Source organism: Cherax quadricarinatus, chromosome 41 (genome assembly GCF_038502225.1).
Source record: "Cherax quadricarinatus isolate ZL_2023a chromosome 41, ASM3850222v1, whole genome shotgun sequence".
Lineage (NCBI taxonomy): Eukaryota > Metazoa > Arthropoda > Malacostraca > Decapoda > Parastacidae > Cherax > Cherax quadricarinatus.
This window is the reverse complement of record NC_091332.1, coordinates 7,609,893-7,681,981: the sequence shown is the minus strand read 5'-3', so window position 1 is coordinate 7,681,981 and position 72,089 is coordinate 7,609,893. Positions and strand designations below refer to the sequence as shown.

Here is a 72,089-nt window from a genome sequence, read left to right as displayed (position 1 = left end):
TACGAGGATAGTGAGGCTCAAGTTAGAGTATGTAGGAAAGAGGGAAATTATTTCCCAGTAAAAGTAGGCCTTAGACAAGGATGTGTGATGTCACCGTGGTTGTTTAATATATTTATAGATGGGGTTGTAAGAGAAGTAAATGCGAGGGTCTTGGCAAGAGGCGTGGAGTTAAAAGATAAAGAATCACACATAAAGTGGGAGTTGTCACAGTTGCTCTTTGCTGATGACACTGTGCTCTTGGGAGATTCTGAAGAGAAGTTGCAGAGATTGGTGGATGAATTTGGTAGGGTGTGCAAAAGAAGAAAATTGAAAGTGAATACACGAAAGAGTAAGGTTATGAGGATAACAAAAAGATTAGGTGATGAAAGATTGGATATCTGATTGGAGGGAGAGAGTATGGAGGAGGTGAATGTATTCAGATATTTGGGAGTGGACGTGTCAGCGGATGGGTCTATGAAAGATGAGGTGAATCATAGAATTGATGAGGGGAAAAGGGTGAGTGGTGCACTTAGGAGTCTGTGGAGACAAAGAACTTTGTCCTTGGAGGCAAAGAGGGGAATGTATGAGAGTATAGTTTTACCAACGCTCTTATATGGGTGTGAAGCATGGGTGATGAATGTTGCAGCGAGGAGAAGGCTGGAGGCAGTGGAGATGTCATGTCTGAAAGCAATGTGTGGTGTGAATATAATGCAGAGAATTCGTAGTTTGGAAGTTAGGAGGAGGTGCGGGATTACCAAAACTGTTGTCCAGAGGGCTGAGGAAGGGTTGTTGAGGTGGTTCGGACATGTGGAGAGAATGGAGCGAAACAGAATAACCTCAAGAGTGTATCAGTCTGTAGTGGAAGGAAGGCGGGGTAGGGGTCGGCCTAGGAAAGGTTGGAGGGAAGGGGTAAAGGAGGTTTTGTGTGCGAGGGGCTTGGACTTCCAGCAGGCATGCGTGAGCGTGTTTTATAGGAGTGAATGGAGACAAATGGTTTTTAATACTTGACGTGCTGTTGGAGTGTGAGCAAAGTAACATTTATGAAGGGGCTCAGGGAAACCAGCAGGCTGGACTTGAGTCCTGGAGATGGGAAGTACAGTGCCTGCACTCTGAAGGAGGGGTGTTAATGTTGCAGTTTAAAAACTGTAGTGTAAAGCACCCTTCTGGCAAGACAGTGATGGAGTGAATGATGGTGAAAGTTTTTCTTTTTCGGGCCACCCTGCCTTGGTGGGAATCGACCAGTGTGATAATAATAAATAATAAAGTTTGTTGAGTATACCTGGTAAAGTGTATGGTAGAGTTATTATTTTTTTATTATTTTTATTATCACACTGGCCGATTCCCACCAAGGCAGGGTGGCCCGAAAAAGAAAAACTTTCACCATCATTCACTCCATCACTGTCTTGCCAGAAGGGTGCTTTACACTACAGTTTTTAAACTGCAACATTAACACCCCTCCTTCAGAGTGCAGGCACTGTAATTCCCATCTCCAGGACTCAAGTCCGGCCTGCCGGTTTCCCTGAACCCCTTCATAAATGTTACTTTGCTCACACTCCAACAGCACGTCAAGTATTAAAAACCATTTGTCTCCATTCACTCCTATTAACCCTTTCAGGGTCCAAGGCCCAAATCTGGAGTCACGCACCAGTGTCCAAGATATTTCAAAAAAAAAATTTGTTATTTTTTCTTATGAAATCGTAGAGAATCTTTTTGTGAAGGTAATAAAACAAAAAGTACGAAAATTGGTGGAAAATTGACGAAATTATGCTCTCGCGAATTTTGATGTGTCAGCGATATTTACGAATCGGCGATTTTGCCGACTTTGACTCCCATTTTAGGCCAATTACATTATTCCAATCAACCAAATTCTTAGCTATTTCACTAGTATTACTTCTATTCTATCGATTGAGCACAAGAAATCGCCAAGTCAACTGTTTCAACTACAAAATAAAGTGATCGGAAATTGTTAATTTGGCCAATTTAACACAAAGTTCAAAATATTCCAATTTCAAAATAGGGTCCAGAATGAACAATGTAGGCATTCCTGGCACTAAACTAACATTTCCTCTGTTCATTAGTTATGTTTTGAGGCTTTACAAATAAATTCCATTTTGATTTTTTATTCACATAATGAATTTTTATTCACACCAAAAAATAGAAGATTTACTGTTATGCAATACTGTAATAATTGTATAAATATCATCACCATATTTGTGAATGTATATTAGACCTACCAGCTGACGTGTATTAGATGTGTGAGGTCGTTTGTTTACTTTTGAATATCGGCAAAAATTTAACATTTCCGCTACTTTGAGCTCAGTTTCAAGCCATTTCCAATGCTAAAACCAATCAAAATCATCTCTATTTCTGTAATATGTCTTCCATTCTATCAAATGAGACCAAGAAATCGCAAATACAACTATAAAAAACATACGAAAAAACACTGCAAAGTTGCTGTTTTAATCGAAAAATCATGATTTCATTTTTTTTCTCTCATTATGCACAGTGTGCTGCAGGATCTGTTTTATGTGGTGCACACATACCACATAGATGTATTCTCTCATATCTAGGCCCAAATGTAAAACTCACAGTTTATCAGAGTGAGCTGAGCTCATGGCGTAGATCTACGGTTTGGACCCTGAACATAAAGCCGTAGATCTACGGGACGGACCCTGAAAGGGTTAAACACACTCACGCATGCCTGCTGGAAGTCCAAGCCCCTCGCACACAAAACCTCCTTTACCCCCTCCCTCCAACCTTTCCTAGGTCGACCCCTACCCCGCCTTCCTTCCACTACAGATTGATACACTCTTGAAGTTATTCTGTTTCGCTCCATTCTCTCCACATGTCCGAGCCACCTCAACAACCCTTCCTTAGCCCTCTGGACAACAGTTTTGGTAATCCCGCACCTCCTCCTAACTTCCAAACTACAAATTCTCTGCATTATATTCACACCACACATTGCTCTCAGACATGACATCTCCACTTCCTCCAGCCTTCTCCTCGCTGCAACATTCATCACCCATGCTTCACACCCATATAAGAGCATTGGTAAAACTATACTCTCATACATTCCCCTCTTTGCCTCCAAGGATAAAGTTGTTTGTCTCCACGGACTCCTAAGTGCACCACTCACCCTTTTCCCCTCATCAATTCTATGATTCACCTCATCTTTCATAGACCCATCCACTGACGCGTCCACTCCCTAATATCTGAATACATTCACCTCCTCCATACTCTCTCTCTCCAATCTGATATCCAATCTTTCATCACCTAATCTTTTTATCCTCATAACCTTACTCTTTCCTGTATTCACTTTTAATTTTCTTCTTTTGCATACCCTACCAAATTCATCCACCAATCTCTGCAACTTCTCTTCAGAATCTCCCAAGAGCAGTGTCATCAGCAAAGAGCAACTGTGACAACTCCCACTTTATGTGTGATTCTTTATCTTTTAACTCCACGCCTCTTGCCAAGACCCTCGCATTTACTTCTCTTACAACCCCATCTATAAATATATTAAACAACCATGGTGACATCACACATCCTTGTCTAAGGCCTACTTTTACTGGGAAATAATTTCCCTCTTTCCTACATACTCTAACTTGAGCCTCACTATCCTCGTAAAAACTCCTCACTGCTTTCAGTAACCTTTCACTGCTTTCAGTAACCTACCTCCTACACCATACACCTGCAACATCTGCCACATTGCCCCCCTATCCACCCTGTCATACGCCTTTTCCAAATCCATAAATGCCACAAAGACCTCTTTAGCCTTATGTAAATACTGTTCACTTATATGTTTCACTGTAAACACCTGGTCCACACACCCCCTACCTTTCCTAAAGCCTCCTTGTTCATCTGCTATCCTATTCTCCGTCTTACTCTTAATTCTTTCAATAATAACTCTACCATACACTTTGCCAGGTATACTCAACAGACTTATCCCCTATAATTTTTGCACTCTCTTTTATCCCCTTTGCCTTTATACAAAGAAACTATGCATGCTCTCTGCCAATCCCTAGGTACCTTACCCTCTTCCATACATTTATTAAATAATTGCACCAACCACTCCAAAACTATATCCCCACCTGCTTTTAACATTTCTATCTCAAAATATTCCCTCCATCTTCCCAATACCTCTAACTCTCCATTTAATAACTCTCCTCTCCTATTTTTAACTGACAAATCCATTTGTTCTCTAGGCTTTCTTAACTTGTTAATCTCACTCCAAATAGCAGATGAACAAGGAGGCTTTAGGAAAGGTAGGGGGTGTGTGGACCAGGTGTTTACAGTGAAACACATAAGTGAACAGTATTTAGATAAGGCTAAAGAGGTCTTTGTGGCATTTATGGATTTGGAAAAGGTGTATGACAGGGTGGATAGGGGGGCAATGTGGCAGATGTTGCAGGTGTATGGTGTAGGAGGTATGTTACTGAAAGCAGTGAAGAGTTTTTACGAGGATAGTGAGGCTCAAGTTAGAGTATGTAGGAAAGAGGGAAATTATTTCCCAGTAAAAGTAGGCCTTAGACAAGGATGTGTGATGTCACCATGGTTGTTTAATATATTTATAGATGGGGTTGTAAGAGAAGTAAATGCGAGGGTCTTGGCAAGAGGCGTGGGGTTAAAAGATAAAGAATCACACATAAAGTGGGAGTTGTCACAGTTGCTCTTTGCTGATGACACTGTGCTCTTGGGAGATTCTGAAGAGAAGTTGCAGAGATTGGTGGATGAATTTGGTAGGGTATGCAAAAGAAGAAAATTAAAAGTGAATACAGGAAAGAGTAAGGTTATGAGGATAAAAAGATTAGGTGATGAAAGATTGGATATCAGATTGGAGAGAGAGAGTATGGAGGAGGTGAATGTATTCAGATATTTGGGAGTGGACGCGTCAGCGGATGGGTCTATGAAAGATGAGGTGAATCATAGAATTGATGAGGGGAAAAGGGTGAGTGGTGCACTTAGGAGTCCGTGGAGACAAACAACTTTATCCTTGGAGGCAAAGAGGGGAATGTATGAGAGTATAGTTTTACCAACGCTCTTATATGGGTGTGAAGCATGGGTGATGAATGTTGCAGCGAGGAGAAGGCTGGAGGCAGTGGAGATGTCATGTCTGAGGGCAATGTGTGGTGTGAATATAATGCAGAGAATTCGTAGTTTGGAAGTTAGGAGGAGGTGCGGGATTACCAAAACTGTTGTCCAGAGGGCTGAGGAAGGGTTGTTGAGGTGGTTCAGACATGTAGAGAGAATGGAGCAAAACAGAATGACTTCAAGAGTGTATCAGTCTGTAGTGGAAGGAAGGCGGGGTAGGGGTTGGCCTAGGAAAGGTTGGAGGGAGGGGGTAAAGGAGGTTTTGTGTGCGAGGGGCTTGGACTTCCAGCAGGCATGAGTGAGCGTGTTTGATAGGAGTGAATGGAGACAAATGGTTTTTAATACTTGACGTGCTGTTGGAGTGTGAGCAAAGTAACATTTATGAAGGGGTTCAGGGAAACCGGCAGGCCGGACTTGAGTCCTGGAGATGGGAAGTACAGTGCCTGCACTCTGAAGGAGGGGTGTTAATGTTGCAGTTTAAAAACTGTAGTGTAAAGCACCCTTCTGGCAAGACAGTGATGGAGTGAATGATGGTGAAAGTTTTTCTTTTTCGGGCCACCCTGCCTTGGTGGGAATCGGCCAGTGTGATAATAAAATAATAATGTTGACACTCGAGAGATTTTTTTTATTCACTAATCCTACTTTTCTATCTCTTATTGTAAAAAATTATGGTAAAACAAAGAATAGTAAAATTATTTTCCTCATGGGGAAATGTTAAATACATAAAGATCATGCAGCACTTGGAGAATGGGAGACAGTCATCTTTGATTCACAGGAAGAATTGCTCAGTTTTCTTGTATCGAGAGCCTTTCATGAGAGACAGGACACCCCTGCCCCCTAAGTGTACTAGTGAGATTCATTTTCTCGCCAATTATTATTAGTCATAACTAAATAGTAAACCCACAAGGGTAGTAATACTCTTGCCAGTGACTGGAGTCAATGTTTGTTCCTGGCATTTATTATTATTATTATAATAAAAAAAGAAGTGCTAAACCACAAGGGCTATACAGTGCTGCATTTTTGAGTGAAATAAATTTAAATACATTATCCCTTAAATCCACATATAATAGTACAGCATTTCAGTATATCCTGATTAGTCAATAATGCATTATACTGTACTGCATTTGCCTTTTACCATGTCAGTATATTAAACCATTTCTCTCCACCCAGTAGTGTTCAGTAGCATCTATAACAATGGGAAACAGACTGGATCCATGAAGGGATCATGTCTCCATGATCATGCCGCAAACTGCCCTTCTCACACTATACCATTCACTTATATATCCATACCTCACCTATGCTTTCTGTGCTTGGGGTTCAACTGCAGCAACACACCTAAAGCCAATAATAACCCAACAAAAAGCCACAGTAAGAATAATCACTAAATCCCATCCCTGGCAACACACCCCCCCCACTCTTCATAGATCTAAACTTACTCCCTGTTCAGTACATCCACACTTACTACTGTGCAATCTACATCTACAGGACCTTAAATTCCAATATTAACCTTGACCTAAAACGCTTTCTTGATAGTTGTGACAGAACCCACAGGCACAACACCAGACACAAACATCTCTATGACATTCCCCGTGTCTGACTAAACCTTTACAAAAATTCAATGTATGTCAAAGGCCCTAAAATCTGGAACACCCTACCTGAAAATTCCAAAACTGCAGACACATTCATCACCTTCAAAACTACCATCAGAAAACATCTTATCTCCCTGATACACCCTGTCAACTAATAATACGAATACCACCTGGTGGTTCACACTTACACTCGCTCACCCATTTGACCATAAACAGAAATATCAATCTCAATCTCAAAATAATGAATCTTAACTAGTCATAAGTTGGCCTGTGATACTCCAATACTGAAACAATGTATAGTGCCAAAACAAAAGCATTCACATTGCTAAACTCACAACTAGTATTTAGTCACTTAGCCATAATACCAACTTACCTCATAATTTTGTAATATTTTAAACTTAAGATTTAATATAAGTCTGCCCGAAATGCCTAGCCATGCTAGGTGTTCTAGTGGTACACTCTGTAATTATTATTTTACTACATGTAAACCACACAATAACCAAATTCTGTAAACTCAGCATTGTAATCCTTATAGAGAATAAACTTTGAATTGAATTGAATGATCACTTCACTAGTGTCCAGGCACACCTTCCTTGAAGGGAACCTCTTGTAAAGTAATTGGTATTTTCCATCCAATATTGTAACACTGTACAAAGCATTACATGGGGCAGTCTTGGAATATGCTCTACCTGCAATATAGGCCAGAACATTTTCCTTTTATAAATTTTCTGTAGTTTAAAAAAAAAATCAGTATTTCATTAGTACAAGTTAATTGCTTATATTTATGTTAAACTTCTTTCATCCAGAATGGTTAGAACTAGTAAATTACTAATACTGCACATCCAGTGGGGAGTGCAAACCCATAACTTACACTTGAGGAAAGGGGAGATGGCATTGGTCCAATTCTTTGGATCAAGAGATCCATCACTGACATCAAGGCAGGGCCAGTAAGAAAAGGTAGATTTGGTGGATAGAGCACTAAGAGAGTATTATTATTATTATTATAATCAAGGGGGAAGCGCTAAACCCGGAGGATTATACAGCGCCTGGGGGGGGGGGGATATGTGGAAGGCATTCAGGCTTAATTCGGGGAACTGGAGCACAGATCCAATTCCCTAAATCAAGAGCCCCTCACCAACATCAAGGAACCTTCCTTGAGGGGACTAAGAGAGTAAAATCCAAATGAATCTTAATGCTAGAAATCCACAGTAAAGAAAAAAGTAATTGTGTATACTCCCCAGTACTTAAAATGAAATGCAACACCGACTTTTAATTTCCTCATTATTATTAGTATTATAATAAAGCAGCACTAAACCACAAGGGCTATACAGCAATTTCCTCTTCAGCACTTGAACCCTCTTCTTTGCAGGAAGGAATTACAATGGAACCCCGGAGTTTGAACGTAATTGGTTCCCAGGTGGTCAAACTGAAAAGTTCAGTGTCCAAATCAGTATTTCCCATTGAAATACATGTAAATGTAATTGGTTCTGGGCCACAAAAAGTTACCCTCCCCCCAAAAAAAAACAATATACAGTAAGGCCCCGCTTTACGGCGTTCCGCTAATACGGCGATGTCAAATTATGACCAAAATTTGCTATACGGCAAGCGGTCTTTTAAATACGGCGCCCCCCACCTGGTTTGTTTACATTTTCCGTGACCACATCCATTATGTCAGGAAACTCCAAAATTTCAAGTGTTTTAAAGTTACTGCATATTTTATATGTACTCTGATAATTATGCTTATGTGTACCTGTACTTAAATATACTTACACACTGTGCTGGTGTGCAGGTACACATTAAAATCGCTAAGTCTCTCTACTCATGATGCCAATACTACTACGTAATAATAATCACTCTTGGGCATACTAAATGTCTTATTTTACATCAATATAGGCATTTTCATTAATCCATATATGATATTTTCCTCAAAATTATATATGAAACCCATTACATAGCATATAAACATGATACATACACTCAGAATAAAAATGATGTAAATATGAGATTTGTAGGTGGTGTCGGAAGAATTACGTTTTCTCTAGTCAAACACTGGGGGGTAACTAGAAAAATATTCTTTTCGTATTCCTTTACTCAATGTATAGCAATTCACGACCCTTGTGGGTTTAGTGCTTTTTATAATAAATAATAATTAATAATAATATTAATAATAATAATAATATTATTAATAATAATAATATTATTATTCACTCTAAAAATGGTGCGTTGCTGTTTGTTTATTCTGAACTAACTTGTACACAATGTAAGTATTTGTATTGTGAGGTAATTATTAAAATAAAATATTGAGGTAAATGTTTTACAAACTTACAAATGGACGTGAATGAACTAAAAGTAGACACACATTAATACGCATTTCGCCTGACCAAGTGATCATCCACTACTTGTTTAGTTTGTGTTCTTACAGTGTCTCAACTCTGTATCTCGTTCTCTCTCTCGTTTACTCTTTCGTTAACTAGTTGGCTCTCATTGACGATGGCGTCTAAGGTTAGCTGTAATAAAAAGAGAAGTCGTAAGCCTCTTACTTTAAGTGCCAAGTTAGAGGATGATGGTGTGCAATTTTGATTTTATTCAATAAGCACCCTGCCACTCACCTCTCACACATTAATATTAATATTATTAATAATCATATTTTAGTGCTATAAAAACATTTTTGTAAATAATGTAATGACTTAGTTGACTGGCACAGGTGAGCTACTGTTGATTATTATTATTATAATAATCAAAAAGAAGCGCTAAGCCACAAGGGCTATACAGTTCTACTGTTTAGAGGGGAGTCACCTTCCACAAAAATATCCAGCAACTCCACCTCTGAAGTGATGCGGTCTCCTTCCTGTCTGCACTAGCACCGGAACATTCTGGGGACTTACAAAATCAAAATTAAGCGCTAAATCCACTGGAGCCCTTACGGTTTAGCGCTTCTTTTTTATTATAATAAACAACCCACTGGGATCATACATCACTGCTCTGGGGACTCAGAACATGTAGTTGCATTCGATTTTTTTTTTCAGTTTTAAAAGGAAACTTCCAATGTGGACTGTCTGCCTAGCCCTCATAACCTTCCTAGTGTTTAACCACTATCACTGAAGGAACTGATGATGTGGCTCACCAGAGCAATGTCAGGGTGCCGTTTCTCCACTATGCTCTGCATTTTTGACTAAAAAAAATTCATCTGTGGAAATTTTGGCATTGCAAACCACCACCTAAACATTTGAAGAAAATTCCTCTTCCTGTTGAGTTCCCTGCTGTGGACATTTTTCAACTCCACATCCTCCTTGTTCACCTCTAACCCCATAGGCCCACCTAGGGAGACGATTTCCTGAACCACTGGCTCTGCTTGCCAAGAGTCAGGCCACAACTTCCACTAAACAGAGGTAAGAGTTAAATGTCCTTTGGGAAACTTCTCAACGCTTTAATCACCAAACTCTCACTGGAGGATGTTAAACAGACTCTTCCAAATGTCTGAGCTAGGTCAGTTTCAGAGGTTACTTCGAAGCACTATAATGGTTTCCAACAACTGAATTGTAAACAAGGAGTGTTTGATCTCCAGAAAAACTTTCAAAGACCATGTCAATTTTTTTCTCAACAAAATGGTTTAGACTCCTGTATGTTTGAACAGCAAGGTTTCACTATCATTATTACAATCAAAACTTAAGTGCTAAACCTTCAAATCTTTACAGGAAGGAAAAGTGCTTTTAATTCAAGGCTATTTAATTCACGGCTATTTAGGAAGCACTAAACCGATAAATGACATGCAGCACCTGCTGTAATAAGCTTTATTCAGGCTCATTATTATTATCAAAAAGCGCTAAGCCACAAGGGAATCAGACCAGGTCCAACTCCTCTGATCAAAACCTCTCACTTGTTGAATGAAAATTCCGATGTCAGCATCTTTGTATTCAGTGAATCATTTTGATCAAGAAGACCAAAGTTGCTGAATGGCTCTTCAACAAAGGGAAGGATAGTTTAATTTAATTATTTATTCTCAAGATTAATATTATTATAATCAAGGGGAAGCGCTAAACCCATAGGATTATACAGCGCCTGGGGGTGATGTGGAAGGCATTCAGGCTTAATTCCGGGAACGAGCACAGATCCAATTCCCTAAATCAAGAGCCCCTCACCAACATCAAGGAACTTTCCGAGGGGTTTATTCTCAAGAGATCAAGACTGAAGGAAGAGACAGGCATTCCCAAGACTGAAGTTTAAAGTGCATTTTTTTGTGTGGGGGTTGGGGGGGGGGGAGAAGGGGTGGTATTTGACAATCAAACCATACCACGGGGAGTTAGAACTTGTTTTCAGTCATTACGATTTTGCAAGTCATTTGATAACGGCTAAGAAATTTAACCATAGCACCGTATTATACATTCATAAAATGCTAAACCTGCAGGGGGTCATACAGCACCAGTGGGGATATTACAGTGCTAAACTCTCAAATATTTGTCATACAGCACTGCAGGGCAGGATGTGCTAAGATGCAATGTGCTATGATCACGACACCATGAATGGTGAGCAGTATGCAAATGGTACACATTAGGGAGGCATTCAGGTTTGACCCTGCCTTGGTGGGATATGGCTTTGTTGAAAGAATCATGGGGGGGAACGCTAAACCCATTGGATTATACAGCGCGAGGGGGGGGGGGGATGGAAGGTATTCAGGGAGCCGGAGCACGGATCCAATTCCCTAGATCATGAGCCCCTACCAGCATCAAGGAACCTCCCTTGAGGGGTCTGAGATGAAGGAACTTTCAGTACTTTTATTTCATGCAAGAAAGGCAGGGAAACTGATGGGTTCATACGTTTCTCTCTGGTCCAGCTTATAAAAATTCACATCCTTGGCCCCAAGAGAAGGGTACTTGGATGCAGGTGAAAGTCGATTCCATGAATTTATTGCCTACCTTGGATCAAATCAGATTACTCACCTATACATTGGTTAATTTTTTTGAATTTTCAAGTGCAGCATAGACTTTCCACTTGTGCTTGTTTTAGCACTCGCACATTATCGCATCTCTTCAAGTGTTTGAAGCATTCTAAACATTCATGAGGGAATATGCCCAAGGGAGGGACAGACTCAATTCCTTTGATAAGAAACCATCTTATTTGTGGAATAAATACTAGAGTGGAACAAAAAATATTCAATAGTGCTAAACCCAGAGGTTATACAACACCATAGGAAATGGAAGGCACTTACTGTCCAATGAATTGAAACTGTTCCAATTCCTTAAGACATTCCTTAATAGCATTATCATCAAAAGGAAGCGCTAAACTTACCAGGGTCATACAGCACTGCAGGGTAGGAATTGATGATCCAAGGATAAATAAGGGTGGAGATGACAAAGGTAACGTTAGGAGGGGCTGTAAGAAGTGCTAAAGGAAGGATTATCGGTGTGTAATAAATCAGTTGCTGTTAAAACGTTGAAGAACGAGTCAAAGGTGACAACGTATGAAAATTCCGAGTGTTCGTTGGCAGTCCAATAGAATATGGGAAATTGAAACAGGAACAAGACAATTCTCACAAAATGAAGAGGATACTTCTCTATGAGACACCCACAAGTTAGAAGTGTGTCCAACGTGAAGACGAGAGTATGGTCTCCAACCTCAGCATCGATGACAAGAAGGCTAGAAACCCAAACTTTGATAGAATGTAATTTGTTGAGTCATGTCAGGCCAATGTTGTTGAGACGGTGGGGAGAGATTACAGCAAAATAGTCAAGAAAATGAAATACCTCTAGCCCCTTACCAGCATCAAGGAACCTAACCCCCATCCCAGGGATATTCCTGGAAATGCAGTATGTTCACGCCACCTATAAATACTGATAAATTCCAGCTTCTACCTGCAGATTATTTTTATTCTGCAAGCACAGTATCAACATGAAAGTCCTTAGCCATTATTATTCCTATTGAATGTAGATGTCAAAGGGTTTTGCCTTTTAATCCTATTAAGTACTTTTGTATAAATCTTTGGGAAGCTTAAACCGGGACGATTCCTTTGCAAAGATTGCTCCATATGGAAAAAGCACTAAATGTTTAGTGCACAGCGACTTTCTAATTCAAATTTTACAATGGCTGTTTTTGAAGTGTAAGCACACAACTTTCACAATTTTTTTTGTAGTTTTATTTAATTAATTTGAGGGTTACAAAGTTTCTTGGTCCATACACAAATAATTCTCTTTAATGATACAATGAAAAATAATATCCTCTATACAAATATAAAGAAAAATAGGAAAAAAGTTCCTAAAATTACAATGGAATATTTGGTTAAAAAAGGAAACAAAATATTTTATAATCAACGACATGCTGACATGACTAACTTAACCGGCTTTTGGACAGTGAGGTTTACTAACAATGACGACGTTGGCTTAAGCAGACAGCAGTCCCGTAGACAAGGAGGAATGGCGCAGGTGTCCGCACACTGTAATGATGGGGTGATCCGAACTTTCCCTACCCTTGACAACCGAGCCTGTCAAGTACTTAGTGGTAACGTGCGCAACCTCTAATCTCCTAGAAAGGGGATGGTGCAGCGGTAAGCGGTCACCTCCGGCCCGGACTTCAGTAAGCTGTAATAGATACCAACAGCGTCAATGGTAAACTCAAAAACTAACTACTGATAACTACTGAATAGAACACCTCACTTGCCAAACATGCCATGCCATCTTAAAAATTCACTTTTCAAAGACTACATCAGCATGTTGGAATGGGGAAAATTCCAATTCTGTGCATACAATATACTAAGGTCAAGAAGAAATATTTTATGATACACGTAAGATGAGAAACCTTGCCAAGTGAGGCCCCATCATCAGTTCAGTTACAAGAAGACTCAGAGGATCGGTTGACACTTGTTTCGGTGATGATGAGTCGCCGAGGCAAGAGTTGAGGCGGCCACTTGGCAAGGCCCCAGTTGGAGAGCAGGAGGCAGGAGCTTGACTAGGGCAGCCGCGGGGTCACTGCCGTGGCCAGTTCAGTGCACTAGGCATGGCCCCCATTATGCCTAGGCCACCACCAACAGTACCAGCTACGGAGGAAGCTTGGTTGAACATGCCCGCAGCCATGCTGGCTCCCACATTCTGGACGGGTGGACGTTGGGGGCCATTAAACTGGTTCTGGGTAGCTGATTGGCTCATTGAAGCCTTCACAGAACCAGAACCCATGAGTGGAGGCGGCCCATTCAGCCGGGCCTGGCCTGCACCCACCCCATTGGGCACAGAATTGCTATTGCCTCCGCCTCTAAACTGGTTAAATCTTCCAAGCCCTTCAGACGTACCATATCCGTTTCCATTGCTGTAGCCGTTCCTTCCTCCACCACCACCACCACCACCCACACGTCCACGATCACGATCGCGCCCAAAACCTCTCCTGTCATCATCACGTCCCCTCCAACGATTACGTCCTGTTAAAAGAATAAATTTCTATTTATACAAATCTTTTCAGTCGAATGCTTGGAAAGTATACCTCAAAAACAAGAAAAAACTTCAAACAGCTTAAAAACTACAGGGTAACGCTACCTTTGCCACCACCACCTCGAGACATATCCATTATCTCGTAAAGACGTGGGTTAACTACTTGGTTTGCTTCTTTCAGCACATCTATTAAATCCTTAGCTTGCTTGCAGTTGTCTGCTGTGAAGAATGTGTATGCTGTACCAGTTTTGTCTGATCGGCCAGTTCGGCCAATACGATGTACGTAATCTTCAGAGCACGAAGGGTAGTCGTAGTTGATCACAAACTTTACGTCATCCACATCTACACATTAAAAACAAGTGTTAAAAAATCAACGTGGAACTAGCTAATAAAACTGCCAAGTTCAAAGCTTTAAGCACAGAAAGCAATTTATGAGGTTATTAGTGGTGTTCATTAAAGCTGATTAAAAAAACTTGGCAGTTGTCAGGGCCATTTCACAATGAAGTTAAGTACAAAGACGGGTAAGCCAAAAGTGCATGCATAAAGTAAATATGAAATGGCCCATATAATGCTGAATTCTAACAAAGCTAGACCGCATTTCCTTAATTTCATCATTAAACAAGCCTCTTCCACAACACCTGTGGCTGGATACACTCGAGCCCTCAATGGGTGCACACTCATGACTAAACAATCAAGTTTTAATTAAAACAAATATTAGATCAAGAGCATGTTACTAGAACTAAAAATTACTGCGAGCATGCACCCCACATGCCCCCAGCAACCACTGCTTCCCGCGGAGATACCTACGTTCCACATGTGGCAGAGCGGGAGAGGCAGCGGCAAGTGGGGGCCGGGGTGGACCCTAAAGGAACATCCATTCCCTGGGCTGAGGGCCCAGTGTTTGGGGTCAGGGCCACACAAGGGCCCGTTCAGGCCCCATGAACCACAGGTCAGGGGCTTGTGGCTTGTCACGATGCTACAGTAGTGAATCAATTGACAGTTCCAGGATGGACGCCAGGTGAGACCAGTGCGGACTGCTGCAGACCAGAGTGGGTCGGTGGGGACCAACACAGGCTGCAGGCGACCGTGAACTTTGGTCATCGTTGACCTCTGCCACCTCCTGATGGCCAAGGCAACATGACCATCTGTCTGGTGGCACCAGCGGACACCTGGCACCAATGCGTATTCGTGCTCAGTGATGCACGACGAGTCTCAGAGGCACCGGAGCCTAATGCAACGAAACATCCTCCGTGCATTATCTCTCTATGAGTGCCTCTGCAAAAGAGAAGACCAGACTGAATTAACAGTGGCTCCATGCAAGGGAACTGCTTCCTTAACCTCTGGAGGCACCCACAAGTATCTAAGGGAGGCTTTTTTTTAATTATATCAATATAATCAATGTCACATAACCAACAATAAGCTAGCATATGACAGCTTTAGTTACATGGAAACTTACATTAACCCTACTGTTCTAACAACTACCACATTTTGGAATCTTCTACTTGAAGTCGATTTGAACTGTGTATCCAATTTACAGTCCTCAAAACAGATAATACATCAACCTCCTTGTAAGGTCACAATGTAAAATCAAAAGTTTCGAGCAAGTCATGTTTATAAAGTAAAATTTGCATAGCCAGTCCATATCATCTTCAGTAGAGGAGACACTCAAATATGGTCAAATCATGTAAATTAAAAGCTTTGAAGTCAATGCTCTGATGTAATAACATAGGTGTCACAAGTCTGGACAATGATGCACGTTTACACCTGCATCATGACCAGACCATCACTCCAGAGCCTTAAGAAGCTGTAAACAACCACAGGTGTGGAGCCTGTCTACATCATACAGGTGGAAACCGTAGCCAAAGTCAGCACATGTGATCACTTGCATCATTGCATCTCAAGCCAAAGGCTTTTCCCACTATATGAAACCACTAAATGTACAGTCTGGACTTAATCTTGGTATCCACCCTTATTAAATGTCATGAAACCCTCCCACACATCCCAAATTAACAATTTATACTTACCTAGTCCTCGCGCAGCAACATCTGTGGCTACCAAAATTGGTGCCCTTCCAGATCGAAATTCTGAAATTTGCAAAAAGTATTACATCAAGAAGTAAATAAATATAACACACTATATCAACATTCCTAACATCCAAGTATTTTCTACCTTAACTCACCACTTAAAACCCAGTCTCTTTCTTGTTGAGATTTATCTCCATGGATACACATTGCTGGCCATCTGGATAAGAAAAAAATAAGTAAGAAATCAATACAGTCTACACTTCATTAATTCAATATCATTTAATAACAAATGTTAGTTCTTACAATTACAAGCTACAATTTACAGACCCAAGGGACACAACATGCTACAAGTGATTGGTAATAAACTTGTGCATTTGCTGTGGGGGGACAAATTTAAACAGCTACTACTTCATATATGCAAGAAAACCTCTCCAGGTCAGATGGGCACTTTAACTAGAGGCATCTAGAATGGTGCATACTACCAACATGCAGGATGCCTCTTTCTTATCTTACCCAGTACTCCTCAACCCACGAGTAACATCCTCCACCTTCCTCTTGGTTTCGATAAAGATTATAGTCTTGTATGCCCTCTCCTGCGCCATCTCATTGAGCAACTGGCGCAGCCTACAGAAAATAGGGAAAGGGGGATGTAAAGGAAATGCAACAAGCAGGCATCACAGACTTTGCGAACTTTTGGATACTTAAGCCATTTGGAAAAAGATTCCTCAAATGCAAGTGACATCAGCTACAGCAACCAAAACAGCAAAGTCTGCTCTGTGTCCCAAAGGCCTGAGGTAGCTTCAGGTAGAAGAATGTCACCGAGATCCTTAGGATCTATCATAAAAGTGCATTTTCTTTACCCTTCGCGTCTCATTCGCCTGGTCAAATCGTCGACTTTTCTTTTTGTTTCAGCAAACACGATGATCTTGCTTTCCTTTTCTGCCATGATTTCTTCAAGTAGCTGCCGGAGTCTATGGGGCAAGGCAAATCATAAAACAAACATCTATGTTCTGAGGGGCTACATGAGCTCCAATGTTTTAAGCCTTATAATTATATTAGTACAATATTACCAATATCCACTGAAGATTAAACTTGTGACACAAGTAGATGTGTGTGTTATCTATATATAATGTATTTGTATACAAACCTACATGAATACAAATACATAAACTGTATAACATTTCATTCTTATATACATAAACCTGAGCCACAAGCATTCATGGCATTTTAATACTGGTAAACAAGATAAGACATGCATTCAGTAAATTGAGGTGCAAAAATTATTTGTATATAAACAGTATTCAAGTATTTCAACTTAATTTGCTAGAAATTTCTCAAATATTCATGTATATTTCAGTATTAATTAATTCACTAACTTGGTATCTTTTTCAACCTCCTGGCAAACATCAACAATTTGGAGAATATTATGGTTGGCAGCTAGGGAAAGTGAACCAACATTGAGCTGTATGTAGTCCTTTAAGAAGTCCTCTGCTAGATTCCTCACCTCCTTTGGCCATGTTGCTGACCACATAAGAGTTTGTCTATCAGGCTGAAAAAGAAAAAAACATTAAAAGCCAAGTTCAGATTTTTTTTTTCAATAAGACTGCCATCTCCCACCTAGGCAGGGTGACCCAAAAAGAAAAAATTGCCAAAATGAATACTTTCATTATCCTAGTACACATCCCTCCAAACTGCCAATATCCTAAACCCCTCCTTTAAAGTGTAGGAATTTTACTTCCCATTTCCAGAACTCAACTCCGGCTATATAAAAACAACAGGTTTCCCTGAATCCCTTCATTAAATATTACCCTGCTCACATTCCAACAGCTTGTCAGGTCCCAAAAACCATTCATCTCTATTCAAGCCTACCACACTCGTGTACGCTTGCTGGAAGTCCAAGCCCCTTACCCACAAAACCTCCTCTACCCCCTCCCTCCAACCTTTTCAAGGACAACCCCCTACCACGCCTTCCTTCCCCTGCAAATTTATACGCTCTCCATGTCATTCTACTTAAATCCAATCTCTCTTAACCCTTTGACTGTTTTCGACGTATAAATACGTCTTACGAGCCAATGTTTCTGACGTATATATACTCAATAATTCTAGCGGCTTCAAATCAAGTGGGAGAAAGCTGGTAGGCCCACATGTGAGAGAATGGGTCTGTGTGGTCAGTGTGCACCACATAAAAAAAATCCTGCAGCACACATTGCGTAATGAGAAAAAAAAACTGATCGTTTTTTTGGAATAAAACGCCGACTTTGAGGTGTATTTTCGTATAGTATTTATCGTTGTATTCGCGTTTTCATGGTCTTAGGTGATAAAATGGAAAACATATTACAGAAATAGAGATGATTTTCATTACTTTTACGATGAAAACGACCTTGAAACTGAGCTCAAAGTAGCGGAAATGTTCGATTTTTACCAATGTTCAAGAGTAAATAAATCACACCACACGACCAATACACGTCAACTGGGGAGTCTAATATTCTTTCACTAGTGCACTGATATTATTTATACCATTTTTACAATAATGCAGTCGTCTGCATAACAGTAAATTTTGTATTTTTTTGTATGAATAAAAAATCAAAATAGAAAGCAATAATAATATAAGAGGGGCCTAGAGATGTGACTAATGAACAGAGCATATGTTATTTTAGTGCCACGAATGTCTACCTTGTTTATTCTGGACCCTATTTTGAAATTGGCATCTTTTTTATTTTGCGTGAAATTGGCCAAATTGCCAATTTCTGACCACCATATTGGGTAGTCCAAATTAGTAAATGGGAGGTTTCTTGTACTCAGCTGATAGATAAAATGGAGTTCTAAAGAAATAGCTATGAGTTTGGTCAACTGGAACAATGGAATTGGCTGAAAATAGGGCTCAAAGTCGGCAAAATCGCCGATACGCATATGTTGCCGAGACCGCTAACTTCGCGGGAGCATAATTCCACGAGTTTTCGACAAAATTTCGAACTTTTGGTGTCATTACCATCGGGAAAAGATTCTCTATCATTTCATAAGAAAAAATAATTTTTTTTTTTTTAAAAATTGAGCGACATAGAATGACAGTTTCAGAGAGGGGCCTGAAACAGTCAAAGGGTTAAATGACCAAACCACCTCCACCCCTCTTCAGCCCTCAGACTAATACTTTTATTAACTTCACACCTCCTAATTTCCACACTTTGTATTCTCTGCATATTTACACCACACATTGCCCTTAGACAGGACATCTCCAATGCCTCCAACAGCCTCCTCGCTGCAGCATTTACAACCCAAGCTTCACATCCATATAAGTGTTTGTACCACTATACTTGCATACATTCCCTTTGCTGCTTCCATTGGTATGTTTTTTGCCTCCAGCAGGCATGCGTGAGCGTGTTTGATAGGAGTGAATGGAGACAAATGGTTTTTAATACTTGACGTGCTGTTGGAGTGTGAGCAAAGTAACATTTATGAAGGGGTTCAGGGAAACCGGCAGGCCGGACTGGAGTTCTGGAGATGGGAAGTACAGTGCCTGCACTCTGAAGGAGGGGTGTTAATGTTGCAGTTTAAAAACTGTAGTGTAAAGCACCCTTCTGGCAAGACAGTGATGGAGTGAATGATGGTGGTGAAAGTTTTTCTTTTTCGGGCCACCCTGCCTTGGTGGGAATCGGCCAGTGTGATAAAAAAAAAAATATATACCTCAACACGCCACTCACCTTTTTTCCCCTCATCAATTCTATGGTTAACCTTGACCTTCATAAATGCATCCGCTGACACATCATCTCCCAAGTATCTGACAACATTCACTTCTTCCATACTACTACTATCCAATGTGATATCCAATTTTTCTTTATCTAAATTATTTGATACCCTCATCACCTCACTCTTACCTATGTTCACTTTCAAATTCCTACCTTTATACACACTCCCAAACTCGTTAACTAACCTTTCCAACTTTTCTTTAGAATCACCTATAAGCACAGAATCATTAGCAAAATAACTGTCAACTCCCACTTTGTATTTGATTCCCCATAATTTAATCCCACCCCTCTTCCCAACACCCTAGCATTTACAACCCCATCTATAAATATATTAAACAACCATGGTGACATTACACATCCCTGTCTAAGACCTACTTTTACCAGGAAGTCATCTCCCTCTCTTCTATACACCCCAACCTAAGCCTCACTATCCTCATAAAAACTCTTTACAGCATTTAGTAACTTACTACCTATTCCATATACTTGCAACATCTGCCACATTGCACCCCTATCCACTACCATATGCCTTTTCTAAATCCATAAATGCAATGAAAACTTCCCCACCTGTATCTAAATATTGTTCACATATATGCTTCAATGTAAACACTTGATCTACACATCCCCTACCCACTCTAAAGCCTCCTTGCTCATCTGCAATCCTACTGTCTTACCTCTAATTCTTTCAACAACAACCCTACCATACACTTTTCTTGGTATATTCAGTAAACTTATTCCCCTATAATTTTTACAGTATTTTTTGTCCCTGGGCACCTTCCCCTCTTCCATACATTTATTAAACAAAAATACCAACCACTCCAACACTATATCCCCCCCTGCTTCTAACACTTCTCTCATGATCCCGTCATTTCCTGCTGCTTCACCCCCTTTCCATTCTATGTAATGCCTCACGCACCTCCCACACTCGCATCCTGCTCTTGTTCACTCCTAAAAGATGTTATACCTCCCTGGCCAGTGCATGTAATGACTGCTTCCCTCTCTGTCGACATTTAGAAGTTCCTCAAAATATTCCCGCCATCTACCCAATACCTACAGCTCCCCATCTACTAACTCCCCTACTCTGGTTTTTAACTGACAAATCCATTTCTTCCCTAGGCTTTCTTAATTAACTTGTTTATCTCACTCCAAAATTTTTTCTCATTTTCATTAAAATTTCTTGACAGTGCCATTCCCAGAAAAATATTTGCTAAATATAACAAGTCAGTCAAATTAAACTTTTAATATGTATATGGATTTGAACTCACCCGAATCTGATCTACAATTTTTCGGATCTGTGGCTCGAAACCCATGTCCAGCATGCGGTCAGCCTCATCTAACACCAGGTATGTTGTACGCCGTAGATTCGTCTTTCCAGCTTCAAGGAAGTCAATAAGACGTCCAGGTGTAGCAATACATATCTGTAATTGTTACAATGGTACAGTATTTGAAATTTCTTTATAACAAATCAGATAAAATACAATGTTCCATTTTCCCATGTACTTCAAAACTTATTTTTACAAGGGCCATTTCCCCAAAAAGACAGGATCCCCCCCCCCACAAAAAAATTAAATGCAAATGTGACCACATTTAATAATTTCCATCACAGATTACAGCAAGATAATAGCCAAGATTAAGAATGCGTTGGAAATCCACCATTCACTTTTCTCTACCCACATCTATATCCTTCAAGGGTCCATCCTGTAGTTCTTTGGCTTTGTAGCCAGGGTCCAAGCTGTAGTACTATGCCATGAGCTCAGCTCACCCAGATAAGCTGTGAACAGTAAATTTGGGCCTAGATACGAGAGAATGTCTGTGGCAAGTGTGCGTCATATAAAAATCCCACAGCATGCAGCCAGATAAAAAAAATGACTGGATTAAAGCAGTGACTTTGCGGTGTACATTTGCAAGATTTTTACAGTTGTATCCAGTTTCTTGGACTCATTTGATAGAAAGATATATTACAAGAAAAGATGATTTTCAATGGGTTTCGTACTTAAAATGGTTTGAAACTGAGCTCAAATAGCAGAAATGTTCGATTTTTGCCGATGCTCAAGAGTAAACAAATGATGTCACGCATCCAATATATGTCAGCTGGTGGGTCTAATGTGCGTTCATGATTGTGCCGATATTATTTAAACAATTATTCCAATCAACTGGAATAATGGAATTTGCCTGAAATGGGGAAAATCACTGATGCACAAATATCACTGACGTAGCAAAATTCGCAAGAGCTCAATTTCATAAATTTTCCATCAAATTTCATACTCTTATTATCTTCAGAAAAAGATTCTCTACCATACAATTTTTTTTTTTTTTTTGGAAATTCTTGGACCCTGTGGACAAGTTTCAGATGAGGGGTCTGGACCCTGAAAGGGTTAATAGGATGCTGGCAAACAGTGTCAATATTATAACAGACTGCCATTTTGGATTATCCATTACACAAGATTGGATCATTCCCCCCCCCCCCCCCCCACTACAGCTTATACCAAGTTAGAAAGTCTGTTGTGCAAGATTTAACAGTTGGCATACAAGCCTTACCATGCTCTTCTGAAATCTAAATGGATCAGGTGGCATTTTTTTTGTCTTCCCAACACGCCATTAGTCTCCCACCGAGGCAGCCCCCCCCCCCTAAAAAAAACCTTTCACCATCATTCACACAATCACTGTCTTTGCCAAGGCACACACATGACAGTTCAGGTGTCACTCCAAACAGCAAATATCCCAACCCCTCTCCTTTAACCCTTTCAATGAGAGCCCTGATCACAAACCTGCCTCAGGGTGGAAAAAAATTCTTACCAAAAACTAACATTTGTTTTAGTTTTAAAATAAACAAATTTTACAATCAGTACTTACTTAGATAAGAGGCGTGAAGTTGGCAGCAAACCACTTACGGCAACATCAGCAACTGCCACCCACTTGGTAATATTTTTACTTTTTATTTTTTTTTTCTAATTAATTTTTTAAGTAACATTTGTGCCATGTGAGACCAATATAATACATAACGTATACTAGGGTTCTGGTGGCTAAAGCTCTCGCTTCACACGGTTCGATTCCTAGCCAAGGTAGAAACATCAAGCGTGTTTTTTTTTTACACCTGTTGTCTATGTTCACCCATCAGTAAAATGGGTACCTGGGTGTTAATTGACAGGTGTGGGTTGCATCCTTGGACTGACCAAATTTTCCCAAAATGCTCAGCATAACAAGGGGCTTTCTATATAGTAGGATGTCATTGATATCAGCTAGGCCTGTATACCTTGTACATGTATCTGTACTAAATAGTTATTTTTTTTATATCCATTCGTATGCAACAATAACCACGCAAATATATTGTTTACAAAACTTTTTTTACACAAACCCACACTGCCTTCCCCACCGTCCACGCTGTCTTCCCCACCGTCCACGCTGTCTTCCCCACCGTCCACGCTGTCTTCCCCACCGTCCACGCTGTCTTCCCCACCGTCCACGCTGTCTTCCCCACCGTCCACGCTGTCTTCCCCACCGTCCACGCTGTCTTCCCCACCGTCCACGCTGTCTTCCCCACCGTCCACGCTGTCTTCCCCACCGTCCACGCTGTCTTCCCCACCGTCCACGCTGTCTTCCCCATCGTCCACGCTGTCTTCCCCACCATCCACGCTGTCTTCCCCACCATCCACACTGTCTTCCCTTTTCACTATCTGTATCTGGTATCCTGGGCATTGTTTTGGTCACAAACTCCTTAAAACCATGAAATTCATCTTCACTGACACTTTCATCTCTATTAGAACTATCACTCAGGAAGTGAAGTCCCAAATTCATTGGGGAGTCAGGTATTTCTTACCGCTAGGCATGGTGAACAAAGACTACCGAAATCGCATTCCCATAATGCACCACTGGCTTACCAATTTTTTTATACTGCACACACTGAGCACATTGACCCATTCTCTCACATGTAGGTCTACCAGCTTTCACCCGCTAGGTCTGAATCCATTAGAATTTTGGCATAGTACTACAGCACCAACACTGGCTCGCAAGCCATAGTACTACGGCACCAACAGTGAAAGGGTTAAAGTGCAGGTTTTGTACTTCCCACTTCCAGGACTCAAGTCTGGCTAACCAGTTTCCCTGAATCCCTCCACAAATTATTATTCTGCTCACACTCCAACAGCTCAAGTCCCAAAACTCATTCATCTCCTGCTATCTAACAAACACACCTGCTTATGTCCAAGTCCCTTTTATATAAAACCTCTTACCCCCTCCATCCTTTCCTAGGATGACCTCTACCCCTCCTCTCCACTACAGATTTATACTCTCTCCAAGCCATCCTATTTTATTCCATCCTTTCTAAATGATCAGACCACTTCAACAACCCCTTCTCAGCCCTCTGAATAATACTTAGTAACTCCTCACCTCCTAATTTCCACACTGAATTCTTTGCATAATATTTACACCACACACTGCCCTTAGATATGACATCTCCACTGCCTCCAGCCTCCTCACTGCAGCATTTACAACACTTGCTTCACACCCATGCAAGTGTGTTGGTACCACCACTCTCACACTACTCCTCTGCCTCCACGAATATGTTCTTTGTCTCCACAGATACCTCAACGCACTACCCACCTTTACTTCAATTCTATGGTTTACCTCTTCCTTCATAAACCCATTAACCCTTTGAGGGTTTCGGCCGTACTAGTACGGCTTACCACCCAGGGTTTTTGACGTACTAGTACGCCTAAATTCTAGCGCCCTCAAATCTAGTGGGAGAAAGCTGGTAGGCCTACATATGAAAGAATGGGTCTATGTGGTCAGTGTGCACAGTATATAAAAAATCCTGCAGCACGCAGTGCATAACAGAAAAAAAACAACCATTTTTTTTTTTAATAAAACAACGACTTTGCACTGTATTTTCGTATGGTATTTATTGTTGCATTCTAGTTTTCTTGGTCTCATTTTATAGAATGGAAGACATATTACAGAAATAGAGATGATTTTGACTGGTTTTACAATGAAAAGTACCTTGAAATCGAGCTCAAAGTAGCAGAAATGTTCAATTTTTACCTAAGTTCAAAAGTAAACAAATCATGCCAAGCGTCCAATACACATCAACTGGCGAGTCTAATATTCTTTCGCAAGTACGCCAATATTATTTATAACATTTTTTACACTAATGCAGTAGTCTGCATAACAGTAAATCTTCTATTTTTTGTGAGAATAAAAATTCAAAGTGGAAAGCAAAAGAATGTAAGAGGGGCCTTGAGACGTGACTAATGAACAGAGAAAATGTCATTTTAGTGCCAGGAATGTCTTTCTTGTTTATTCTGGACCCTATTCGGAAATTGGCATTTTTTGAAATTTGTGTGAAATTGGCAAAATTGCTAAATTCTGACCACCGTACTGGATAGTTGAAATTGATAAATGGGTGGTTTCTTGCACTCATTCGACAGAAAAATGGAGTTCTAGCGAAATATTCATGTTTTTTGTCAACTAGTACAGTGGAATTGGCTGAAAATGGGGCTCAAAGTGGGCAAGATCGCCGATGCGTAAACATCGCCGAGACCGCTAACTTCGCAAGAGCATAATTCCGTAGGTTTTCCATCAAATTTCAAACTTTTGGTGTCATTATGATCGGGAAAAGATTCTCTATCTTTTCATAAGAGAAAATTATTATTTTTTTTTTAAATTTGGCCGACCCTGAGAACGAGTTTCTGAGAGGGCCTGTCGACCCTCAAAGGGCTAATATGAAATCTCTTTCCACTTTCACAATGGTTTAAAGTACACATTCCAAAAGGAAAAGTAGGGTTCAACTTCAGGCTGCTGTCATGTAGACTTTCTCCCTCATGAACCAGGATAGGTGGCAAAAGGGGTAGGGATGAAATTTTAAGTGGGAGGGGCTTGAGCATCCAGTAGGCATTTAGAGTAGATTACATAAGCATTTAGAGTAGATTACAATAATGAGAGAAGCTCTAAACCTGTAGCATTGTACAATGTATGGATAATAGAAGGCAATCGGTTTCAATCCATGGAATAGTAGAATAGGTGTGCTTCCTTGAATCAAGAGCCCCTCATATACAAGGCAAAAGTAGACAACTGGGCATTTAAGGTGTAATGGGCAACTGGAGTGTAAGCACTTTAACAAGATTCAAGGAAAGTAGTGACTACATCCTTTCTAAAATTAAATTTATCTAATTTAAAATCCATTACTTCAAGTTCTTACACGATTCAATATCCTCAGCGCCACACCATCACTTTTGTTTATGCCAATCTTCCACTTCAATACCTCAGTAAGTTATGCATGACCAGAGCTTTGGTTAAGGTGGGAAAGGAAGAAGGATGGGTAAGGATAGAAATATGGTTTAAGGTTTAAGCCTCACAATCTATGCTTTTATGAAGAGATTCCTTATACAGTGGATTAATTTTACCATCCTTCTGTGTGTTTTCCAATGCATTTATATCCATTCTGTATGGCAACCAAAACTGAGCTGCACAATCTATGCGAGGCCTTACTATTATTTTTTTATTATCACACCGGCCGATTCCCACCAAGGCAGGGTGGCCCGAAAAAGAAAAACTTTCACCATCATTCACTCCATCACTGTCTTGCCAGAAGGGTGCTTTACACTACAGTTTTTAAACTGCAACATTAACACCCCTCCTTCAGAGTGCAGGCACTGTACTTCCCATCTCCAGGACTCAAGTCCGGCCTGCCGGTTTCCCTGAATCCCTTCATAAATGTTACTTTGCTCACACTCCAACAGCACGTCAAGTATTAAAAACCATTTGTCTCCATTCACTCCTATCAAACACGCTCACGCATGCCTGCTGGAAGTCCAAGCCCCTCGCACACAAAACCTCCTTTACCCCCTCCCTCCAACCCTTCCTAGGCCGACCCCTACCCCGCCTTCCTTCCACTACAGACTGATACACTCTTGAAGTCATTCTGTTTCGCTCCATTCTCTCTACATGTCCTTACTAGTGATGTAAAAAGCTGAAAAATAACTATTGGACTGCCGTTACTTCTACTTTGTATAAATCAAAGTAGTCTGTTAGCCTTACTGCACACACTTAGGCACTGTTGTCCATTTCAGATTTCTCCTTACCACAACTAAGTCTTCCACACCACCCAGTTACAAACTCTACACCACCTTATTTGAAAATTGCCTCAAGGGTAAAAATTATCATTAATGAGCGACACTAAACCTGTACAGGTTAGTGCCACGGGAAAATTGGAACACATTTGGGCCCTATTCAAGGCATTGGAGTACAGGCATAGTAAGATTCCTCAAGCCAATTTTAAGGTTATAACTGCCTATTTTGGAAGTTTAAATCAAATACCAAAATGACTTACAAATGCCAGTGAAAAATTAATAAAATCCTGAGTTCACAATTATATTTACCATCTTATCACCTAATAGTAGGAATTTAAGTAGTAAATAATGTTCCAATATAGAAGACTGTACAGGAAAAAACTAATGCTATCCACTTAAAGGAATTTTATAAACAGTCAAGAATTAAATAGAAATTTATAGGAATGAAACTATTAATGAACATCAGGGAACCCCATACAAGGGAGAAAAAAAACCTACCTCAACCCCTCTCTCAAGATCACGAATCTGTGGTCCCTTAGGTGCACCTCCAAATACACACGTGGATCGGATCTTTGAGGAGGTCCCATAGTCCTGTGCAACTGTTAAGATCTGTTGTGCAAGTTCTCTGGTGGGAGCCAGAATAAGTGCTATTGGACCATCGCCTCTCTCTAAATACGGCTGGTGATTTATATGAACAATTGCTGGTAGAATGTATCCTAATGTTTTACCAGAACCAGTCTGAAATGAAAACGAAAAACATTATTTCAACCATGAAAGTACCTTCTTTTTTCTTTGCATAATTAAAAAAAAAACTTAGCCAGTCTCACCTGGGCAATGCCAACGAAGTCCCTGCCCTGTAGTGAAATAGGCCATCCTTGACCTTGAATAGGAGTGGGTTGCTCATAACCTTGTCTTCTGATTTCAGCCATTACATAGTCTGGGAAATTATAATCACTGAAGTATTGGATGGGGTTTGGGATGTTTTTTCCTCTTAGTGTAATTTCCTTTTCATTTCTGTATGGAAGATATTATTAGCTTAGAAAAACAATTTCTCAAGATACCCAAGATTAAAAAGATGTTTACTACAATTACATAAAAATATAGTACATGTAACTCATTTTAAAGCTTTTATCAATCTTAATGATCCAGTATACTTGCCTATATTTTTCAACTTCATAAGCTGGGCGATTGAGAACTGTTGGTGTGGGCTGATAGAAGTTCTTCTCGAAGGGAGTCAGTCTGGACAGGTCCCACCTCGGCTTCCGAAGACGCTCGCCTGGCTGCCTCCCTTTCAGTGACGGTCGTCCACTACCAGCAGCACTCCACCCTCCACGTGAACCCCAGTCATCCCTATCACGACGACGATCACGCGAGCGAGAACGAGAACGGGAGCGAGACCTAGAAGGGGACCTTAGGATTAACTATTTATAAATGAACCTGAAAATGAAAGCATGAATTATGTTGAGCCACTTCGTCAACTCCACGAAGCTGTCGTCCGAACGTCCTTTCGCTGGTGGACTGTCAAATATGTAGATGACCTCAATGCAGCCATCTAAACCTTGCTGGGCATTTAACAATGTATCCAAACAATAACAACCTAACCTTCAGGAATGTGTCATCTCCATGCACACTGCAAGGAAATTTCATATAAACAAAGAAACAAAGCTGACACCATTTCCCAAGTAAGAATAAGGTAAAGTTCTTAAAAATCTCTCGTGTATGAAAGAGGCAGAGTAAGAAAGCTAAGATGGAAGGATTAAGAGGCAAATCATCTACAATTTCAAAACCCTTAACCATATGACAAATTTACACTTTATAGGACTATTGTGACCATGCATAAAACTATTCCCCAAGAACGCTTTGTGATAACTCCTGAATATTTACGAAATAGGCCACTGTACAGCCACTAAATCAAGGAATCTTCTAATGTCGTGTGGTAACCCAGAAACAATTGCTTGACTTTTTTTAATGTAATTTCCTATAATAAATATGTAGTCAAATGCAGGTTAGAATATAGAAAAAAATTGTGTACAATCATCAGCCCATAACTTCTAGCAATGACTAAAATTATTATTCTGCATTTTGAAATGTTATGTAAAATATTGAGACTTGCCCCTTAAACAAGCAGGTAAAGTGCACTAAAGGGGGGGGGGTTGTTACAGCTAAGTACAGAAAGGCAATTCTGGGAAAGAATAAGTGATGCAATAATACTCTGTGGGGATCAAGAGTACATTTCAGCCAACGATACCTTCCCAACACCCTGAATCATGAAATCATGGGAACTTAAAACTAAGATAATGTAAACTTAAATCTAGTACCATGATTTAAGTATCAAATTACAAAAAAAATTGTGAACCTGCAAAACATGTAATCCATTTAAAGGCAAACAAACAGATTACAATATGTATCTAGGCCACTTAACGAGAAGCAACACTCAAAGAAAAGCCACCACCTGCAAAACCTTAACGTATGCCCAACATCAAGTCATTCAGCAGGGACTTGAGCCTGTTTTCACAATGTCTGATATAAGAACATAAAGAAACACTGCAGCAGGCCTACTGGCCCATACTAGGCAAGTCCTTCATATCCAAACCCACTAACAAAAATATTTGCCCAACCCATTTTCACACATCAGATACAAATAAAATGCATATTGGCAAGTATTGTCTCTAGATTACCAATGACATGTCACTCCCAACCACTCTTGGAATATTTTTTTTGGGGAAGTGGGGGGAGGGGGGGGGACCCAAGCTTGGGATACAACTAGTCAAGTTTAACAATGCATTCACAGGGGAAGAACTAAACCAAGAGGGATTAAACAGTATCCAGGGAATGAAGCAAATAAGATTCAATCCAAGAAATGGATGGTTAGCCCCATTTTCTTGGACCAATAGCCCTTCACTGACATTAAGGCACCTTGCAAGGACATCATAGGTAGGGGGTTAAGTTCTTGGCATTTGGTATGATCTGCTACATCTTTCAATGTCTACCTCACTGATTTATACATTAAAACTCTCGGTACAAAAATAAACATTTTAATCCTAAAATTTATGGAGACTTGCCCAAAGAAAATATCAAGTAGTAGTTTTTCATTTTAGGCCTAACATTAATTCTAGTTTCTTTACCTGGGATTAATACTTTACACTAAAAATTAATTTGCCACTATTAGAAAATCTAGCATATTTCTGTAGTTAGTAACTTTTACTATTTCTTTATGCTGTGCATCTGTGGTGAACATAAGGTCCATAAGTTCCTGTACAGATACAGCCAATCTGTGAACAGTTCCTGTTCCTCATTTATTGCAAACCATCTGCCAGTCATATCTATCTAGAACAGTACTCTAGCTCTATTTAATCCAGATATAATCACCCATACCAATCAGACACTAAGGCTAAAAATCAAGAGAAACCTGGGTCCAAGAATTGACTGAATTTGTTCTCTTTCAGAATGATATATACCAAAAGATATAGACTAAGGTGAGGGAGGTTGAGATGCAGTTACGTATAAATATGGTTGGTGAGAATTAACTAAAACAGTAGGTTAGTTGGATAAATATAAGTTCAGAAATGGAAAAGAAAAATTAGATTAGCAACAAGCTTCCAAGTATCACTGAAATCAATAATCTAAAAATGGCAAGACAAAGGTTGAGTACAAGTAAAACCTGCCTAGCATGGGCTCATAGGCCTGCTGTAATTTTCTATTCCTGTCAATTTTGGCCAACATGAGTAGTTTCAAGCACTGCAATAGATATACTATACTATGTAGGGTCTGCACACCAACCCATCCCCTTTAATATTTGTCAAGCCTTCAAGCTAGCCCCAAAAAAGTTAATTTGTTAACATCGCTTTGCAGCCTTTTCCACTCTATAATCACTGCAGTGCTTTCTATATCTATATTTAAATGTTAACCCATTGCTAAACATTCCAATTTGGCTAGAAATTCATACTAAAGTGCTATACCAAAAACCAGATCACTTAAGACTGCATAACAGTTCAGTTGTTACTGCATGTGCATTATGCCAGGCACATCATACTGACTGGTTAAACACCGCTAGTGACAAATTACATGCAATGTTAGGATACCCAAGACATACCTGTGACTAGTTGTAAGATTTTTAATACTCTCACAGCCCAGACTGATGACAGGCTTGCCTGGTGACCGCCTGATCAGCCAGGCTATTGTTGCCCGCGACCCTGAGGCCCAAATAACCATCACAACCTGGCAGACAAGGCACCCCTTGCAGGAACGTATTTAATTTTCTTGAAGACTTCTACTTTTGTTGCAGCAATATTTCTTATAATTTCTAGTAGGTTGAAGAGTCTTGATTGCTGCCATAGATAAATGGCCAAATTACTAATTTATTTATGCATCTATATTTTACCCTCTTGACTGCTATTAAAATGGGTTTGCTAAGCTGCCAAGTTATTATAATTTTAACTTGTAGACTTTAATGTAACCTTTCTTTCCCCTTTACTTTAATAAACTTGTGAACTGGGTTAAAAAAAAAAGTCATAGGTATCTTATAAAAAGCTTGTCACATTTTTCATCTACTGGCCATAAAAAAATCAGATGCCATTGCTAACCTTCCAATAAGAAATTTAAATTGGTTGTAATGACTCAAAACCTAACACTACTGCAAATAAATCACAATGGGTGGACCATAAACGTGTTGCAGGAAGTCCCAACTCCCAGGCAGCTGGACCAGTAATAAGCTTGCTAGCCCAAGTTTTATGACTCCCCTGCCACTGACGTGAACCCTACAAATTCCGTTTCATTTAATTTTTTTAAATATTTATATTAAACCCCCCACACAATTTTCTTCAAAGCAAAATACAGTGTAGTTTAGTCTTAATTCATCTCGTCTGAAATTTACTAATGCACACAAAAACTATGGTAAATCTTCCTTGTACAGTATACATAAAAAAAAAAGAATCAAGGGGAAATGAAGGATTAGGATCACTACCTTCAAGTGCCATATCATCAGGCTGTGATGAATGTGGGTCAAGCAGGCTTCCAATCAAAATAGCTTGGTTAACAAGCAATTTAATAGGGATGACTAGTCACAGACCAGGTTGAGTAGAAAAACCCTCAACAGTTCACAGGTAAATCACATGGGTGAAAGTAGGGATAAATGGGAAGTCAGTGTTACTGATGAGACAGGTACATAAGCTTATACCGTTACATTTTTTTGCAGAATGTAGATTTATCACATCAGTCACAAAGCTCTACTGGTCCAGGTTAGGCAGGTAGATGGCTCATCCATTTTTGTACTTATGCATTACACAAAGCATTGGGTGGCAGAAAGTGCCACCATGACCAAAATCCAGGATACCAAACTAATCTATTCCTTAAAATTTTAGTTAGGATGCTCTGAGCTCCATATCACAATCCCTGCCATGCCCATTGCCCCCCCCCCTGCACTGTTTGAATATACTTATTCTTTTCTGCCACAATGCCCCATGTGTGTACGAGGCAAAAACCAAATTTGTCATGCAGCATAAATTTTAACCTATTTCAAGTTACACAGTAATGGGGTCAAGGGAGATACACTCAGCCTGTCCTGCTTACAGGAAGGACAATTTCTACCTGCTGTAGTGAAGGGACTGTTTCAAAGAGTCCTAACAGACTAAGTTGGCTGATGCTACCACCCCTGCTCCCAGATTTACCCCATCCTCTGCATACATGTTCATCACAGAAATTGCTCCAGTTGCATATGAATGGTACTGCAAGTTCTTTGCAGTACTTTGTCTAGCCACCAATTTACACCAATTGCCCTAGACATTCCTTCATTGCCCTCTCATCTAGGCAATATACTACATAGGATTAGGATCCCTTCCTTAAACCTAATTAAATCTATATCTGTCCTGTGTTTAACTAATAGCTCCCATCTCCTGCCCTTCCAATCATTTCCTCCTTGCACTGTCCATATATATCCAACCTGTGAGCTACTGACCACGAAGATATTCCTTTATTAAAGTTCATCCCTTTATCGTCCTGAAGAATAAGAATAGCAATTTCCTATCTTTAAATCTGCCACTTTAACCTACCCCAACTTAATGTCCCTCCCTTTAATGGGAGCCAATTCCAACTTCATACCACTGCCAACCTGCTCCTCACTGCTAGTAACTAAAGTTTCCTTTCATTAATCACCAACCATCTCGCATTCATTGTTATAATTAAGCGAATTTTCAGTTTCCCTTTCCTCCTTGAGAAGTAAAACTTCCACACCATGGTACTTTATAACACTCCACTATTGAAATACTTATGTACTACTGCTATATTCACATTGTCAAGACACTACAACACTGGTTATCTTGGTACTGAGGACATCTTGGACACATTTATTGCCTGACAAGTTACAAGCAAGAAAGATCAGATTTGAGAAAAACCTACCAAGGATTGCTACAGTGCCTCTCAATTATTACATTTTTCTACTGGTGGGCCCCACCTTGTGTCAAGATTTGTTATGCCTCGCCTATGGCAGTTTACAAGTCTCCATTTTAATGTTTCAGTTTCATTGTTTCAAACTATGAAGCAAAACTATTCTTCAGGCTGAGAGACTGACCACATCTAAACTACTTTGAGGGTGATGGACTGATTGCATCTCTACACCCACTGCTATGGCTACCTCCTCTGTATTCAACTTAAGCAGCCAACTGTGTAGGCAAATATTTCTGAAGATACCTGGAGGGGGTTTTGGGGGTCAATGCCCCCATGGCCCAGTCTGTGACCAGGCCTCATGGTGGATCAGGGACTGGTCACCCAAGCTGTTACTGTTGGCCGCACGTAAAGACGTACGAACAACAGCCCGGCTGATCAGGTACTGACTTTAGGTGCCTGTCCAATGCCTTCTTGAAAACAGCCAGGGGACTAAATGCTGCACTCGTATTACTTGTCTACTAAAATACCTAACCAAAACAGAACCCCTAGGCTTTGGAAATGTGTAAACATTGTAAATAGTTGTGTCTAATATTGAATGCTGGTCCTTCTCAAAACTGGCATTATACAAAAAAAATCCATACTCCAACAAGAAAGTTATTTCTTCTGCAAATTCAATAATTTACAAAATTACCTTAACATGCTTCAGAATGCAAATAAGATGGGACAATCAACATTTAGTATTCAGTCAAATGGCACACCTGAACAATTACAGCAACATTTACACATCCATTTCTAAATCCAACAATAACCAATCTCTTTTCATGGTGGCCTGTGGCCTGGTGGCAAAAGCTCTCGCTTCACACACTGAAGGTCTGGGTTAGATTATCAGCAAGAGTGGAAACATTGGGAGTTTCCTTACATCGGTTGTACATGTTCACTATCAGTAAAAATGGGTACCTGGGTGTTAGCCGACTGGTGTGGGTTGCATCCTGGGACAAATCTGACCTAATTTGCCTGAAATGCTCTGCACAGCAAGCAGCTTTCTTTCCAGTAGTATGTCATTAATGTCAACTAGGCCTGTATACCCTGTAGAAAAGCTATGCATTTAAATTCACCGACGTCTGATTTACACTCAAGCTTAATTTTTATACAGGACTAGGTTATATTACATTAAACTGCATTGGGTTAGGTTAGGTTTTGGGCTACAGTATGTTTTCCCCATTTGCACATTATATGTACTACCCCCATGGAACTCTCTTAACCATTTCCATCTCTTGTGTAGATCTGTTACTGACTAGACAGGTACTGCAAAGAATCTGCAATCCCATTCATTGACAACTGGGACAATTTCTATGGCAAACATGACTTGCAGCTCTGGAGCAGGGGTGGCAGATTTAGCCAACTCTCTCAAGGGTATAGTAGTCTAGGACTTAAAACTGATAAAAGATATTAGGTATAGGCATGTATGGGAAACAGGTTGCAGTACGAGGAATGAGAGCAGCAAGAATTGCCAGGATACCTCAGGGATATATTCAACAGATACACTATTTCAATAGAAAGTTACTAATTAAACCAATGTAATTTGACTACAGGAAATTCTTTATAACCAATGTTAGAAATCAAACTATTACATGTTTACATAATGTACTTATTGTATTTGCAGTTTGTTTTGTAAGCCATGAGGCAGTTATAACCTTTACTATTTTAAGATTTAGGAACAGATGTACCATTGTAGTGTATGCTTCATATTCTTAAGTGTTGTAAGATCCATACTTTTGAATAGCATTATAGATGTGTTAGGGTTAACTTAATTTATTGTTCACTCTTGTGGTTCTAATTTTATGATGTACTTCTCAGATAGGGGGGTAGGGTTAGTTTGCAGGGTTACGGTATGAAACGTACTGTGCTCTTTTGAGTTAGTACCTTATGACGTTAAGTCATAGTAAAGAATATCTGGTTTTACTTTTTATGTAGTTTGTACGGAAGTATGTATCAGTACTCAACTTAATTTGGTTACTGTTTGTGTTTTCATTAGATACTATTTGTTACATGCATAATTTTTATATTTGTATGTGGTATTATATGGCCATGGAAAGTTTATTACATCTGTTGATGGATAAGGCCTGTTTGTTTTTTATGTGCTGTTATGTACTTTTTAAATAAAATATAAAAAAATTAAAGCAATGAAATTGTTCAACAAAACCAAGAGGGCAGTGACTGACTAATTTCCTTAAAGTCTACTATACTAACAGCCGGTGCACAAGAAATAAGATGGACAAATTATGATTAATTGTGTAGGAAACACATTATTGCTATAACAGAAATCTGGTTCAACCTGAAATAAATGCCTTCTGAATGCCACATACAAGGCTACAAATTATTCCACACCACTAGGGTCAACAGGAAGGGTGGTGGAGTGGCAATGCTTGTCATATATAATTTAAACTGCTGCATTAGACAAATACTTGAGTGGGTATGACTTGGGCCTCCCTAGCATGGAGATGAAGTGCTCCATTCTTACGTTTTGAAATTAATGCCACTGACCTGACATTTTTGTCATTAATCCATCAAAATAACATTTAGAATTCTCCAAAAATTCAGTAACAATTTGCCAAGCACTAACCTAAAATATAAGTTAGCTTATATAACTACTGGTTATATTCGAGGAAGTCACTGATAAGGGACTGAGGGGATCTGAAAATGTAACTTTGCCAGAAAGCCTAAAGGAATTTAATTTAGACAAGAAAGTGTACCAATAGAAAACCAGAATTAAGAGGTAAATATGAAAAAAATACCTAAGCACTACTAGACTTGCAATAGATTTAAGCTGGACAAATTTAAGATTGAGAAAGCATATAGAAAAATAACCGATTTGGCAATTGTTTAGAGAAGTGGAACGAGTTTTCAAGTGACACCAATGAAGCAAAACTTTTGAGTAGCTTTAAAAAATAGGTTAGACAGGTACAAGAGTGGGTGTGTGCAAGTGAGAGTTGAACCTAACTAGCATGGGCCTTTAACCCTGCTGTACACACATAAGGGGGATTACCAACAGACCCCTGGCAGTCTTCAAGCTGGCACTGGACAAGCAACTAAAGTCAGTTCCTGATCAGCCGGGCTGTGGCTCGTACGTTGGTTTGCGTGCAGCCAGCAGCAACAGCCTGGTTGATCAGGCGCTGATCCACCAGGAGGCCTGGTCACAGACCGGGCCGCGGGGGCGTTGACCCCCGAAACTCTCTCCAGGTAACTCCAGGTATAGGAACACAAGACCAGCAATATAGTTTAAAATGAATAAATGATAAAATAGTACCAGTGGCATCACTACTGACATTCTCACTACACAGCAAAATGTCTAACAGAAGTTAAACAGGCCTACAGCAGTGTTCCTTTGTTCTAACCAAGCGTAAGGGTTCATTTACCCCAAAGTCAAACCTCTCTTGGATACGTCCACAACCACAGCATTTTCATTTTGAACATATACACTAGTGATGAAATGTTTATAGCCATTATTTCAGTGACAAATCTATTTTAAGTTTTTTTTTTTTATCCCTGCAGCCCAGCCTGGTGCCAGGCTCCTACCAACACACCTCTACCTTTAGATTCTGGCGAAGTTAAGAGTGAACAGTCTATAATAGCTTCAAATGTACTAAAATATATACATATACAAACCGAGTAATCATATATCACTGCACCGAGATCATACCCTTTTAAGGCACCAAACCTGAATATCAATGCCCATTAATCCCGTTTTAAAAAAAGTTATCAGCAGCAGAACAAACATTCGCTATTTCGCAGGGCGTTCCCTTAAAATTATAAAATTCACAAAATGGCCACCTGAAAAACGAAAACCCTAACGTTTAATAAAGCATGCATTATGCAGTGAATTTCCGTAAAGGTTAGGAGTCACATTTGCACGATCAAGTAAAGCCCAAGCATTCAAGTCTTTAAGGTAACTACTTACTCGACCTAAACTCGAAATACAACCAAGCGGGTACACAGAGGATACAAAATGGCGACATAGCTGCAGAGAATGACATACTAGCGACAACCATCAAAAATTGAATCAGCCATCATCAGCACCAGATTAAGTCTAACGCTTCAACAAACACAGGCAAATCCAAATTAACAACACCAACGTTAACATGAGAGGCAATACAACAACACAAGATCACTAGAGACCACAGGAACAGTCCGTCAACATAAATCGATGCGGTCCCGCAGGTCTTCGCCATATTGGATAAACGCTTCAGCACTTATTTACTCACCTGCGATTTCTGTAAGACATGTCGTTGTTCCTTTTCTTTCAATTGGACGATAACTTTTAATAAATAACTTAAATAGGAGCAGGTGTTAGCTCCTGGTGTGGGCGCGATGATGGAAAATTGTTCAGCAAGGCGGAGCGATGTTACAAGAGCCCGCTGAGGACCCACGCAGAAAGACCGTCTGCTAGACAGGCGCACCAGCCTCCCTCATCCCGCAGCTGCCAACACTCACTAACACTACTTTATTCATTTTAATAACCTTATAAGTTGTCTCTTAGGCTTGTTGTATACATTAAAATATATAATGTCAGTGTTTTTACAACGCTGTGGCATTCTTTTCATTGAAATCAAAGTATTTATAGAATAATAATAAGAAAGTATTCATGACTTGGCAGCAAGGTAGGAACAAGTGAGTCAGGAGAAGCGCCATTCCCCAGCCCTTGTTCGATAATTTTGTCCAGAGTAAAAATTCGCGTTCAAGACAAAGACTTCGTGATGCCAATGAAAACTACAAGAATTTGATGCTTTATTAAACATACCCAGCTCAAAAACTAACGTGTTGAGCTAATTTTATTGTAAGTTTATTTTCGAGAACAGGAAAAAATTTCTGACGGAAATTACTCCAAGAGTGTTCACACGACTTGTTTTTAACATATTTTCGGATGCAACGTCAACATTTTGAAAGCCTGGTGTAACTGTTACGTAGTTTAATAGTTAAAAATTTCCCTTATACAATTTAAAACGTCATATTTTGCAAAACATTCCATAATATTGCAGCTGTTTGGAAGGAAGTCATCAGCCATCTTGGCACATCGGAACAAGTGCTTGAAGCCTGGCATATAGTGCTGCCATACCCTAGGGCAACCTTCCCCACGTGCAACTTAAGGAATGTACCCAGATACTTACAAAAAATATATTATAAAGACCACTTGAACTACGTTTTTCCCTAAGTTATCTGGATATATTCCATGAAAAGTACTTTTGAATTATGTACGGCGAGGTGAATGTACTCCTGAACAAAGCCGTTATTAGAAATCGAAAATAAAAATGTAATTGCTTTGAAAAATCGTGTTTACAGGTGTATGATCATTCATATTCGTGAGGCGTAATGTAATGGGGTCACCGCCATGATGTGCAGAACGACCTACATCCGTGACTTTCAGTCCCGCTCTTGCCATTATAAAATAATTTCGTCACTGTGAAAATGAAACATTTCAGTAGGCCTGCAGGCCCATACTAGGCCGGGCTAGCTCACACCATCTTTCCAACTTACTCATGTATCTCCAACCCACTCATGTACCTCCAACCCACTCATGTATCTCCAACCCACTCATGTACCTCCAACCCACTCATGTATTCTAACCCACTCATGCATCTTCAACCCACTCATGTATTCTAACCCACTCATGAATCTCTAACCCACTCGTGTATCTCCAACCCACTCATGTATCTCCAACCCACTCATGTATCTCCAACCCACTCATGTATCTCCAACCCACTCATGTATCTCCAACCCACTCGTGCATCTCCAACCCACTCATGCATCTCCAACCCACTCATGTATCTCCAACCCACTCATGTATCTCCAACCCACTCATGTATCTCCAACCCACTCATGTATCTCCAACCCACTCATGTATCTCCAACCCACTCATGTATCTCCAACCCACTCATGTATCTCCAACCCACTCATGTATCTCCAACCCACTCATGTATCTCCAACCCACTCACACTGCATTCAGAAGATCAATTTTAAGTTTTAATACCATCTTTACTTGTGTACAGAAATGTGTACCTCATTTACACAAGTGTGTATGTTTCTGAATATATATACATCTAGAGTAGAGGTGTGTAACTAATGTATATATACACGGAAAGATGTTTCACTGTACATTATACATACTGAGTTATATATATATATATATATATATATATATATATATATATATATATATATATATATATATATATATATATATATATATATATATATTCTGAAAGGTATGCATCTCTCACTTGGAATCTATAACCTGTTATCGAAATAATATAGATCACGAGCAGATCCCCTGGACCACTGGCAGATCCCCTGGATCACGAGCAGATCCCCTGGATCACGAGCAGATCCCCTGGATCACGAGCAGATCCCCTGGATCACGAGCAGATCCCCTGGATCACGAGCAGATCCCCTGGATCACGAACAGATCCCCTGGATCACGAGCAGATCCCCTGGATCATGAGCAGATCCCCTGGATCACGAGCAGATCCCCTGGATCACTTGAAGATCCCTGGATCACGAGCAGATCCCCTGGATCACTTGAAGACCCCTGGATCACGAGCAGATCCCTTGGATCACTTGAAGATCCCTGGATCACAAGCAGATCCCCTGGATCACGAGCAGATCCCCTGGATCACGAACAGATCCCCTGGATCACTTGAAGATCCCTGGATCACGAGCAGATCCCCTGGATCACGAGCAGATCCCCTGGATCACGAGCAGATCCCCTGGATCACGAGCAGATCCCCTGGATCACGAGCAGATCCCCTGGATCACTTGAAGATCCCTGGATCACGAGCAGATCCCCTGGATCACGAGCAGATCCCCTGGATCACGAACAGATCCCCTGGATCACGAGCAGATCCCCTGGATCACGAGCAGATCCCCTGGATCACGAGCAGATCCCCTGGATCACGAACAGATCCCCTGGATCACGAACAGATCCCCTGGATCACGAACAGATCCCCTGGATCACGAACATTATTATTATAATCAAAAAAGAAGCGCTAAGCCACAAGGACTATACAGCGGTGGATCACGAACAGATCCCCTGGATCACGAACAGATCCCCTGGATCTCGAAAAGATCCCCTGGATCACGAGCAGATCCCCTGGATCACGAGCAGATCCCCTGGATCACGAACAGATCCCCTGGATCTCGAAAAGATCCCCTGGATCACGAGCAGATCATTGGATCTACACTCTGCTTGGAAGGTGTGGATGACTAATGAAAGCTAAGCAACATGGCGCCTCTGAAATGAACAAATTTTCCCCCGTTAAGCTGAGGAGGAACTTTCATTTCTACAGGTATGGCGGACCTTGGCAGTGTTCTACAAGGCCGATGGCCTTCCCAGAGTTGGAAATTTGCCCGTGGAACTTATTTTCTTTGTGGTAGCTTCGACTATATGTTAACTTTGAGCAGAGAAACTCGCGCATATAGGATTTGTTTTTTCCTGCGGAGTAATATTTTCACAGTATTGTTTGAAGCGCAAGAGCGGGAGGATTGGCAAGGCGTCGCTGTGTTTGATGGAGGGGTGGTTGTGGAGGGGGGATGGAGAGGTGAGGGAGGTAGGTAATGGGTGAGGGGGTTGTGGAGGGGTGTGAGGTGGCCATGGCGGGGTGAGGTGTGGTTGGGAAGGGGTGAGAGCGAGGGTCGTGGAAGGGTGACGTTGGAGGGGTGGCCTTGGAGGTTTGAGAGGGGGCCTTAGAGAGGGCCGAGGAGGGGTGAAGGAAGGCCTGAGAAGCGAGAGGGGAGGGGTGTAGGGCGGCGTTGGAGTGAGGGGCGGTCGTTGAGGGGTGAAAAGTGGGGGAAGGAGAGGGCGGATTGAGGGTCGGCCACCTGGCCCGCTGCCCGCCAGCAGTCATGGCCGCCCTCCCAGACATACACACTGACAACTGTCTTGCATCATCCCACTCACTTTGCATTAGATTAAATTTGAAAGTATATACTCCCTTATTGCAATATATTTACATAATTCTATACCAGGACTCGAAATACCTTCAACTGTATTTTCCTTAGTTTTATAATACTATACGTGTAATATATTCTTATGTAAGTTAATAAGGACATAAATTTAAATGGAAAGTAATCATTCCGTTGTCTCAGTCATTTAATACAAATTATTTAAGGTGGAAATAAGACAGACTGATTTTTTTTGATCATCCTGGAATTTACACGGAGTTTACCGGTATTTATTGCAACAATTGTACAATCATTTGTCTAAAATTTTATTGCCGAATAGGATTTTAAACCTCTAAATATTTCTTATTTATGCTATGTTTGTTTCCGGAGGTAATCACACATTCACACCATTTCAGTGACTAAAAAGCGGTTGACAAGATATATATATATATATATATATATATATATATATATATATATATATATATATATATATATATATATATATATATATATATATATATATATACATGGATGGCATCAGCCTTTCACATTACAATCATTTTTGTCACTCCAGATAAAAGGTCACAGATGGAGACTGAGATACGAAAATTTATTTTATGAATATTTTTCCAATTACTGAGATGTATCACATTGATCAGAATTATATTGTAATTTGTTGTTAATTACAAACACACACACACACACACACACACACACACACACACACACACACACACACACACACACACACACACACACACACACACACAGTGAAGAGGCGGGGCCAGGAGCTTGGACTCTACCCCTGCAACCTCAACTAGGTGAGTACACAGGAAGCAGAGAGAAAGGACCTAGTAGCGATCGGTGAAGAGGCGGGGCCAGGAACCGAGTCTCGACCCCTGCAACCACAATTGGGTGAGTACACATAACACTTGCAACGGCAGTACATATACTAAGTAAGTTTATTCAGGTATACACAAATACAGTTACATAGATTATTATACATAGCAGCATATGTGTAAAGTACCTAGGATAACCCCCCCCCAAAAAAAAAAAAGTCAGTGACTTATTTCCATTGGGGTCTAGAGAAGATTAGCATGGCCTCTGCGCTAGGATGACACGCAAAATCGCGAAGGGTTCCACATTTTAAGCAGCGACCAGCGAAAAGGCGGGGCCAGGAGTTGTGACTCGATTCCTGCAACCACAAATAGGTGAGTGTGTATATACACACACACACACACAGCGAAGAGGCAGGGCCAGGAGATGTGAATCGACCCCTGAAACCACATATAGGTGAGTACCCACGTCTAAAGTCAGTGCCTGACCAGCCGGGCTATGGTTCACATGCTAGATTGCGTGCTGCCAGCAGTAACAGCCTAGTTGATCAGGCCCTGATCCACCGTGAGGCTTGATCATGGACCGGGCCGCGGGGGTGTTGACCCCGGCACACTCTCCAGGTTGGTAGACACACATACAACACGAGAACACCTGGAATTTGAAAACTCAGATAAGTCACAGGGACGTCAGGAAATAGTTCTTCAGCCTTAGAGTAGTCAGGAAGTGGAACGACCTGGAGAGTGAAGTGGTAGAGATAGAAACCATACGTAGCCTTAAGAAGAGGTACGATGAGGATCTCGAAGCCAGGATAGAGTAAATCTAGTAGCGGCCAGCGACGAGGTGGGCCAGGAGCTAAGGCTGATTTCTGGAACCACATATAAGTTTACCTGGAGAGAGTTCCGGGGGTCAACGCCCCCGCGGCCCGGTCTGTGACCACACACACAAACAAACACAACTAACAAGCGACCAGTGAAGAGGCGGGGGCCAGGAGTTGTGACTCGACCCCTGCAACCACAACTAGGTGAGTACATAAACACCATCAGCTGTTCACCGTTTCTATTGTGACAGTAATGCCACGTCACAGACTCCCTCTCAAGCATCACCCCTCCCTCACGTCCCTCAGTCCTACCTACCGCCAGAGAAAACCCCATCCCATCCATTCCCTCTAGCACAAGATCACCTTTTCCTCATCCCCTTCTGTTTCTCCACCTTCGCTTCCTCTACTCATCCTCCCGTTCCCTTATATTTCTCCTTCCCCATTCCCTACCCGATTCTATTGCTTCTCCCTCATCCTCTCTTACTTCTGTTTTTTCCTCCCAACACCTTCCAACTCCCCCACTCTCTCCCCCAACGTCTCCCTCATCCACCAACACTCCGACGCATGATGACGTCAGCATTACGCAATACTTGTGAACCCGAATACGTATTTCGCGTCTTTCCCTACATCACGGATTCTCACATTATACTTTAAGTAAATGTAATTCAACGTCTATATTAATTCCACAATGATTTAACAGCATAATACAGCGTTCAGGTATTATTTGTCAGTTTTGTAGTCAACGGGGATGATGCCAGAATTTCCCGGTATATGAACTTCACCTGAAACACCATGTCTCCTTGTCTTCCAACGTATCTATCGGCGATTAAGCTAATTGAAGTTATACGTACTAATCCCCAATTAAAATTAAATGTAACTACATTAAGCAGTTCAATAAATGTGATAGGAATGGTGGTAGAATCGATAATACCGTCTACTGCTCAACGCCGTTGCCATGGAGAATTTCCGCTGTTGAAATCCCTTGTCTCTCATTCTCTGTTTTACACAACAACTCCTATGGTTAGTGCTAATTGTTTTGCTGAGGTAGCACTCGCCGACTTCATTTCCTTAGGATCTGTACATATAAAAGCGTATTCAAGACGATCTACCTTAATTATGAACTATTAACAAAATGGAATAACTGGCATACGCTTCTCCCTGCCTCTGCTCCCTTCAGCCTCATTTTTAATGCTGTTAAATGATTTCTTTGCTCTTTATTGCTTTTTTATATATATATTGCCAAGTCGGTTGTTCGTTGCATCTTTGTCTTGTTTTGCTAGTTTGAAGGTTTTGATGCATGGAGAAATTGTGGTTGTGGTGGAGTAGCGCAGGGCTGTTGGTGGTAGTTAGGGACGCCCTGAGTTCCCACAACAGAATGTGACGCACTGCACCACACCCGGGGTCGTATCCACTCCCAGGAACGTACCGCTACGTCAATACCTCCACGTCTATTATTCATCACTTGACGCACACACTTGAATGCGAATGCATAGGAAGTAACTTACATCTGCTTCCTGGTATCCTCGCCCCGTGGCTCGGTTTTCTACCGGGACCCGGAAACTGGAAAGGAAATCCTGTATTGCAGGACCCACTATAGAAATAGGAACTGCAGTAGGCCTATTGACCCATGCTAAGAAGGTCCAGTTCACACATACCCCCATCAGTTTATGTCTACCTTATTTTTAAAGCTATCCAAATTCCTCGCCTCGATTCAAAATTTTGCCGAGCCAGTACTTTCCTATATCTTCTAAATCTAAATTTGCTGAACTTGATTCCATTGCTGCGAGTCTTGTTTTGGTTAGATGTTTTCAGCACGTTATTTATATCTTTATTTATTCCTGTTTTACATTCGTACCAATCACATCCACCCCTAATTCCCTATCTTCCCACAGAATGTCGATCCAGTGACCTCAGTCTACAAAGGAAAGATTTTTGATACATCGGATAGATTTTGTCATCCGTTTGTGTGTGTTTTCCAGCGCATTTGTGTCCATTCAGTAACAAGAGGAGCAGAAGTGAGCAGCTTACTCTAAAAATTGCCTTACCAAAGATACTTAAAGTTGAAGTATAATGTAATGACTCCTAAAATTTGTACTTCTTGCTATGAAACCAATATGTACTTCCATTGACTCCATTGCGAACACTTATGCACAGTTGTCTTCGATTTAGATTACTGCTAACTATAACACCTAAGTTTTTCGGCTTCAGTTTAATTGAGATTTACTTTATTTAGCTTATAAATGCAATGGTTATTTTCCTCTAGGATTAGAAGCTTATATATTTTTTTCCATTCAACTGCGTCTGACACTTCTTCAAACACGACATTAACCTATCCAGATCATCCTGTAACACTCTAGCGTCCTCAACAAAATTTATTTGACGGCTTATTTTAGCGTCATCGGCAAACTTGTTTATATCGTTATTTAGGCCCCTACCTATGTGGTTTATGTAAATTATAAAAGAGCGCCCAGTAATGGCCCTTGCGGAACACCACTTGTAATACGTTCCCATTTTGATTTCTCCCTATTTCTGCAAACTGTTGATTTATCCACACATTTTCAGTAACTGATTTTCGTCCCTGAGAAGCAAGACCACACAGGAAGGCAAAGATAAGTGTGTACTGATTACAATAAATCTGTAAATGAAAAATACCGCAGTCCCGCCAGATTGTGAAACATTTAACTGGCTTCAGTTTCACACTCACGTGATAGACTGTAATGCTTCCCTGAATGGTTGTTCTCTATTAATTTACGCGTTAAGTATTATTATTATTATAATAAAAAAGAAGCGCTAAACCACAAGAGCTATACAGCGCGTTAAGTTGCATTTTAACCAATATGTCGTTAAAACTAAGTGGAGGTGATAAGTGCGACAACACACCCTGAACATAAGAAGGAGCACTGCAGCAGGTGTACTGGCCCATGCTAGGCAAGTCCAAGAGGATTTTTAAAATGTTGTGGACGGAAAAAAAACAATAAAAAGAGATACGGAGAAGTGTAAAGACTAACAAAAATACAGCTGTCCGCATATTTGTCAGAGAGTCAAACTGGTTGTAGATAAGACGAACGACAGGACGAAACCTCTTAACCTAATCTAACATAACCTAGCCTACCCTAACCTAACCTAATATACTGTAACATAATTCTGACGTTTTGGGGATATCCTAGGTAATCTACACTTGCTATGTATGATAATTTTTGTAACTATTTATGTGTACCTGTACCTGAATACACTTACTAGCCTGACTTAACCTAACCTAACTTAACCTAACCTAACTTAACCTAACCTAGCTGTGGAAAATTACATTTATCTGAATGTATCATTGGAGGAGGAGGAGGAGGAGGAGGAGGAGGAGGAGCTTGGACATGGGTGAAATTCCACAGTCACTTAAAACAACGGATATAGCCCCACTCCATAAAGGTGGCAGCAAAACATTAGCTAAGAACTATAGACCAATAGCTCTGACGTCCCACATCATAAAAATCTTTGAAAGAGTGCTAAGAAGCAGGATTGCAAATCACCTGGATTCCCAAAATCTGCACAATCCAGGGCAACATGGGTTCAGGGCAGGTCGCTCCTGCCTCTCACAACTACTGGATCACTATGACATGGCCTTGGATGCACTGGAAGAAAATCAGAATGCAGATGTAATATACACAGACTTTGCAAAAGCATTTGACAAATGCGATCATGGCGTAATAGCCCATAAAATACGTGCTAAAGGAATAACTGGGAAAGTGGGGAGATGGATCTTCAACTTCCTAACAAATCGAACACAAAGAGTAGTGGTCAACAGAGTTAAATCGGAGGCTGCAATAGTGAAGAGCTCTGTTCCACAAGGCACAGTACTCGCCCCCATCTTATTCCTTATCCTCATATCAGACATAAACAGAGATGTACACCACAGCACCGTATCATCCTTTGCGGATGATACTAGGATCTGCATGAGGACGCGGTTAACCTCCAAGAAGATATAAACAAAGTTTTCCAGTGGGCAACGGTAAACAATATGATGTTCAATGAGGACAAATTCCAACTACTCCGTTATGGAAAACTGGAGGAGATAATAACTAGAACAGAGTATACTACTGACTCCGGCCATACAACAGAGCGGAAAAATAATGTAAGGGGCCTGGAAGTAGTAATGTCTGAGGATCTCACTTTCAAGGATCACAACAGTGCCACGATAGCACGTGCAAAGAAAATGATAGGATGGATAATGAGAACTTTCAAAACGAGAGATGCCAAGCCCATGATGATCCTTTTCAAATCACTTGTTCTCTCTAGGCTGGAATACTGCTGTACATTAACATCTCCTTTCAAAGCAGGTGAAATCGCAGATCTAGAGAGTGTACAGAGATCCTTTACTGCACGTATAAGTTCTGTCAAGCACCTTAACTACTGGGAACGCTTGGAAGCACTTGACTTGTACTCGTTGGAACGCAGGAGGGAGAGATATATCATAATCTACACTTGGAAAATCTTGGAAGGAATGGTCCCAAATCTGCACACAGAAATCACTCCCTACGAAAGTAAAAGACTGGGCAGGCGATGCAAAATGCCCCCAATAAAAAGTAGGGGCGCCATTGGTACACTAAGAGAAAACACCATAAGTGTCCGGGGCCCAAAACTGTTCAACAGCCTCCCATCAAGCATTAGGGGAATTGCCAATAAACCCCTGGCTGCCTTCAAGAGAGAGCTGGACAGATACCTAAAGTCAGTGCCGGATCAGCCGGGCTGTGGCTCGTACGTTGGACTGCGTGCGGCCAGCAGTAACAGCCTAGTTGATCAGGCCCTGATCCGTCGGGAGGCTTGGTCATGGACCGGGCCGCGGGGGCGTTGATCTCCGGAATAACCTCCAGGTAACCTCCAGGTATGTACATAACAGTAAATGAACAAAGATAATCATTATTTATGAGTTAGACAAGTAGGAATTTGGGACACTTAGGTCGCAAAAAATGGCCCCCTTCGATGCCTACCACTGTCATATCCACAAGTTGCTCTGGACCTATTAATTACAAATGAAATATGTATCACCAGGAATGCTGATAAATATATAAATCTGTGGACTGTATATTAAAATTACTAAAGGATTATATATATATATATATATATATATATATATATATATATATATATATATATATATATATATATATATATAGATATATATGTAGGTAGTAGGTTGGTAGACAGCAACCACCCAGGGAAGTACTACCGTCCTGCCAGATGACTGTGAAACAAAAACCTGTAACTGTTTTGCATGATGGTAGGATTGCTGGTTTCTTTTTCTGTCTCATAAACACGCTAAGATAACAGGGATATCTTGCTACTCCTACTTACACTTTGGTCACACTTCACAGACACGCACATGCATATATATATATACATACATCTAGGTTTTTCTCCTTTTTCTAAATAGCTCTTGTTCTTTTTTATTTCTTCTATTGTCCATGGGGAAGTGGAAAAGAATCTTTCCTCCGTAAGCCATGCGTGTCGTATGAGGCGACTAAAATGCCGGGAGCAATGGGCTAGTAACCCCTTCTCCTGTATACAATTACTAAAAAAGAGAAGAAGAAAAACTTTATAAAACTGGGTTGCTTAAATGTGCGTGGATGTAGTGCGGATGACAAGAAACAGATGATTGCTGATGTTATGAATGAAAAGAAGTTGGATGTCCTGGCCCTAAGCGAAACAAAGCTGAAGGGGGTAGGAGAGTTTCAGTGGGGGGAAATAAATGGGATTAAATCTGGAGTATCTGAGAGAGTTAGAGCAAAGGAAGGGGTAGCAGTAATGTTAAATGATCAGTTATGGAAGGAGAAAAGAGAATATGAATGTGTAAATTCAAGAATTATGTGGATTAAAGTAAAGGTTGGATGCGAGAAGTGGGTCATAATAAGCGTGTATGCACCTGGAGAAGAGAGGAATGCAGAGGAGAGAGAGAGATTTTGGGAGATGTTAAGTGAATGTATAGGAGCCTTTGAACCAAGTGAGAGAGTAATTGTGGTAGGGGACTTGAATGCTAAAGTAGGAGAAACTTTTAGAGAGGGTGTGGTAGGTAAGTTTGGGGTGCCAGGTGTAAATGATAATGGGAGCCCTTTGATTGAACTTTGTATAGAAAGGGGTTTAGTTATAGGTAATACATATTTTAAGAAAAAGAGGATAAATAAGTATACACGATATGATGTAGGGCGAAATGACAGTAGTTTGTTGGATTATGTATTGGTAGATAAAAGACTGTTGAGTAGACTTCAGGATGTACATGTTTATAGAGGGGCCACAGATATATCAGATCACTTTCTAGTTGTAGCTACACTGAGAGTAAAAGGTAGATGGGATACAAGGAGAATAGAAGCATCAGGGAAGAGAGAGGTGAAGGTTTATAAACTAAAAGAGGAGGCAGTTAGGGTAAGATATAAACAGCTATTGGAGGATAGATGGGCTAATGAGAGCATAGGCAATGGGGTCGAAGAGGTATGGGGTAGGTTTAAAAATGTAGTGTTAGAGTGTTCAGCAGAAGTTTGTGGTTACAGGAAAGTGGGTGCAGGAGGGAAGAGGAGCGATTGGTGGAATGATGATGTAAAGAGAGTAGTAAGGGAGAAAAAGTTAGCATATGAGAAGTTTTTACAAAGTAGAAGTGATGCAAGGAGGGAAGAGTATATGGAGAAAAAGAGAGAAGTTAAGAGAGTGGTGAAGCAATGTAAAAAGAGAGCAAATGAGAGAGTGGGTGAGATGTTATCAACAAATTTTGTTGAAAATAAGAAAAAGTTTTGGAGTGAGATTAACAAGTTAAGAAAGCCTAGAGAACAAATGGATTTGTCAGTTAAAAATAGGAGAGGAGAGTTATTAAATGGAGAGTTAGAGGTATTGGGAAGATGGAAGGAATATTTTGAGGAATTGTTAAATGTTGATGAAGATAGGGAAGCTGTGATTTCGTGTATAGGGCAAGGAGGAATAACATCTTGTAGGAGTGAGGAAGAGCCAGTTGTGAGTGTGGGGGAAGTTCGTGAGGCAGTAGGTAAAATGAAAGGGGGTAAGGCAGCCGGGATTGATGGGATAAAGATAGAAATGTTAAAAGCAGGTGGGGATATAGTTTTGGAGTGGTTGGTGCAATTATTTAATAAATGTATGGAAGAAGGTAAGGTACCTAGGGATTGGCAGAGAGCATGCATAGTTCCTTTGTATAAAGGCAAAGGGGATAAAAGAGAGTGCAAAAATTATAGGGGGATAAGTCTGTTGAGTGTACCTGGTAAAGTGTATGGTAGAGTTATAATTGAAAGAATTAAGAGTAAGACGGAGAATAGGATAGCAGATGAACAAGGAGGCTTTAGGAAAGGTAGGGGGTGTGTGGACCAGGTGTTTACAGTGAAACATATAAGTGAACAGTATTTAGATAAGGCTAAAGAGGTCTTTGTGGCATTTATGGATTTGGAAAAGGCGTATGACAGGGTGGATAGGGGGGCAATGTGGCAGATGTTGCAAGTGTATGGTGTAGGAGGTAGGTTACTGAAAGCAGTGAAGAGTTTTTACGAGGATAGTGAGGCTCAAGTTAGAGTATGTAGGAAAGAGGGAAATTTTTTCCCAGTAAAAGTAGGCCTTAGACAAGGATGTGTGATGTCACCGTGGTTGTTTAATATATTTATAGATGGGGTTGTAAGAGAAGTAAATGCGAGGGTCTTGGCAAGAGGCGTGGAGTTAAAAGATAAAGAATCACACACAAAGTGGGAGTTGTCACAGCTGCTCTTTGCTGATGACACTGTGCTCTTGGGAGATTCTGAAGAGAAGTTGCAGAGATTGGTGGATGAATTTGGTAGGGTGTGCAAAAGAAGAAAATTAAAGGTGAATACAGGAAAGAGTAAGGTTATGAGGATAACAAAAAGATTAGGTGATGAAAGATTGAATATCAGATTGGAGGGAGAGAGTATGGAGGAGGTGAACGTATTCAGATATTTGGGAGTGGACGTGTCAGCAGATGGGTCTATGAAAGATGAGGTGAATCATAGAATTGATGAGGGAAAAAGAGTGAGTGGTGCACTTAGGAGTCTGTGGAGACAAAGAACTTTGTCCTTGGAGGCAAAGAGGGGAATGTATGAGAGTATAGTTTTACCAACGCTCTTATATGGGTGTGAAGCGTGGGTGATGAATGTTGCAGCGAGGAGAAGGCTGGAGGCAGTGGAGATGTCATGTCTGAGGGCAATGTGTGGTGTGAATATAATGCAGAGAATTCGTAGTTTGGAAGTTAGGAGGAGGTGCGGGATTACCAAAACTGTTGTCCAGAGGGCTGAGGAAGGGTTGTTGAGGTGGTTCGGACATGTAGAGAGAATGGAGCGAAACAGAATGACTTCAAGAGTGTATCAGTCTGTAGTGGAAGGAAGGCGGGGTAGGGGTCGGCCTAGGAAGGGTTGGAGGGAGGGGGTAAAGGAGGTTTTGTGTGCGAGGGGCTTGGACTTCCAGCAGGCATGCGTGAGCGTGTTTGATAGGAGTGAATGGAGACAAATGGTTTTTAATACTTGACGTGCTGTTGGAGTGTGAGCAAAGTAACATTTATGAAGGGATTCAGGGAAACCGGCAGGCCGGACTTGAGTCCTGGAGATGGGAAGTACAGTGCCTGCACTCTGAAGGAGGGGTGTTAATGTTGCAGTTTAAAAACTGTAGTGTAAAGCACCCTTCTGGCAAGACAGTGATGGAGTGAATGATGGTGAAAGTTTTTCTTTTTCGGGCCACCCTGCCTTGGTGGGAATCGGCCGGTGTGATAATAAAAAAAAAAAATATATATATATATATATATATACAATTTACATACCAGAAGGAGAATATCTTAAAATCATTCACCAATTTGACTGGAGATCAAGGTGTATCATACTCAGAAAACCTCATTCTAACTAAATTTATGAAAATAATACTGGTCAGAAATATAACACAAATCTATATAGCTTATTTGAGGTTCCTGGAGCTATCTTGTCCAGTCTACTGATATCTCAATTTATGCAGGAATGCATATCCAACAATTTTGCCTCCTATTTGAGAGGTGTCAACCCAATTTTACCTGTAGAGCACAAAAATTCTTCACATTAACTAACGTCTGTTACTCAATTCAAAACAACAATGGTGAGTTCTTCTGCGCAGGCACAGTTTCCCATTTTTTATAACATAATTTTTATTAAATACAGTATGGCCATCTCTTTACATATAATTACTGTATTTCTGGAAAATATATACAGTATTTTCCACACTGCGGCCGGGCGGAGTTCGTTGCTAAATGACTCAAATTGCTCATTTGGCAATGGTGGAGGACCTGGGTACATATAAGATCTGGCATCCACACGGCGACATATTACACAATATTTAAGCACCCTTTTTACACTTTGCCGTCCTTGTGGAATCCAGAAAGTTTCCCTAATACAATTTAAGGTATCTTGTACCCCACCATTTTTATGGGCATTTAGAACAATTAAATTTGTTAGATGATGAGTTTTGGGCAGTAAAATAGGGTGTTTAGCATAATCACCCAATTCAGCATTTTGTAACCTACCTCTGCACATTGTTCTCTAAATACAGCCCCAATTTCTCTATTATAGAACCTTTCACAATTTTTCTTTCCATCATCAATTTAATCTCATTTCCATAGATTTTTTCTTGTATCCTCTTTATCCAATATTCAAGAGGATGTGAAAACTTATATGAAATATTCATCTTGTTTAGAAATTTAAACACCAACTTAGTTACATTGATTAGTTTGGGTAAAGAAGAATACCTATTTATATCAATGGCTAAAGAAGGACAAACTATTGGAGCAGTGGTCACAGTAATTTCAACAGGAGCAATATATGCCTTTTGTACAGGCCAATTAGCTTTATTTACCAACCAGCTCGGTCCTTTAAACCATGATACAGCATTTACAAATTTAGCATAAGATAAACCTCGAGACAAGAAATCAGCTGGATTCTCCTCACCAGGTATATGATTAAATGTTAACATATGCTGACCCAAACTATTATACTTCTCTTGCATCTGATTAATTTCAGCAACTCTGTTTTGTACGTACACAATTTTACTGTTTCCATTACGAATCCATTGTAAGGATACCTCATTATCAGACCAAATTACAGTGTCGCTAATATTTATCTCCTGCAACTTATTTCTTATATACTTAGCTAATTTGACACCTACATAAATGGCTGTTAATTTCAACTGACGTAAAGTATGTGATTTAATTGGAGACACTTTAGCCTTAGACATAACAAGAGAAATAACACTATTACATTGAAGATAAGCAACTGCTCCATATGCCAATTTTGAAGCATCACAAAAAATGTGGAGTACATTTTTCCCATTTGGATTGGCCACCTGGCGTGGGAACTCCAACAATGGAATTTTCTCATAATCACCAATTAATTCATCCCACCTGTTAATGAATTCATCGGTAGAATTTCATCCCAAGCACATTTAAGTTTCCATGCTTCCTGAATTAATAATTTCCCTCTTATAGTAAGGGGTGACACTAAACCTAGTGGATCAAAACATTTGGAAACTTCAGCAAGCAAAACTCTCTTAGTTAATTTATTGGGCAAACTGTAATTATTAGGTTTTAACATTAACAAATCTCTATCAGTATCCCAAGTTAAACCCAATACATTACTACATTTTGGCACTTCATCTCCAGGGAAATCTTTACTTATTTTGCCCTTTAATTTGGACGAATTACTATTCCATTCCCTCAGAGGCATATTTGCACTTTGCATTATTTCATTAGCTTCTCCATAAGTCATTAACAGTTCCTCTTCAGTTGACGTCACACCCAGGAAATTGTCCACATAAAATTGTTTGCTCATTACTTTACTCAATGGACTTTCCATACGTTTAAGGTGTGCATTTATCGTCTCTTGAAGTAGGAACAGACTGGATGTAGCACCAAATAATATGCTCTTAAAGCGATAGGTTTTCAGAGGGCTAAGTGGGTCACTAGGATTCTCAGGCCATAAGAAGCGGGTACAATCCCGGTCAGCCTTTTGTAAACCCACTCTTAGGAAAGCTTTACTTATGTCAGCCGTAAAGGCATAATGCTTCACCCTGAAATTTAATAAGATATCTCCCAATTTTTCCGTCAACGACGGACCTGTCATCAGTCATTTAAACTAGGTACATTTTTGTTACTCCTGGCACTACAATTAAACACAATCCTAAAAGGAGTGGTCTTAGAATCCTTCTTCACTCTGTGATGTGGCAAACAGTGACCATAAATTTTGGCTTGCTCAGGAGGTACCTCTTCTATAAATTTATTAATTAATTGTTCAGCAATTATATCATTATAGGCAGTTAACAATTCTGGTGTCTTACTCAATTCGCGGAGCTGAGCCTTTAATTGTTCATATGCCATTCTGTAATTAGTGGGCAATCCTGGATGGTTCAGTCTCCACGGAAGTCGTACCCAGTATTGTCCAGATTCAAATTTTACATCTCTCAGGTATTGCTCCTGAGTAAAAGAATCGTCTGGACTTTCTTCATTTACATTTATTCCAATGCTGTCTAATTCCCACAATTTATGCACTGGCTCAACACCATCCTCTATGGAAGAATTATACTGGGGTACGATTTCATGAGTAAGACACACAGTTATGGTATCTGTAGTTTCCTCTAGTCATGAATTATTATTACGAGGAATCCTACCATACATTACATGGCCTCCTGCAGTCTTCAAAAGGGTGACACCACATTTCTTTACAATACCCTTTACAAAGGAGGCATAATAGTCACTACCTGTCAAAACATTTATTGGGCCTACAGAATCATCACTTACACCAGAAGGTGCTAAATTTACATTATGTGAAAGTCTTTCTGTAGCTTTACTAAGTCCTACTGTAGATATTTTCTCTGGAGTCTATCTACAATTACTGCATTAACACGTTTTTTCTCATTGCCCAACCTGACAGTTACATAAACAGTGTCATACAATTGAGCTCTTTTATCTGAGAGAAAACCAGATAATTTTAGAGTTGTAGGATCTCCCATCTGTACTTTCATACCATTAAGACATTTACGTTTAATGAAAGTACGTTGGGATCCCTGGTCTAATAATGCAGTTACAGCAAAACCATCATTATTAACATTAACAGCAATTTTTACATTACCTACTGTTGTGTCAGGATTGTCAACATTATCATTATTATCAACATTATCATATAGACCCTTACACATGACTATATGGTGTCTTCCTTTGTGACATTGATAACAATTGTTTAATTTGGCATGACAGTCCTTTACATTGTGATTACCTAAACATCTGATACATCTGTCAAGTTCCTCCAATCTTTCAACTTTATCATTCCATGAATTGTATGCATTGCAATTCTTAGAAAAATGAGTACTCTTGCAGAAAAGACAATCTCTCTTTTTTTTGACTGGTTTCTTATTAACTAGGCTACTCTTAGGAGGGTACTTATTCTTCTTACCTTGTGGAGAATCATTATTTCTGATTCCTGCTACTTGATATGTACCTATGCAACTCTTTTTAGAAAATGAAATTTGATTATTACCATTGGGATAATTTTTCCCTTTGTGAAACTTGACAGATACCTCAGAGTTATTATGTGTTTCATCTTTAAAATGAGTTAGTTGGCTGGTCTGCAACTGCATAATTAATTCTTGTAGACCTAGTCTTATTTCCTCCAGACCAAAATAACCCTTGTGATATTTATTCGAGAACCATTCAAGTGTTTTACAGCTTAAATTATTCTGTACCATGGCACTCAATAACCAGTCTGATTCCTTCAGATTATATTTATTACTTAAAGTTTTGCGAGTGCTCTCCAGTTTAACTCTAAACTGCTGTAAACCTTTGTAAGTGTGATCTGGAGATTTTAAATTAACAATGATATTCACTATATCCAACCTACTTTGTTCTATATTACCATAAGTGACTTTCAACAAGTCAACTGCTTCCTTGTAAGAGTCATCTATATTGGGAAAGGCTTGTATGAGCATGTGAGCATCTTCTCTTACCTATCCTTTGAGGTAAAATAATTTAGTTACACAGGCTAGGTCACTCCTGTCATGCACAGCTGCTTTAAAAATTGACCAAAATTTCTCCCAATTTTCTCCAGGATTAAATACAGGTAAACATAATTCTGGGAGTTTTGGCAAAGACATATTATTTGTTGGAGCAGACTGATTAACTGCCTGGTTTACACATTTTAATTTATTCAAGGCCTGACTTTTACAAGAAAGAATCTTTTCCTCTAATTCATAATACTGATTAACCATGAGATCTACTTCAGTCTCATCTACACAGTTTACTAACAAATCTCCTTCATATTTGTTGTAATATAATTTGTATGAATCATATCTATTACCTAAAGCATCTAAATACAATTTTAAATCATCAGTATTCACAGTTTCTTGATTCATTAATTCCAAACATTTATTGTATGCTTTTGTTACATGCCTTTTTCTAGCTTGCAGCGATGCTTTTTTTGTTCTGTATTCCATATGTTTGTCTTCTATATTAATTTCCTCATTTTCAGCCATGATGCAATGTATTAAATTCAACTTTATTAATAACACTGATTACAACTTACAACACTGATACAACTTACCTTTGAATAAATCCTAGCTACTTGAGCTTAGCAATTACATGTAAGAAAATTATAATATAAATTTTAGCTACACTTGAGCTTAGCAATTACACATACACTGATATAAATCTTGGCCAGAATTGGCTTATCAAAATTAATATTATACAAATACATTAATATAAATCCTTGCCAGAATTTGGCATAGCAAACTTAATATTATACACAATATAATCTTTAGCCACACTTGGCTTATCCAAATTAATATTGTAATAATTATAATCCACTACATATTAAGTAAATTTGTGAACTTAACATCCACCTCCTTCTGTCACTTCACATTTAATTATTAAGTAATTAACTAATTAATGACTTCACTGATTACCTCCGGTTCAAGAAGGACCAACGGGCAAATTAAATTTGGAAAATTACATTTATCTGAATGTATCATTATGTACATAACAGTAAATGAACAAAGATAATTATTATTTATCAGTTAGACAAGTAGGAATTTGGGACACCTAGATCGCAAAAAATGGCCCCATTCGATACCTACCACTGTCATATCCACAAGTTGATCTGGACCTATTAATTACAAATGAAATATGTATCACCAGGAATGCTGGTAATATATAAATTTGTGGATTGTATATTAAAATTAATAAAGAATTATATATATACACAATTTACATAACAGAAGGAGAATATCTTAAAATCACTCACCAATTTGACTGGAGATCAAGGTGTATCATACTCAGAAAACCTCAGTCTAACTAAATTTATGAAAATAATACTGGAGAGTTTAATCTGGAGTTTATCTGGAGAGAGTTCCGGGGGTCAACGCCCCCGCGGCCCGGTCTGTGACCAGGCCTCCTTAGGTCAGTGTCCCAGGATGCGACCCACACCAGTCGACTAACACCCAGGTACCCATTTTACTGATGGGGAACATAGACAACAGGTGGAAAGAAACACGTCCAATGTTTCTACTCTGGCTGGGAATCGAACCCAGGCCCTCACCGTGTGAAGCGAGAGCGTTAACCACCAGGTCACCAGAGCCCTTCAGAATTATAACACAAATCTATATAGCTTATCTGAGGTTCCTGGAGCTGTCTTGTCCAGTCGACTGATATCTCAATTTATGCAGGAATGCATATCCAACAATTTCGCCTCCTATTTGAGAGGTGTCAACCCAATTTTACCTCTAGAGCACGAAAATTCTTCACATTATTAACTAACGTCTGTTACTCAATTCAAAACAACAATGGCGAGTTCTTCTGCGCAGGCGCAGTTTCCCATTTTTTATAACATAATTTTTATTAAATACAGTATGGCCATCTATTTACATATAATTACTGTATTTCTGGAAAATATATACAGTATTTTCCACACTAGCATAACCCAACCTAACCTAGCCTAACTTAACCTAACCTAGCCTAACTTAACATATCCTAGCCTAACATAACCTAGCCTAACTTAACCTAGCCTAACCTAACCTAACCTAGCCTAACCTAACCTAACCTAGCCTAGCCTAACTTAACCTAACCCAAGTAATTTTTTTGGGGGGGTCAAATTTTGTACTTTTACCGAGTGGGTTTTGTTCCGCATTATTTTTTTGTTAGCTGTACCCATATGGAATTGCACGTGACCCTTTTATATATAAAAAAAAATGTGCCCCAGTTATCAACAAACTTTATCTGCTGTTTCTCACAGTATTTACTGAAACAAAACAGTGTTTATTGAGCCAAAACAGTACTGACTATAACATAACAGTATTTTCTGCAGAATGTGAAGACACGCTGTAATGATTCATAATTATAGGTATATTTGGCGGGCGTGTGTGTAGGTGTGGCTGATTAAATTCCTTGTCGAACGTTGGCAGCCGATCAGTCCATACCTGCCAACCACACCTGCCATCCACGACTGTCAACCACACCTGCCGTCCATAACTCACCCACACTTGACAGCGACACTTGACAACCTCACATGACAACCACACCTGGCAACCATACTTGACAACCACACTGCACAACCACGCATGACAATCACACCAGCCACGCCTTCCAACACATGTGCACATATACACGTGCATATACATTCATGTACATATTAATACAAGGGGCATACAAGAGGCTCTTGGCATGTACACCCAACTACTATAATTCCTTGTACAACTATGTATCATGTCCAGATAGACTATTATTATTATTATTATTATTATTATTATTATTATTATTATTATTATTATTATTATTATTATTATTATAGGTATGAGGGCTGAGGAAGCTAAAAGCGAGTGAATCCAGCAACAGGCAGTTCAGAGGCATAACTGGACCTCTGAAACCACACATAAATAAGTACATAATCTTGCACGTGCCTATCTGCAGATGCCTCATTGCATACCTTAAATAATCAAATATAGGTGACTTATAATCTGACCTGATACAATATAAAACCCCGCTTAAAGAGGAACATTATGTAGGTTTATGATCAATTGTTCTAGGTAAGGTATTGTTACATTTTATTCCTTATCTGGCCTGAGTCATGTGGACTAGATAATAGACAAAACATTGTATCTGCATCTTGATAAAACTAAAACAATGCTGTCTAGATAAACACTAAACTTTTTGTTTTGCTTATTTTACTGTAAGGTGTAATGAGGAGCTCACTTGAGCGATAAACACTGTAAAATACGTCTTGTCTCTCAGTGAATTTATTTCCAATAAAACTTACAGGAATCAGTGAATACCGAAATGGAGTTCGTCTATAAACAGGTACAATACTTACCAGTAAAACTGCGGTTAGTTTCTTAAATTTAAGGCCTACTGACAGCGCCTCAGTGAGGCTTCGTGCCACCTGTACACTGACATCCGAAAAAACCCACTTGGTCTGGACACTACACATAGTCTTTATAAAGGAGTCGCATAGTACCTGTGAATGGGAGTTAATAGTTAATGGAGTAGCTTCAGTTCATTGAACCAAGACTCCCTCATACAGTTTTAGGTGTATATACTGATTAAAAAAACACCTCTTGCGGTATGCATGCAAAAAATATTTAGGAGTTCTGGTTAGAAGAAATTTAAATCCAAGATAACAATGAATAAGTGTTCGCAATTATTATAAATAAATATAAATGTTAGAAGTATTAAGGTTATATATACTTCAGCTTTATATTTTTATTAAGGCTTTATATAGAGTATTCTTCTCAGTTATGGTCTTCATATTACAGAATGGATATAAATGCGCTGGAAAATATACATACACGTATCAAAAATCTTTCCCACGAAGATGGACTAAAGGCACTGAATTTGCACTCTCCGGAAAAGTGTAGAATTAGGAAAAACATGTTGAAAATATATGACAGGACTCGCAGCAATGGATTCAAATTAAACAAATCTAGATTTAGAAAGGTTATTTGGACGTATTAGTTTGACAGCAGTGTTTTAGGTAAGGGGAATCAACTCCCAGCTGACAGGTAGGTGGGTGTGAGTTGTACCTGCTTAGTCTGGGCCAAATAGCCTACTGTATATATGCACAACAACCACTTAAAAGAATAGCGAAATGCCAAGCGCTTTCGTGACTTCCTCGCAGTGGTTGTTCTGCATATTGTAATATCACCTGTTTACTGTGATTTTATTGCACACACACACACACACACACACACACACACACACACACACACACACACACACACACACACACACACACACACACACACACACATATATATATATATGTCGTGTCGAATAAGTAAAACTGGTCAGTTAGCAAGAGTTCATTTAAAATTAAGTCCTTTCTAAAATTTTCTCTTGTACATTTAAAGATATATTTTTTTCATTTATGTTAATATAAAAATTAATAATTTTGTACCAAAAGAACCTTAGAAAACTTACCTAACCTTATTATAACAAGCACAAATTAATTTAGCCTAATCCAACTAAATATATTTTAGATAAGTTTACAGTAATTTAATAGTAAACAAACATAATTAAATATATTTTTTTCGTTAGGTTTAGAATGATTATTGCGAGATTATTGCATACACAAATGTTCGCTTGCCTTATTCGGCAAGAATAGCATTGCTATTTAAGCCAAAATCGCAAGTATTACCTATTCGGCACGCCCTTAGGACGATGGAAGGCAGGATGAAAGACACTAATAAACATGCCTTCTACCTACTCACCAGGTGCCTGTCAATCCCCAAACTTACCTACTTCCTGAGATGCTCCCTAGCCTTCAGGAGTCCGAAACTCAAGGAATATGACTACCTCCTTAAGACCATGCTAGAGAGTGTATTGAATCTTTTCCTCGAAGATGGACAGTGGTTGCAAGCCTCACTTCCCGTCAGGCTTGGGGTCTGGCAGTACGCAAATCCTCCCAGAATGCCCTACCATCTTTCCTATTCTCTTCCATAGCATCAAACGAGTTAATAAAACAAATTCTTCAGGACAACCTCAGTGACTCAACAAGAATACAGGACCCTAGCTACGCCAGTGCCGTCACCGAATGGGAGACTCTTGCTGCTCCAACACCAAAACCTAGTGCAGCACTGGCCTACAAACAGTCAAGTTGGGATGGCCCCATCGCTGAAAAGGTGCTTGACAACAAGCTTAGGGCTGTAACATCAGACAGGAAAACTTCCCGTCTCCAAGCTGTGATCGCACATCACTCTGGAGTTTACCTGGAGAGAGTTCCGGGGGTCAACGCCCCCGCGGCCCGGTCTGTGACCAGGCCTCCTGGTGGATCAGAGCCTGATAAACCAGGCTGTTGCTGCTGGCTGCACGCAAACCAACGTACGAGCCACAGCCCGGCTGGTCAGGAACCGACTTTAGGTGCTTGTCCAGTGCCAGCTTGAAGACTGCCAGGGGTCTGTTGGTAATCCCCCTTATGTATGCTGGGAGGCAGTTGAACAGTCTCGGGCCCCTGACACTTATTGTATGGTCTCTTAACGTGCTAGTGACACCCCTGCTTTTCATTGGGGGATGTTGCATCGTCTGCCAAGTCTTTTGCTTTCGTAGTGAGTAATTTTCGTGTGCAAGTTCGGTACTAGTCCCTCTAGGATTTTCCAGGTGTATATAATCATGTATCTGTATCTTTGGACTTCCTCCAAACAGTTCCCATTTCGGCAATGGGAACACGCCTCGACCCTAAGTATTGCAGTGGCTCTCTGCCTTACTGCCCCGATTCACATGGAATATACGTGTCCTGTAGCTCGATCGCTGGCGCTCTCAGCTCACACACTGAGGTCCGGAGATCGAATCCCCGGTATGGCTGGAAAACATTAGGACGTGTTTCCTTAAGACACCTGTTGTCCATGTTCACCCATCAGCATAAAATGGGTACCTGGGTGCTACTCGACTAATGTGGGTCGCATCCTGGGACAAAACTGACCTAATTTGCTCAAAATTCTCTGCAAAACAAGCGGCTTCCTATATAGTAGTATGTCATTGATGTCAGCTAGGCCTATATACCTTGTACTTGTAGTAAATAAAGATATTATTATTATTATTATTATTATTATTATTATTATTATTATTATTATTATTATTATTTGCGGCGATGTGCAAGCCGACCAATATGGTCCACATGTCTTAATTGTTCCAAAACTAAGAGCTGGTATGCAAGACACAATGAAGTCAACGACATCATAAAGAGAACCCTTGCTACAGCTGGATGCCCAGCCGAGAAAGAGCTCCAATCACTAGCAGCCAACAACACCCACAACCCAGCAAACCGCCCTGACTGGATCACCATCTATCATTGGAAGAATGGCAAGCTCTTAGCATGGCACTATACCTGTGTGTCGACGCTGGCTGACACCTACATCCATCACAGTGTCGGGCGACAGGAAGGAGCTGCTGATCACAGGGAGGAGTACAAGATCAGCAAGTACAGGGACATAAGCCAACAGTATCAATTTGTCCCAGTGGGATCAGAGACCTTGGGATCATGGGGAAAAACACCAAGCATTTCCTTAGAGAACTTGGTCCCAGACTCATCGATACCACCAAGGACCCAAGGGCAGCCATTTTCATGTTTCAGCGCCTCAGCATGGCCATCCAGAGGGGAAATACATGCTGTATACTGCGCTCGCGTCCGGCTTCGGAGGAGCTGGAGGAGATTCATAATCTTTGATATATTGTTCCAATGTATTCATGTTTGTGTTTTCTGTCGATGTATTCTGTCTATTAATTAAGTTCACATAGAATATAAAATATAGGGGTGGTAGGAAAAGAAAATATTCAAAAAGCTCCGGGGAGAACCTTGAGTTTTCCCTGAGGTACGTTTATTGTCTTCTCTGAGGATGAGGGTCCCCATTCCAGCTATAGAGGTGGTACCTCCCTATATATATACGGGAGACATGTTGATGTGAGGAGAGGATCTTGATCCAAGGGAGTGGCGCTTGCCTCCTCTTCCTTGGGCCATACTTGTTTGCTACTCATTCCTACGTGTTATATGGCTCTTACTGATTTAGAAGTTTGATAATAATAATAATAGCAATAAGATAACATTTCGTTCGGGTTTTTAACCCCGGAGGGTTTGCCACCCAGGATAACCCAAAGTCAGTGCGTCATCGAGGACTGTCTAACTTATTTCCATTGGGGTCCTTAATCTTGTCCCCCAGGATGCGACCCACACCAGTCGACTAACACCCAGGTACCTATTTGCTGCTAGGTGAACAGGACAACAGGTGTAAGGAAACGTATCGAAATGTTTCCACCCGCCGGGAATCGAACCCGGGCCCTCCGTGTGAAGCGGGAACTTTAGCCACCAGGCCACCTTATGATAGGAAGGACCACGTTTACCTAACAACCATGTAAGAATTATTTACGTTAAGTAAGTAAGTTTATACAGGTATACACAAATACAGTTACATAGATTATCATACATAGCAGCATATGTGTAAGGTACCTAGGATAACCCAAAAAAGTCAGATAGAGTGACTTATTTCCATTGGGGCTTTGTGTATACTGCATACAAATGTTCTTTTACAGTAGTGTAAGTTAATTAGATACAGGTACATGTAACTACAATTATCATACCTAACAACATATGTGTAAATTACCCAGGATAACCCAAAAAGTCAGACAAAGTGGTCTATTTCCACTGGGGTTCTTGTGTTTAGGGCACTTAAGTGTTATGGGCACGTAGGATGCCCTTCCTGTGTGTGTGTGTGTGTGTGTGTGTGTGTGGTGTGTGTGACTCAACAATCAATATTTGCACCAATAACTCATTACAGTTGTGACCGGGTGTGGAAGTGTGAATTGCTCATTACTCTATAATTTGTTCATGATTGTAGCCAAAGTATAAACGTAAGTAACCATTCTACAAAATTCATTACCTTTGTAACTTGTGAGCTCATTACCTTTGTACCTAGTTCAGCTATCAAAACTTTGGGGGCCCAGTCCCTGGACCCATTACGTACCTCTGTAATCTGTAAATACCTTTGTAACTTGTCATGATTGTGACCAGACTTACCTGGAGTTCATTACCTTTGTAAATTGTGAGTTCATTACCTTTGTAAATTGTGAGTTCATTACCTTTGTAAATTGTGAGTTCATTACCTTTGTAACTTGCTCAGCTATCAAAACTTTGGAGTCCAGTCCCTGGACCAATTATGTAGCAGGATGGGTATGGGGTGCATAATAAACATATTAAACTAACTAAACTATCATACTCCACCACACAGAGTACGATTGTACTTGAAGGAATGAAATCTGACAGCCTGAACTGGGCTAGTGTTATGCTTTATTGTAAGGTATAAGCTTCCTTGTTCGAATATTATAGTTTACGATACAATTTTATTATTCACTCTCAATATTTTCTATAATAGTCTGAACGCCGTTCCTGAGACACGTTAGAGAAAACGATTCTACGCCAGATACTCTTATAGGGGTAACTAACTAGAGTGCGTAAAATATCCAACACAGTTCTATAAAATAAAATACTGTACATTTTATATCAATGAATATTTCATTACAGTTGGGGAAACCGGAAACATGGAAGTGAGTTTTTGTTGTATTACAAATATAGTGATGTAAGATCAGTAGAAGGGCAGTAGAGAACTTGACCTGTACTTTATTTGTTATACTGTATTCTGGAGGGAGGGAGTAAGTTTATTCAAGTATACACAAATACAGTTACATAGATTATCATACATAGCAGCACATGAACCTGGGATAATCCAAAAAAAGTCAGACAAAGTGACTTATTTTCATTGGGGTCCTTTAGTATAGAGGAAGTATAAATATTTAGATATTAGGGAGTGAACAAGTCAGCAGATGGGTCTATAAAAAACGAAGCTAATCATAGAATAGATGAAAAGAGAAGACAGTTGGTGGTGTGCTGAAGTATCAGTGGAAAGAAAAAAGTTTATCTATGGAGGCAAAAGTGGAATGTATCAGTGTACAGTGGTACTAACATTTTTATATAGGTGTGAGAAATTGGTTTTATACGTTGCAGCGAGGAGGCTAACAGTAGTAGGTATGTCGTTTCAGAGGAATGTGTGGTGTGAATATCATGTAGATAATTCAGAACGAGGAAATTAAAATGTGATGTGGGGTAACCATAATATATATATATATATACATATATATATATATATATATATATATATATATATATATATATATATATATATATATATATATATATATATATATATATATATATATATATATATATATATATATAATATTGTCGAAGATGAGGTATTGTACGTTTAGCCAACCAGTGGTTATTATCAATACAATACAAAGACGTACTATATGGAAGACTGTCAAAGATGAGGTAATCGGTCCCCCAGTCCTGCAGAATTATGTGCAAGACTGAGGTACTGACTACTACATCTTTGACAGCTTTCCATATTGCGTTAATAAAGCCACTGGCTGGTGAAACGTCTACAAAATAAGGGTATACAGGTGTTTACCTGGAGAGTTTACCTGGAGAGAGTTTCGGGGGTCAACGCCCCCGCGGCCCGGTCTGTGACCAGGCCTCCTGTACACAAGTTGTTTATTCAACTTGTTGATATTGTATACCAAGGATCAACTGATATACTGGTTAATAGCCTGATCAGTCAGGCTGTTGAGGGCAGCAGCGCGCAATCCAACGCAAGTACCACAGCCCAGCTGATCAGGAACTGACATAAAATTGCAGCTTGAAATGTTGATGATGAATGAACTTAAACATTTCGCTGATTACGTTGTGTGGGCCTGACGCAGAGTCCATTTTTATAACATGTATAATTAGATTCCTGAAAATATAGCAGGATGCTGAGAGAATGTTACCAGATATGTTTCTGGTATAATTGTGTCAACACTGTAGTTAAGTGTTACAATAATCATATTAATATCACATAAATGATACTGCTGATGATAACATATAATTAAAGAAAGTAGGCTAGATTAAAACTATAATGATATAATCATATCAAAGTACTCTATTAAATTATATATGGTTATACATAATCTGATGGAACACTGCCATACATAAGCATAGAGGTATAATCCTATATAATCTAATATGATAGTTATATATAATCATATACTGTGGGTATCGGGAATGGGAGGTAATCAGTTTGATCCCAGAAAAGTGATAGCTCCGATTCCTTGGATCAAAAGACATTCGCCAGCATCAGTACATTTACCTTAAAGTGCGCAGTGATGCATGATGTCAACACCTGGTACTGGAACACTTAGTGGACCTCGCCAGAGAAAGCCTATGTTAGTGTTTTGCATTTTTTTATATTTATGCAAAGTTTTTAACCCGCGTCGGTCATTCAGCATAATGAGTGTTGGAAGCTCGAGCCTCTGTGCAGGAAAAAATTGACTGACCTGTCGATGTGGAGGCTTACGAAGGTTGAATAATGAAAACCAAGAATCAATGAGCTGTCATATTAGTGTAAAATATAAGACATCTTTTATAGAGTCTCAAGAAAAAATATATCATTGTGTTTAGTAGGTCCAGCCTGAGTTTAAAGAGAAAAAAGAACAATCCGACAAGCTATAAAGGGAAGAAAATTGAGAAAAGGTTAATTACCTTAATAATTACTTGCTGCCACCACCTGTTCTGAGTAGAATAACAAAGGGACAATAAGTCTGAAGAGAAGGGAGAACATAAATGGAAATGAGCCAGAACAGGAAATCCCAACAGTAGACATATGTTATAAAGTGTATTATGTTCAGTGATAGTAGGTGCGGGTTTTGATGAGTCTAGTTTTAAGAGTAGTGAAGTCTGTAGAGAAGACCAATAGGCACCCTATCAGACTTTCGACTCTTCCAAAAATATATTATACACAAAAGTATCCGCACATGGAACTTTCTTGACGTAACTCAAAAGGGAAATTAAAAAAAAACAACGTGACTCTAAAGTAAAATGACAATGAATAAATATAATATTAATATTAGATTGGGCATGTAACGAAAATACCTGCAGAAAAATATAGCTGTAAGTGCATTATCACCTAATCAGCAAATTGATAAGTTTACCACTAGATTGCTACATTCTTTCCAGGGAGCATCACAACATGACACAGTTTAACATATTTCATGGTTCTCGGTCAGCACCCATAATACTTCTTATCGGTGCTTTCTTTTTTGATCCGCCACATTATCTTTGATAAAGGGTGATTTATAGCATTGTGGGGCATCATTCCTGCTCCTTCCATGCTTATACACTCAAACTGGTTTCCAGTTGCGACTTGCTCGGTACCGAGCACCATTCCATTTTTTTTGTCTCCATAAATGCTAGCAGAGCTATTATCAGTAATAGCTGGTCTTTTCCCGAGCTAACGTTCCACCGCCATTCCTAACAGCAGCATAAATCCAGGTTAAAACACACACACACACACACACACACACACACACACACACACACACACACACACACACACAACAAGTCCAATACAGCAGGTTGTGTGCAGCTCCCACACCACTGTTTATGTTGCCTCTCCCCAATTTGAATACTCAGTCTTTACTCTAGAAAATACTATTCTAAGACCTAACAATAACTGAAAACAATTCATTAACTTGTATTACCTTCAACATTATCTATTACGATAAACTAAAAAAAAACTAGAACACTGAAACCAAAAAAATATGAAACAATCCAATTTATTAAAAGCTATATTCAATACTAAAAAACTATTGGAATATTTCAAGAGCAGTGAAACACATGTCATATGTCTTCTTACATCTATAATATAATAATTCAAAAAGGTGAAATAAAGCGTTGTATAGTACTGTGAAATTTATCACACACAATACAGGTATCACACAAAAATTCCAGCATACATAAGTTCAGTAGAAATTAATAAAAGACGGAACATAATTTTTCTCTCGGTTTTACACAGAAATGTCACTCTTGTTACTATAATCCTATGTATTTAAGGAGCATCTAGTAGATAATGTGTACACAAGGAGCATCTAGTAGATAATGTGTATACAAGGAGCATCTGGTAGATAATGTGTATACATGAAACATCTGGTAGATAATGTGTATACAAGAATCATCTGGTAGATAAAGTGTATTCATGCGGCACCTGGTAGATAATGTGTATATAAGGAGCATCTGGTAGATAATATGTATACAAGGAGCATCTGGTAGATAATGTGTATGAAAGAAAATCTGGTAGATAATGTGTATACAAGGAACATCTGAAAGATAATGTGTATATATGAAGCATCTGGTAGATAATGTGTATATAAGAAATATCTGATAGATAATGTGTATACAAGGAGTATCTGGTAGATAATGTTTATACAAGGTGCGACTGGTAGATAGCGTGCATTCATGAGGCATCTGGTACATAACGTGTATACAAAGAAAGCGTGGGTGCGGAAGTTCAACAGATGTGTGATGTGGTGGGTCGAGATGATAAAATACCCTTCATGAGTTAGGGATGAGGTGATATGGAGCCTCTGATGCTAGTGAAGAGCTCTTGCTTCAGTAAAGTGGAGCTACTCTTCCTTTCCTTGGCTCGAAGCTGATTGATTGTCTCCTTCATGCGCTGTGTGGCCTCTACGGGTTTAGTGCTTCCTGAAATTAATTTAATAATAATAAAGGTGGCCTTGTGGAGAGAGAGAGAAATAATGGAACATAATGCTGTAAAGGATCCTCGAGAAACTAATGCAAGAGAAAAATATGAGCTAAAGATAAAATAGAAAAAAAAATTAATTCAGATTTTTTTGGGGGGTAAATGATATATTCAGGTACCAATATGGGTAATAATAAATAACGCAAAAGCTAAAATACATCGAGCAAGATTTTTTTCAGAGGAGAGTAAGTGAAATCTGCGAAAGAAATGAAAATAGGATTATGTTCGGCTTTGTTGGTGTGGGAAGCAAGGAAGGAAGAAAGAACATAAGAAGATGTAAGATGAAAGAGATAAGAGCATTACTGCATAAGTTAACACCAGGGAAGCTGCAACTTCTGACGCATTTGCAAGAATAATTATACCGTCAAAAATTTCAAAGTTGAATCAGACTGAAAAAAATCACCGTGATAATAAAATATAATGTTGCACTGTAGGTGCACAAACCATCGTCTCTGTTATCATCCACGGGATGACAGGAAAGTTTATATGGATTTAAACAACAAACTGACTTACCTCCTATTCCCACAGGCTCTGTATGACCCATAAGTGTTTAGCGGTTCCCAATGATTGTAGTAGCAATACGACAAAGATGCTAGTGTGCCAGCCCCATGTAGCTAGTGAGGGAGACACTGGAGAGAACATATAGTGTACGTAATTTTCATGGGTTTAGAGAAAGTATATGTAAGGAACGTATCTACCTAGTAAGTCTTGCAACCTCACATATGTGCAGGACCAGCAGTGCTTGGAGCAGGACCTACCTATGGTAGAAAGACACTGTAATATGTGAAAAAACAAATCTTTTAGCTGTAAACACACCTTTATCGAGTCATTACACACACACACATTCAGGAGATGTTAGGAAGTACTTCTTCGGTCATAGAGTTGTCAGGAAGTGGAACAATCTGGAGAGTGATGTAGTGGAGGCAGGATCCATGTATAGCTTTAAGAAAAGGTACTATAAAGCTCGTGGAGCAAAAAGAGAGTAGACCTAGTAACGACCAGCAGAGGCGGGGCTGTGACGTGACCCCTGCAACCACAAATAGGTGAGTACACACACGCACAGAAAGAGGGTAAAAAGAAAAGAGGCACTGTAGGGTAACATCTATGGGAGTGAGGAGTGTGGATGTACATGCTGCCTGCACTGGGCTCTGTGTGAGGAGTGTGGATGTACATGCTGCCTGCACTGGGCTCTGTGTGAGGAGTGTGGATGTACATGCTGCCTGCACTGGGCTCTGTGTGAGGAGTGTGGGTGTACATGCTGCCTGCACTGGGCTCTGTGTGAGGAGTGTGGGTGTACATGCTGCCTGCACTGGGCTCTGTGTGAGGAGTGTGGATGTACATGCTGCCTGCACTGGGCTCTGTGTGAGGAGTGTGGGTGTACATGCTGCCTGCACTGGGCTCTGTGTGAGGAGTGTGGATGTACGTGCTGCCTGCACTGGGCTCTGTGTGAGGAGTGTGGGTGTACATGCTGCCTGCACTGGGCTCTGTGTGAGGAGTGTGGGTGTACATGCTGCCTGCACTGGGCTGTGTGTGAGGAGTGTGGGTGTACATGCTGCCTGCACTGGGCTGTGTGTGAGGAGTGTGGGTGTACATGCTGCCTGCACTGGGCTGTGTGTGAGGAGTGTGGGTGTACATGCTGCCTGCACTGGGCTGTGTGTGAGGAGTGTGGGTGTACATGCTGCCTGCACTGGGCTGTGTGTGAGGAGTGTGGGTGTACATGCTGCCTGCACTGGGCTGTGTGTGAGGAGTGTGGGTGTACATGCTGCCTGCACTGGGCTGTGTGTGAGGAGTGTGGGTGTACGTGCTCCCTGCACTGGGCTCTGTGTTTTACTCTGTACAACAAGTTTGGCAAGTACTCTTGCCATTCTGAACGCTCCTTGGTTCCACTGGATACTCCCTTTATTAACTGCTCTCAGAATCATAGTAAAGCGTGAAGGAAAGATGCCTATTGCAAAACAAGCTTTGATTGGGACAACGTTTTGCTGTGTATAGTTTTATCAAATTATGACAAACAATTGTCTTTTTTTCACTGTTTTTGGCAGTGTGCAGTTTTGATTTGTAAAAAAAAATAAGTGAAAGTTTATTAGATTTATATGAAATGATGAAAATTGTGGAGATGTCGAGTGAAAAAAGTCTTTGAAAGCAAGAGACATCGTTAAAGATTTTGTGTCTCCCGGGGCTGGGGAGAGTACAAGCAGAGGCTGCCACAGTCTTGTGGGAGCTCCCATGCCTGCTGCCACAGTCTTGTGGGAACTCCAATGCCTGCTGCCACATTCTTGTGGGAAATCCCATGCCTGCTGCCACATTCTTGTGGGAGCTCCCATGCCTGCTGCCACAGTCTTGTGGGAACTCCCATGCCTGCTGCCACATTCTTGTGGGAACTCCCATGCGTGCTGCCACAGTCTTGTGGGAGCTTCTATGCCTGCATGCAAGTCTCGCTGGGAAAATGTTACAACGACGGAGCCGACATGGAACGCTGCACTTCACAGACGGAAATAAAACTTGAGAGGCGATTCATCCGATTGTTCAGCGACCTTTGAACTTTGAACCTGAAGACCGACGTAGGACTGGTGCCTGGTAGGACTGGTGCCCTGTGCCGAGAACCCAGTGTTGCGACCAAATCTCTCGACTTTAGTTTTCATGAATGCAGAAGAGGCTGGATTACGCTGGAAGTTACGCTGTGTGCAGAGTGGAGAGGCACTGTCTGCTGCCTGTAGCAAGGGTAGAGAGGCACTGTCTGCTGCCTGTAGCAAGGGTAGAGAGGCACTGTCTGCTGCCTGTAGCAAGGGTAGAGAGGCACTGTCTGCTGCCTGTAGCAAGGGTAGAGAGGTACTGTCCGCTGCCTGTAGCAAGGGTAGAGAGGCACTATCTGCTTCCTGTAGTAAGGGTAGAGAGGCACTGTCTGCTGCCTGTAGCAAGGGTAGAGAGGCACTATCTGCTGCCTGTAGCAAGGGTAGAGAGGCACTGTCTGCTTCCTGTAGTAAGGGTAGGGAGGCACTATCTGCTTCCTGTACTAAGGGTAGAGAGGCACTGTCTGCTTCCTGTAGTAAGGGTAGAGAAGCACTATCTGCTTCCTGTAGTAAGGGTAGAGAGGCACTGTCTGCTGCCTGTAGCAAGGGTAGAGAGGCACTGTCTGCTGCCTGTAGCAAGGGTAGAGAGGTACTGTCCGCTGCCTGTAGCAAGGGTAGAGAGGCACTATCTGCTTCCTGTAGTAAGGGTAGAGAGGCACTGTCTGCTGCCTGTAGCAAGGGTAGAGAGGCACTATCTGCTGTCTGTAGCAAGGGTAGAGAGGCACTGTCTGCTTCCTGTAGTAAGGGTAGAGAGGCACTATCTGCTTCCTGTAGTAAGGGTAGAGAGGCACTGCCTGCTTCCTGTAGTAAGGGTAGAGAAGCACTATCTGCTTCCTGTAGTAAGGGTAGAGAGGCACTGTCTGCTTCCTGTAGTAAGGGTAGAGAAGCACTATCTGCTTCCTGTAGTAAGGGTAGAGAGGCACTGTCTGCTGCCTGTAGCTAGGGTAGAGAGGCACTGTCTGCTGCCTGCAGTAATTGTAGAGGCACA

The 72,089-nt window shown here is 40.3% G+C and overlaps 1 protein-coding gene, 1 long non-coding RNA gene and 1 pseudogene across 13 annotated transcripts; 2 read left to right on the top strand and 1 right to left on the bottom strand.

Moving 5' to 3' along the window:
- Window positions 1-12,766: 12,766 nt before the first annotated feature.
- On the bottom strand, window positions 12,767-37,733 carry Rm62 (ATP-dependent RNA helicase Rm62). 11 transcript variants are annotated; one of them, XM_053786658.2, is made up of 13 exons: window positions 37,543-37,726; window positions 30,993-31,227; window positions 28,058-28,297; window positions 27,727-27,913; window positions 27,398-27,637; window positions 21,101-21,253; window positions 17,472-17,644; window positions 16,956-17,066; window positions 16,251-16,312; window positions 16,096-16,155; window positions 14,177-14,413; window positions 13,936-14,061; window positions 12,767-13,231 (listed from the first exon to the last, which is right to left on the bottom strand). In XM_053786658.2, exons 2-13 carry the CDS (start codon window positions 31,109-31,111, stop codon window positions 13,224-13,226), a joined length of 1,716 nt encoding a protein of 571 aa, XP_053642633.1. In that variant the 5' UTR covers window positions 31,112-31,227; window positions 37,543-37,726; the 3' UTR covers window positions 12,767-13,223. The 11 variants fall into 11 exon arrangements, 9 of the variants coding, with proteins under 9 accessions (XP_053642633.1, XP_053642634.1, XP_053642627.1 ...); XM_053786659.2 differs by lacking the exons at window positions 16,956-17,066; window positions 30,993-31,227 and adding an exon at window positions 16,609-16,719 and having other exon boundaries at window positions 28,058-28,249; window positions 37,543-37,733; XM_053786652.2 differs by lacking the exon at window positions 16,956-17,066 and adding an exon at window positions 16,609-16,719 and having other exon boundaries at window positions 12,767-14,061; window positions 37,543-37,728.
- A 2,636-nt stretch (window positions 37,734-40,369) lies between these two features.
- LOC128695741 (uncharacterized) lies at window positions 40,370-61,881 on the top strand. 2 transcript variants are annotated; one of them, XR_008408062.2, is made up of 4 exons: window positions 40,370-40,881; window positions 44,765-44,887; window positions 58,706-58,794; window positions 60,624-61,881. It is a non-coding gene; the product is annotated as an uncharacterized lncRNA (long non-coding RNA). The 2 variants fall into 2 exon arrangements; XR_008408061.2 differs by lacking the exon at window positions 60,624-61,881 and having other exon boundaries at window positions 58,706-59,110.
- LOC128695996 (U6 spliceosomal RNA) lies at window positions 42,274-42,367 on the top strand (annotated as a pseudogene).
- Window positions 61,882-72,089: the final 10,208 nt, after the last annotated feature.

What these genes read in the sequence shown, in the direction of transcription:
- Rm62 (XM_053786652.2), bottom strand. Translation starts at nt 31,111, where the DNA reads ATGGTTATTTGGGCCTCAGGGTCGCGGGCAACAATAGCCTGGCTGATC. An exon ending in AATCTTACAACTAGTCACAG is followed by an intron (nt 28,298 to 30,992) that starts GTATGTCTTGGG and finishes GTCCCCTTCTAG; the next exon opens with GTCTCGCTCCCGTTCTCGTT. An exon ending in GAGGTTGAAAAAGATACCAA is followed by an intron (nt 16,720 to 17,471) that starts GTTAGTGAATTA and finishes TATTTTCTGTAG; the next exon opens with GCTGCGCCAGTTGCTCAATG.